Below are 67,787 nucleotides of genomic sequence, written 5' to 3' on the forward strand. Positions count from 1 at the left end.
TTGACAATTTGGTTACTTCGTATAGATCAAGAATAGCGCTTATAATAATTTTTTAGGCTAATATTAACTTTTACTCTCATAACTTGTGTTGCTTTACTTTTTTTGTGGTGGTTTATGTCGATAAATGCCAGCATTCGTAAGCTCTCTAGGCCGAATGTAACTGGCGGCCATTGTTTTAACCTACAACACCTGAAGCTGTATTCCTACACAGACCGAATCACTGTAAATTGTAGTATACAGTCTCATGAATACAATTTGGTTTACTAACGACATATAGGCAAATGCAATACAGAATGTAAATATAAGACTATAATGAATATATAGAGAATACATGGTTAGTGTTTTAAATCCTAAGCTGTATTTTTGCGAGGGTAAAGATAGAGAAAAGTGGCGAACCTTGGCAAGCCAAAAATACAGATTAAAGAAATGTTTAAACACACTGCCCATGTATTATATTTTTCATGCAACATTTATCAAAAATAATAATTTTAAAGTAAAACGGTATCAACAATGTTCTTAATATGTCCGCCAATTAAACGTTGTTTCACGTAGGTCAGTCGAGATGACGTTCGTGTTATGATTCTAAAATACAGCTGTTTTCCGTCACTGCCAAATACAGCAAAATTATATATATTGTGGGTATATTCCGACAATGCGGCGCCAGTTGCAGGATATAAACGTTTAGAATCATGACTATGATAAATATATACAAATGCTAGGTACATGACCACCAACGTAAAGAGTATAAGACTACAATAACTATATACAAATGTTAGACAGTATGTGCCTACTCGCAAAATGTTGAGCGTTAAGCAAGAGAAGCCACTATTCTGGTATGTACCGGTCAAGGGACAGAGAACTTTCAGTCCTTCCCCTAGGGGCGAACGCTCGACTTAAGTCCAAATGTGAAACTGTTTCAAAGGAGACATAAGAACGTTGCTTAGAAAGAAGGGAAAAGATAAGTACCCATATTTAGGCGCCTCTTACGATCATACAATGAGGTGCAGCGGGTGCAATTCTTATGCCTTATCTGCAGTACAGAACAATAAGACAACACCATTACTAGATATAGATGATAGACAGGTGAGTGCCCTGCCCTGCTATATCATACCTATTATTAAATATATATTTCTGTAATACTTACACTTCGTAGCAGTTGATTCTCGTTGTCTAGTAAAATTTACCAAGTACTTTCTCCAATGATAGGATGTTCCGATACCCCTCTGGTCTGAATGATAAAACAGGTGTATCACAGAGGAGAGCTATAATAGGTTGGATATCCACAATCCAGTTTTGCATGACGTGTTTGATATCTTGAAAATATGGCGTGAATGGTTTTGTGAAAGATACTAAAAAAGCCAACATATATCTCTTCATGAAAATAAGGTATTCAGTTTTTGTAAAATATAATTTATATCTATCCGGGAAATGAAATACATGTACCTAGAAAGGCAGAAAGCTTTGAAATATTGATATAAACTCTACAATTAGTTGATAATCGACTTGGATGTTTCGATCAGAGTCACCGGAACGTTTTAGAATTATTCATTCAACGGCTTGGTATGTAGAACTGCGAAGGTACACACACTGTGTGTAAAATAATAATAATAATTATAGCGCATTGTTTAAAAAAAATCAATATCAGCTTATAATGCTATCAGTATTCAAGCTCACCGAAAAGTGACTACAGTCGATAAAACACTATCTAGCAGTAAAGTGGAGTTATAGAGGCTGTATGACATGACCAAACACACTCATTCTATTTAATTGCCCATTGACAATTCGTTTTCCCTTATCATCTACCTTATCCGTAAGAGCAGGGGCCCGCGGTGGCCGAGTGGTTAAGTTGTACCGACACTTTATCACTAGCCCTCCACCACTGGGTTGCGAGTTCGAAACCTACGTGGGGCAGTTGCCAGGTACTGACCGTAGGCCGGTGGTTTTTCTCCGGGTACTCCGGCTTTCCTCCACCTCCAAAACCTGGCACGTCCTTAAATGACCCTGGCTGGCTGTTAATAGGACGTTAAACAAAAACAAACCAAAAGTAAGAGCTGTATTGCGTATTGGCGCAGTCGGAGACCAGAACATAAACCATTAAAAAGATGATTTCATGGTTTGGTTCATTAAAAGAGTACCCGTAATTATTCATATCTGTTTATTGCCGTTTAAAGGTGTCAAGTGAAGTACTGTTAAGAAATTATGCATAGATACAGTTTCCTTTTCGAGACATGCACGATTTCGTGAAATGCACATATGTACGCGAATATATTTCATACAAGATAGTAACATATCAAGCCGTGTCGTCACAAGTGTGTAAAATCCGCAATATTGTGTATATAGAACGAAGACAGACGAAGCTTTGGGTCAAATATCACCGTGTATAATACGATGCGATATCACTTATACTGAAGTGTTTGGTTATTGGATCTACATTTTTGTACGAAAGTATTGGATTGATAATCTGTAACTGGACAATTGTACAGCAGTTCGTACCTGATGGCGTCTTGAGCAAGACTACATTGCGGATATTTTGGACGAATTTGCGTTAATAAAAAGAGACAAATAGCAGTTATGTATACACTTCTGACATATGTTATCCCAGTGATTTGGAATTTCACATCACATATCACAGGTATAATATATGTATTCTCGAGAAATCCGTTAATTTGGTAGACCATATGTAACCTGGCCAGTCCTCAAACTTGACTAGTAATCGAAGTCCAGTACGCTTTTCATTTTCGAATCGAATTCCACAAATCGGTTGATTCCTCCGTTCCCGTTATGATGGGGTATTTTGAACGTTTCTGTCTCTGATAAAAGCTCTCCAACAAGAGAGGTTATCAAACTCTGAACTGAAGAGCATGTACAGTAATTACAGGTTGCATAAAAACAAATATCGTTCCCTCAAATGCATATTTCTAATATTTGTGATTGGGAAATATCTATAGCAATATTTCAAATAAAAAAGGAAATGAGCACCTATGTGTATCTGAATGATTTCAAAAAGAAAGCAATGGCACGTTTAATATTCATGCACATCCACCGCTCCTTACAGATGACATATTTGTACATTTAGAGCACTGTACAACCCTTGTCTCTACAAGTCTATGTCCACCAACATACTGGAGTTGTGCTGCCATAATACATTATGTATATCAACTATTTGCATACAACATTTGAAAATATTCACGTTTATTGGCCGAGAAATGTCTCAAACAAACCAATTTTAGTGAAAGAGTGTTCCTTCTAAAGTTTTCCCCTTCTTGTGAAATAGGTCGACTGTGACACCAGAAACCATGTAACGAAATTCTTTGAATGAAAATTGTAACTCATCGATATCTCCAATATCACTATTGACTCTCTTTCTTTCAAAACCAAACACGTTTTGAAAGCGTGTCTCTTATTGGTCAATATTTAATGACTGTGGGTCATCTGATGATGAATGTGATCCTGAACCCGACACTGTTAGACGTTCAGGCGTAATCCGTGAACAAAGCCGTCAAGAAATGATACTAATCAAACTGGTCATCCATAAGTATTTTTTGTTGTTCTTGACAACTGCATTGCTTCATATGCATTTAACGTATAATTTTCGTCACCGAATAACTGATTGGTGTATTGTTATCATATATCACACCTGATGTACATATTGACACATACATACAAAACATGTAATTAACAGTATGTTGTTCTATAGTTTAATGTTATTGCTGTATAATGCTCCATTGATGGTCAAACGGAAGAAGAAAGGGCGAAAAGTCAATATATTGCTTGTATTGTTGAACTGAAAACTGATATCCGATATACATTATTTATTCTGCAATGTGTACCAGAAGTTTCGAATAAAGACTGAATTATCCGCCTTTGTAAACAATAATACGCCATCGTTGGGACCATACAGATATCAAACTAACGATTATCATTATCTATTCCAGTGTCCTTCTCTCATTGACGTTAACACACACATAAATTATGTATGTTTCTACCACAATACCCTGTGTTATTCAACTCTCAGACCATCAGTTAATCATTACAGCTGTTGATTAACAATCTGTTTATACCACACGTGGTATAAACTCTGTACGCATTTTGATTGGCCAACACGGTGAACTTTGACCCAAGCTGCAATTGTTACTGACGTCATCAATAATCTAATGACGTCACATCACCGGGTCCCGGACGTCAACGGTACACTTTATTTGCATACGCGAAATTATGCTTGGCCACGTTTCCCTTTGATTCAAGCCGATATTATTGTGGTAGAAACAGGTCACACGACTCGAAATTGTTGGATATGGAATTTATTTCACACTCGTAAGTTATTTATTAAAAGTTGCAAAAAACACTCGCTAAAGCTCGTGTCTTTTGTAACTTTTAAAAAATAACTTACTCGTGTGAAATAAATTCCATATCAAACAACCACTCGTTGTGTAACCTCTATTTAACAAATCAATCTTTTTTCGTGCGATATATCGTTTCATCGCTTAAAGGGCCATGCCTATGTTTGAATAAAGTGCTTGTAGCCAAAATGAAGCTTAAGGGGAATGTGTATTTTTCCCAAGTCGTAAAAGGTATAGCCTTTATATTAATATGACAGTTTAACTCTCAAGGGAAAACAAAAGTTTTAGATGATAAAACTCCTCAATTCGACCCGAAGTATTACTAATTACCGCAAAGGCAGACGGTAATTATGTGCGGAACGTCATTTTTCTGTACATTTCGCCATTACTTTCATTCATACTGGTAGGCAAAAAAACTCATATAATCCTTATTTGGACATAGGTTTTATCAATAGATATTTTGCACGTTTCTGATGTCCGAACATAAGAATGCCCCTTTCAAAGCGAAATAGGTTCAAGATGTAGTAAAGCACAAGCCTATACCGTAAAAATATTCAATATTTTGCAAAAATATTCTATAAATATTTTTTTTGTGAGTTTTAAAATACTGTTACCGTGGTTAATGTTTGTGAAGAATAATACACGGAGAAAGCCGAACAGAGTCACGTTGGTGTAAGTGACCAGTCCGTACAGCGTTTTACGAGCGGTAGCACATGCATTTGTGTAAGGTACTAGATTGTAATGCTATCAATTGGTACTGATTAAGGTATTTACAAAAAGCGTTGGCTGACACTTTTAATTTTCATAATTAATGGAAAGTTTAAGTTATTAATTATGAGATATTTTTTTCGAAAATATTACGCCTGAAAATATGTTCATGTTTATAGTGATCTCCTAAATGATGAAAACCAGAACTTTTTGGCGGTTTTCAATAATATCATACTAATGACATATAGGGGGGCATTTCAATCATTAAAAAAAAATTGATATTTAACACTATTAAGGATTCTTAACATGGCAAGAAGGCCGTTCTTTATATTGAAGTAAAAGATGCAGGTTTTCAAAAAAGAGAAAAAAAAAACAACCCCACAGTTTAACTATATCTCTTGAAAACGTCCTTCGTACAGTGAGCTTTTAGTCTTAATAGTAGCATTTTTATCAATTGACATACCCCCTTTAAACCATTTTTGTATAATATTATTCACAACCGGCATTTGCATTTTAAGGTCAAAACAAAATGAAAAAAAAAAACATAGTGCAATAATCAGAAACGGAACTTAGCAGATCAACATAGTGACACTGTGGCGAATGTTAATATTGATATGTAGATACCGAAAGAGCATTCATCTGTGTGCATTTCTAATGTCAAAGGGTCTAGGATACCTAACGGAGTTAAGTCATCCAGCATATGTATACCATGAATTATAAAAATACAAACACACACACATATATCTATATATATTCTCAAATGTAGAGTGGTGTTATTGTTTTACTGCAAAATGTTTACATGTCGGTGTCTCGTGAACTTTAATATTCGCGAACTAATTCCGACTAGGAAGATCGCGAAATATTAGCTCGTGAAATTAAATCTATCCTGCAGCCATCACGCACATCAGTATTGAAACTATGACGAAAGATCTGAAATGACTGGGAAGGGACCGTAAATTTAAAAAAAGCATACAAATACAAAACTCTAGAAAAAACAAGAAACAAAATAAAAATGGATCGGACCTAACAGAAGCGTAAAACGCATTGGACTTTCACTTGTTCTTCCAAGTAATCACAGCGAAAAGGTTCCCTTTTAACAATACAGTAAAGTTTTGAATGCTTAGGAAGAATATCCTTTTCTCCTGACGATACCACTGCCACTTGGAAGAAAGGTCGCAAATGTATCAAACAAGTGGTGCTTATCATATTAAACAGACTTAATATGTTTATGTACTTACTAACTGTGCTGTGAAATATTTCTCTTAATTGCAATTGCATGAGTGTCACATTACTAGGCTAGAAATCACGAATTTGATTAATACTGGAGGACTTATAGTAATTACCTCTATTAAAAATGCATAATTAATCACATCCCAATAGTATACATCAATTGATCAGAGCACAAAGTACGGACTCGCTATAATACTGGTGATTGAGTATCTGACAGCTTGAAAAAGCTTATTTCATATATATATATATATAATAGTAATATATATCTATTATTTCATTCATTTTTCACCTAATTTTTATTTCTGCATTAAATGTAGTAAGTCACTTTCGTCCCGCCTGGTAACGCCTGGTAACGCATGGTAACGCATGGTAACGCATGGTAACGCATGGTAACGCATAGTAACGCCTCTTAACTGTAACAGATAAAAAGTTAATGGTAAAAAAGTGCTTGAGGCAGAACCAAACTTGCATAGAAAATACATTGTGTGCAAATGACCCGACCATTTTATATAATATTACGAAATGGAGAGGAATGAAATCTGTTTACCCTCTTTCAACGTGCCGCATCAGGTTCGCTCATATGCAATACATTGTAAACTGACAAGTTAATGTGAGTTATCCCCCTTTGAGCATTACAATTCATTCTACAAACGTCTCTATGAAAAATACATAACGTAATACACTGTATTACTGAAATATCATTTTTCTCTAAAACTAGTAGTTAGTAGTGGCTAATATACATGTACAACAAAGTACAGATTTCATTATGACTTCGGGTCTCGGTAATTCTGTTTGCTTACTTAAGTGATCAATAGTTACGAACGAACTTTGGACATGCTCTATTCGACAGACAAATCCACAGTTCTTGGCGGAGATATTGTTTTAATCAGCTACAAGACAAAATGTATGCCACAACTCAATATTAAACAGAGCTCATTGGCAGACAGGTGGATTCTTTACCTTCTTTATCTCATTACATGTCTTTTGAATGAAATGTTACAATTCATCATCTCCACAGAAAACATTGAATACACTCCATACTGTCATGTTATAAACACTCCAGACTATTAACAAATTATCTTCATTGATAAATGTTGGTCAGTATAAATGAATTCTCAAAAGACTGCCAGTCATTTTGCATGAAGAGTGTTAAAAGTTGCTTTGATATAATATGACTTGTATTACAGTGGAAAACGAACGAAAATACCAACGTGTTCAGCATTCAAAGCCACAACGAATTAGTGCATGCAGGACAGTTTACTATCAAGAAAGGGATATATATATATATATAAAATGTATAAGTAGACTATTCGAAACCTTCTCATGATTTCATTCTCAGTGTGGTTCATCTTGGGTTTCAATGTGCTTTGGGGGAAAATGCATTGACAAGTCGATGGTATGATGAGGAAACAAACATGTTACTGTGTCTGGTATCGGTCATAGTTTTGCTCAAAGTGGATAGTCAAATGATTTTTAAAACAAAGAATGATTTTGAGCAACACAAGTTCAAAGATCTTTTGCTTTCTCCAAAATGCAATTTACGTTAAATCCATTTTGCAAGTACTGTGCCCCAATATGTTTTCTTGCACATCCTACTTGAATCAATGCTTGTTGTTTTAAACCAAATACTTACCAACCTGGTCCATATATCCTCATTATAAAACCATTAAAAAGACAATTCTAGTATAAAGGCATACCTAGTCAGTATTTCGTCTTGAACATGATGGATATGCCCACTTTTCAAGTGAATATAAGGTGTTTGCTTTACCATACAAATGGAATAGGCAAATTATAGGTGAAATGTCCTTCTCTCAAAAGGTCAGTATATGAATATGACATCATAATGACAACTAGTCCTGGTCGTAACCCATGCTAAGTTAAACGACAGAGAGAGAGAAAAGTAACCGGTCTTTTTGCATTGTTAGAGACATTATTATCAAATTCTTCCAACGCCATGATGGATATTGATTAAACACCATTATGTCCATTTTAGAGGACCACGAAGGAAGTTTTAAAATGTAAAAAAAAAACAAAAAATAAAAACAAAAACAAAAAAAAAACGTCTGCATGACTAAGTTGTTTTTGAATGTTCACTTTTGATTAACAATGAAATAATCAGCTAAGGTTATTTAGAAAACAATTAATCATACTTTGATTCGGCAGAGTTTACAATAACTTTGACCATTGCAATTGTGGTCATCTGGACAAGGACCAAATATGTAGATAACACCATTAAGTTTGAGTTTACATTTACGTAGTAATGGATGCATACATTGTATGTCTAGTAATGAACAACAAACAATTCTAAACCAAAAGTGATAAAATGAGGACTAAAACGAACAAAAATACATTTGCATGGAGAACCTTGAAAAAGTATAAATAAAGTAAGACCACTGAACCCGTATTCATGAAACCGTGCTCCAAATACATTTCAATCCGATATCTGAACTATTATTTCCAATGACATGAAGGGATTTCGGAAAAAAACTTCAAGTGAGGTATTTCATCTAATATTTATTTTTTTCTTTTACACTGCTATTTCGTAATTTAAACGAGTTTACAGAAAGTGGGTTAAGATCAAATTCCATACTTGAGCGTGAGAATGGTTTCATGAATACGGACCACGTATTCTTGAAGGGAGAGCGTCTTCTGCGTCATCGACGAAACCGGTCATACAAATGTAGGTCGCTAAAACTGCGTAATAAAGCTAGTTCATTCTTAAGGCCTCGTCAGTAATACCAGAGATCAATTTAGAGGGGTAATCTAAATAGTCCCAAGCAATTTAAATGTCAAAACATGGACGGTCAATAATTCCGTATTTCAATAAAATTTGAAATTTTTGAGAAAACGATGATTTTAAAAAGATCATAAAATAGTGTTTATGAACATCCTGAACCGATGACATTACCCATAAGAATTTAGGTGAGACATAAATGGCAATGTAACACCGCCAAGACAGTCCACTAGCAAAGGTTATTGGCCAGTAATATTTATAGGCTAAGGCGAGGGTTTTGTTTGAAATCATTCGATTTGATGACATTGCTATTTCATTATCAGTTTAATAATTACTGATAAAGGCACATTGTGTAATATCTTGATTTTACATATTACGTCAGAACAGCAACGGTCAAGTAGAAGCGGTGTCAATGATTGAGGAAGGACTGCTATCCTACACTGCCATCTCAATGCAGTATCATCACATTAGATTTGCATCATTCCCGATTACTGGGGAAGTTGTCTTAACCAAGAAAACTAAAAACAAATATATATGAAATTTACGTATCTATAGATATTTCACATAGACAAATATTAAGTACTGATGACCTATTGTCATTAACCATGATCAATTTTCTATGGATACCCATATAACTAGTGTCCTGTAAGATATGGCCAAGGAACGTTCAGCTTTTAAGGAAAATTTGGACACAAACGAAACAATGAAATATGTTAATGTTATATCCTTCTTTTATATCTATGATGTATAATCTTACCACTTATTGTATTCTATTGTGTCGCTTACCGAGTACATAGCTGGACGAATAAAAAGCTTTTTTTTATTATAGTGAGTGGCAACTTTTAAATCAATCATCTTGATAATTAGAGCTTTATGGTAAAAAAAAGTACATTTGACTGATTGTCTAGCTGTTTCAATGTCTTTTCAATAATATAGGGGAGGAGGGAGCGGGCATGTTTGTTATTATAAAGAGTGTTAGTTAAATTGTAATTCAGAAACAAGGTTTGTCTGACCTGGCAATGGTTTGATGTATATAAAATGTGGTTTGTTGTGTTACTTTATCCAATACTTGACAGTAAAATCAATTGAAGTATGTCACAAACATCTCACAACATACAACAAAACCACACGACAACCTCGACAGGAGAATACTTACCAGTCCAGCAATTGTCAAACAGTTCCGCAAACATGTTTTGACGTAGTAACTGGATCGAGTTCGGTGTTTGTTTTACGTATTAGTTTCTCATCTGCGCATGCGCAGTTGACAAAAAGTGATGTATGAGAAGACTGGTACGGTATTTAGTAAGGCCTCGTTGGGTTGAGATATGGCGGAAACGTAATGTTTGGGTGGCAATGATCACGTGACGCGAACTCGACAACCAATGGCTTACGGGATATTGTTTCCAGATGTTAAAATCATATGAAGTAAAAGTGTTAACTACTTGTATATTTCAAGCATGACAACATGTATGACATTTTAAAATATGAGTAATATTTCTTTGGTATTCGTAATGAAATCTTTCGTTTAATGTCTGCAATATCCAAAGGATGCTAAGGTATTTAGAAGAACAAACTCGGTATCAATCATTGTTGTTTAACACATTTTATTGACAAGTATTTAGTTTTGTTAAGATATGATTTTTTGGAGAATACGTCGAGGGTAACATTTACAATTTCTTCCTCAACATCATAGGAACTGTTTTATGATTTGATCAAATATGTCAATGTGTCTGTAAAATCAGATATCACAGTAGATGTGGAAAATGATAATGCTGCAATCACTATCAAGAAATAATCGACGAAATCTATACTTGGGTAACATTTATATTATATCGCAAAATCTTCTGCTACTAGTCGGAAATCGCACTAACAATGCAAAAGGACGGATGCCTCAAGACATACCTAGTATTAATTGTTTTAACATCTTAACTGATGTACATTGTAATATTGCCGTGTTTAACATTTTTATATGATCATAAAATATCATGATAATGCGTGGATAGGACAGAATAATATTTGTGTTCTGTTTTGTTTATATATTTTTGATTTTGTTTAAATAGATTTATTTATTTAACTGTAAATAATAGCAATGGTATTCCTTTGTACAATATGCCCCCTTATTGCATGATAATGTTAATATGTCCATGCAGAGAAAATGCTGCAATACTGTCTGATTTGTTATTATCTATTATTTTTATACAGCTGTTGCTTTTCGATATGACCTATTGTTTTTCAATACAACCTACATACCTTGTGTTTCAATACAACTTTTGTTTTTCGATACAACGTTTTTTTGACACAACCTATCGTTTTTGATTCAACTGTTGCTTTTCGATATAGCTGCTGTTGTTGTTTTTTTTGTTTTTTTTTATACAGCCTATTTGTTTTAGATACAACATATTGTTTTTTTAAGTATATTAATATTATATAATGTGTTTGAATACAACAAATTGTTTTTATGCAACCTGTTGTTTTTCGAAACGACCAATTGTTTTGGATACAGCATATAAGCAACCTATTGACGATGGTTATGCGGTGTATGCCCCCGAGATCAAAGAAATCCATAATCGTTTGTAATGGTGCGTGTACTTGATGGCTCAACTATAAGGTGATAAGGTGCAAAACATCTTCATGCATTACACTTGTTGCTTCGCGCTGCATCTTTTAAGAAGCTCTCAATTGTGGGCCCCTGAAGGATCAGACCTTGTTTTTTTTTCTCTTAGGGGATATGTTGACACCAATGCCTGCAACGTCCAAATGGAATCGCTGTTGAATAACTGAAGATGTTCTTCTCTGCCATATTTTAAGCGGACAATAAAGCAGACAAAATCGCAACACTTTGGATCTTTATATTTTGCTTTCCTGTTTATTCCTTTGCTTTGTCTCCTTGATACCCGTCCTCACATGACTTAGACCCTTTTGAGGACGGAACGCCCAATCTAGTATAAGTGGGAGTAATGATAAGTCACTACAGAGACATTTCATTCTAATGACACTTTAAAGTGGCAACATCCTATTAATCGTTTTATAAACTTACCATGGAAAGCGAAAACCTCAACAAAGATAAAAGATTTCTTGAAAGATTGTGATTTTGCTGACTTCATTCAAAAATATTTTTATTTCTAACACGTATCACCTTAATGCTTTTAAGTCCAAAAAAAACTATTTTGATCGGCATTGCTTGTGCAAAACCTAAAGCTTTCATTTATATCAAGGAAGTAGAAAATTGGCAAATTAAATCACAAAGAAGACATAATAGCCACACATCTGTAGTAAATCTCCACCTATCCAATACATTATAAAAACATGTTTATATAAGGTTTACACTTTTGGATGGAATCTTTGTGTTTTGGATTTTTTCCAAACAATCCAAAACTAGGCTTTATACCATCCTTAAAGTATTGTTCAAAAGACACAAAAAGGTATCAGTACATTTTAAATACTAAATGGGTATAACATAAAGTAGAGCTAAAAAATTTAAATAAGCTGCATCATGCAGGGGTTTCCTCCTTCTAAGACTGAAGGAGGTGACCAAAACAAACGTAAAATAACTCGTAAGAAATATAATACTGCGACACATCTGGGAAATCCTCTCTACTCTACAAAGTGATTTTAGAAACAAACATTGCACGTCTGCTAATCTAGTCATGCTAAAAAAATACATTCTTGAGAGTTTCGAAAAATGGCACTTAGTTGCCGTCTTTTGTTGTTTCTTTTCTTTCTTTTTCTTTTTACTTTGTGATCTTTTTATCTTACACTACATGGCAGTATGGCATCGTAAATATAAGCTAGATAAAACGGAATGCAAGTTAACGTTTCCGAATTCTTATATGGATTCTAACGGTCAATAGAATCAGGGTTTTATTTTATTGAATTAGAGCAGTCTAATGTTTTGAAGTAATGTCGATCTGTTTTGGTAGATGATTTCATGATTGAAAAAAACAACAGAGAATACCGACATAATAACGATATCGTAATACTTACAAACAATCGACAAAACGAGAGAAAAACAAGAACAAAAATTAGATTTCAAATGAGACCATTAAAAGTACTAGGAGATTTAGACCATGTGTCCCGAAATGGTAAGAGTCTTCTGCTCATTCGACAACACCTCTCAAGCAGACCTAGGTCAACATGTCTTACTTCATATCGCAAAAGGAAATGGAATATTCCCCAATGAGATCTCCTTCAACTTGCAGGCCCGCGGTGGCCGAGTGGTTAAGGTGTACCGACACTTTATCACCAGCCCTCCACCTCTGGGTTGCGAGTTCGAAACCTACATGTGGCAGTTGCCAGGTACTGACCGTAGGCCGGTGGTTTTTTCTCCGGGTACTCCGGCTTTCCTCAACCTCCAAAACCTGGCACGTCCTTAGATGACCCTGGCTGTTAATAGGACGTTAAACAAAACAAACCAAATTGAACTTGCATATTCTAAACACCTAATATCGTATTTGTTTCGATCTATAGTTGATATCTCTCGAAGTTGACGCGCTTCCCAACCCTCCTGGCTAGCTTGTCCCACAAATGCTCGATTGGGGACATATCTGGACTGTATGGTGGCCTATGAAGAACTGGAACGTTATTTTGAGCCCGAAAGTCACGACAAACCCAATCAACAAGAGGCATCACGTTGTCCTGCTGCAATTTAAGCTTACATTGATAGGTAAGAGGAAGAACGTGTGGTCTCAAGACCTGATCTCGATATCTTACTGCTGTAAGATTACCATGGATAAGCGCCAGAGGCGTTTTCACGCCTCGAGATATCCCTGCCCATACCATAACAGACCCTCCCCCGACTTTGTAACTTTCCGTTAAGCAAGCGTCAGAATATCGCTCACCATGACGTCATTGTCGTCCATCTGACCTGTAACGCGGAAAGCGAGACTCGTCAGTAAACAACAAAACTACCCAATGGGCCAAACTAAACCGATTAGGTGCATGTTGCAAGCAGCCACTACATTGACGTTGGCGTCGCCTCTGCGGTAATGGTGGACCAACACAATGACGTCGCGGCCTTAAATTAAACTCCTGCAACCAATTCCTAACCGTTCTTAGACACACTTGCCGACCATGAGTGCCGACAACTGTGCTGTCCCCGCCGCCGTCTGAAATCGGTTACGGAGGTGCGAGAGACTTATGACTCTATTTTGACGTTGCGACGTAATGCGCGGGCGTCCGCTCCTGGGACAGTCACCCAATCTCTCTGTGGCTCCGGGACGGCCAACTAAATGGGATATTGTTGTCTCAGGAACAAAATATTGCTGGGATACATGACGTTGTGAATGCCCCTGCATTATCAGAGCAATGACTCTACCCCTTTCGACATTCTTTAATCACGGCATTTAGCTACACAATATTTTCGAAAAGAAGTGTTGTGTAACTGATCTGTGCTGTTGCAATGTTCGATTCGTGATGATTTACCAGCACATATGGTACAAGAGTACCCCGGATGCACGTTTTCTTGAAAAATCTGCTGAAAGCATGCAGCGTCGAGCGGGGACTCGGTCGACTGGATTTTAACTGAAGAACGTTTTCATAGTACACGGAGGTAGCTCAGTGTATTGAACTACTGACCACGTTTCTAAAAGTTGGATTAGAAAAACCGAACTTGTGTTCCTTTTTTCCGCTGGTATATATTTTTCAATTTTATTTTACCTTTTTCTTGGCTAAGACTTTGCCATTTACTTAGCATGAGCGTCATTTATGGTGATAATTAGTGACCATACCTGTATGAACATGGTTTTGTGGTACCATAAACTGCCGACTCTAACTCTGGGTGATGAGGAATGACAACATAGGGGTTGGGGAATGAGATGTCGAGGAATGAGATGTCGAGGAATGAGAGACATGGGTCAGGGGAATGGAAATAAGGGTAGAGAATGAGAAATAAGGGTGGGGGGTAAGATATATGGGTAGGGGGACTGGAAATAAGGGAAGGGGTGAGAAATAAGAGTAGAGAATGATAAATAAGGGTTGGGGAATGGAAATAAGGGTAGAGAATGATAAATAAGGGTAGGGGAATGATAAATAAGGGAAGGGATGATAAGTAAGGGTAGGGGATAAGATATATGGGTAGGGGGACTGGAAATAAGGGAAGGGGTGGGAAATAAGGGTAGGGGAATGGAAATAAGGGTAGGGATAAGATATATGGGTAGGGGAATGGAAATAAGGGTAGAGAATGAGAAATAAGGGTAGGGGAATGATAAATAAGTGTGGGGGATAAGATATATGGGTAGGGGGACTGGAAATAAGGGAAGGGGTGAGAAATAAAGGTAGGGGAATGGAAATAAGGGTAGGGGAACAAGAAATAAGGGTAGGGGTGATAAATGTGGGTATTGGAATAGAAATAAGGGTAGGGGAATGAGAAATTAGTACAAATGCGATTACTATACCACTGTATGTGTTATGCGACAATAATGGGAGCACCCTTCAGAGTAGGGATGAGCTTCCGTGTCCACTGCTTGAGGACGTAAACGCGAAAAATCATCTGCTTTACACATTTCTATATTTCTTCTTTTTTCATTCATTTTGCTTCACTTGGCAATACCTTGATTTGCCTTTCATAGTTCGACACTCCCTGCCCGTGTAGGTCGAGACTCTGAGAAACGTGCCGGTCTTTGCTGTCGGTTGTGTCCTTTGGCAAGAAACTTTACCCTAATTGTTCTGGATGACATACGACAGGCCTTCCTGTATGTTATTCATAGAGGATGTCACAAACTACTACAAGAAGACCCCCGCCTCAAAGCAACCCTTGCTGTTCACGTGGCGATAACCCAGAAAACAAATGCTACCAAGCGAGAAAGGTAATCCATGTGTTCTTTACCAAGACCTAAACAAACCAAGGAAAAATGACTCTTACTTCTCTCTGACATATTTATTTATTTAATTGATTTTATTCTATATAATTATTTTTTTATTTTTTTTTAATCTTTATACGAACTTCATGAACTCGTTGTCAGTATACAGTACACTGTACCTCGGCCGGTTAGGGTGCCATGCTCCCGTGACCATCTATGCTATTTCAGTATGATAACACTATTATAGTTTCCATTAGTGGCACATCATACTGTATACTGTTGTACAGTCGCGTCATCTGTCGACCACATCGCCATATCACCCCAGCTATGGTGTGACCATAATCATCTTAACTTAATGCAACTCAATCGATTTTGACTAAAATTAGAACTTTTATTGCATTTTTGTCAGTGAAATATAGAAATCTATCAAACTGATAAAAACGTATATAATATAATATTTTGAAGTGAAAATATAAGATTTTGCTGAGAAAATATAAGTTTTTCGTTTTTGACCAATCAGAGCGAACCTTTGCATTCACCTCAGTGAAACTTGCCGATTTTTCCAATCAAAGAGAAGAGAGATAGATGAGTTATTTTGCTGTATTTTTGAAATATTCAGACTCGTTTTAGACAAAATACTCATTTGGCGTTAGATTTTAATGCACATGTTCTCCGATAACAACAGAAAACGCTAATTAGCTTGCGCTGATCAGTCCTTGACGTGGAGTAACGTCACAAAGAGACGACGTCATGAATAATGTTCCTGATTACCGCATTTTTAAACATCATAATTTTTCGATGTTTTTGATTTGTTTTAGCATAAAAATGCAATAAAAAGAAATTGAATGGTTTCCCGTTGAATATAACATATATTTCACTCGTATATAAATATTATTATCCGCTATTATTTTTATCCTCGTCCATGTATGTGAACTCCCTGGGAATCTTTATCAACAAAAATCCAGTTTACCATAAATTTGTCCACAAAGTGCAGTACAATATAGATGTTCGCGCGAAATGCGTTGACGGTCGGGAGTTGAAACAGGCGAAAAGCATACACTCTTCTTTATGACGTCACGCCTGGTTGAATGCACGTGACCCGTATATAAAGATCATGTAATAACTATGAGTTACACACTCTAACATGTGATAACACCATCAGTCTGCTGTTCTGCCTGCTGAACCGTGCATAAAACCTGGAGTTTTTTTTTGTTTTCACTGGGGTTGTGTTAAGACATTTTCCATGAGAAAACTACTCACATTCTTGGGTTTTTAAAGCTCGTCTCCCAAACTGATGTATATCATGGGAATAACAAACCGAAAGTCAGCTTTACGAAATGGGAAAATACCAGCGAACTATTTGGTTGTGGGATATGTGTGTCACTGAAAAATAAAGATCAACAAAAATGACTTCTTATAATTTTGAACTATTTTTATTTGCGATTTGAAAAATGAATGATTCTTTCGTTTTACATGTACATCACTTAATCTCGCAAACATTATCTGTAGCATCTGTCAAACAGTTTCATAAATAGTGATCTGAAATTTATAGCAAATGTAGACTTCCCCGACTCATAAATACATTAATTATGATCGCCGTTTAATAGGTAGTGTTCTGTATACTCAAACACTATTAATTATTACTTTCGCCTTTTACTTTTCAATATCCTTTCTCAGGAATGATGTAGATATGCACTCGAACCATCGTGTACTTGATATGACCATGATGGCTTTTGACTGATAGTAAAGATGTCTTATTTTGAACAAACGCTTCTGCCTGGTTCCTTGTAATACTCGGAAATACTTACCAATGGAAATTGGTCGACTTCTGCTTTGTTCTACGGAGCTTTGAAGTTATTTAAGTTTTATAAATATTACATATAATTTTCATACTTAAATATCTTATTCGATACTAACTTAATATCATAAAAAAATATTTTAATCTTGCTTGATTCCGCAATATAAAACAAACAAATACAACTGTTGTTTTACCCGATAATGATTAAAACACGCATTTCTATTGGCTTCTTGTTCAGGTTATAGCCTATGGTTGTTTGTTATGTTGTTTTTGATTGGTTAGTAGAACTGCACAATAATTTCTCAACTGTTTTGTTTTCAAGGCAAAAACTAATTTCATATCGCTTTCCTAAATCAATTGTTTTCGACCAATGTCATTATTCCACGTTCAGTAAGTTGAGAGTTTCATGTTGCTATGGTAATATATAAACATGATATATATTGCATATATCGCTACCTGTCCACATATTGCGTCAGGCTAATGTCCCTCAGAGGTTGTATTTCAGTACCACAAAACAATTAACTTTACATTTACAAATTCATTGTATCACACATAATGGAATATATATTAACATTCCTTCTAGATCTGTATCCGTCGCATAGTGGTATTGCAGGTTTTAAATCTCGATTTAGAAAAAAAATTAAATTGGCGTGTTAAACCAAGTCCGGACTGTTAGTAAAGATAATAATCAATTGTGTGTCATTGAACAATCCTTTGACAACTCTGATATATTTGACTGTTTTCATTGATAATTATTTGCTATTTACATGTGATAACTGTCTAACAATTACAGGTTATATGTATTACCTTATTAGAATCAATTGACTATGACAAATGCGTCATTCGGACGGGGAGGGAGCGCATGTTTTAAATGATCTGACAAATTAGCGTTGACCTATGGAATACCATGATATGAGAGTTTTTTGACATTTATAACGAGCCTTACCAGTATACGTATGTGAATGTACAATGACACGTACATTATAAATGAGATGTGTAAGTGTTCCGCTGCAGGTCCAGCCGTGCGCCGGGTCATTTTTCAAACACTGACAATTAGGAATGACGTTTAATATGAAATATGCGAAAGGTTTCACGCGTTACGGATAGCTACACGGCTATAATTGCCGTTATAGCACCAGGCTGTCTAATCGCTTGTTAACCTCCAACGGCGAGTAATCACCACCGTCCATCACTGCCTCGGCGTCCTAGTGGGGCGGAGAGTGGGGCCGAGTGAGAGGATGTAGGGGATATAGGGCCACGTTGAGGAGGGGAGGGGTAGGGCCGCGTGAAGGAGGGGAGGGGTAGGGCCGCGTGAAGGAGGGGAGGGGTAGGGCCGCGTGAAGGAGGGAAGGAGGGGAGGGGTAGGGCCGCGTGAAGGAGGGAAGGAGGGGAGGGGTAGGGCCGCGTGAAGGAGGGGAGGGGTAGGGCCGCGTGAAGGAGGAGAGGAGTAGGGCCGCGTGAAGGAGGGGAGGGGTAGGGCCGCGTGAAGGAGGGGAGGGGTAGGGCCGCGTGAAGGAGGAGAGGAGTAGGGCCGCGTGAAGGAGGGGAGGGGTAGGGCCGCGTGAAGGAGGAGAGGAGTAGGGCCGCGTGAAGGAGGGGAGGGGTAGGGCCGCGTGAAGGAGGGGAGGGGTAGGGCCGCGTGAAGGAGGGGAGGGGAGGGGTAGGGCCGCGTGAAGGAGGGGAGGGGAGGGGTAGGGCCGCGTGAAGGAGGAGAGGAGTAGGGTCGTGTGAAGGAAGAGAACAGGTAGGGTCGTGTGAGGGGAGGTTTGGCTGCATGCGGGGAGGTAGGGCCGCGTGAAGGATCTGAAGCGGGTAGGGCCGCATGAGGGGGAGGGGTAGGGCCGCGTGAAGGAGGGGAGGGGTAGAGCCGCGTGAGGGGGAGGTAGGGACACACAAGTTGGGTGGGGTAGGGCCAAGTAAGGGCGAGGTTTGGCCTCATGAGGGCGAGATAGGGTCATGTAAGGTTGAAGGAGAAGCCCTTGTTTAGATGGAGGGGATAGGGCTACATGAGGAGGGAAGGAGATCAGAGGGGGAGGGGAAGTGATTGTTAGGATGGAGGGCCGAGTGAGTAAGTGGTGCAGGGGAGAGAAGGCGAGAGAGTGGGAAAGGGATTGCCGAGTAAGGAGAAAGAGGCTAAAGGGGATGGATGGCCGACTAAATGGGAAATTGTGTGTGATAGAGTGAGCCGAGTGAGCGGAGGAAGATGTCCGTGTGAGTGAAGGGCCTAGTTATGAGGAAGGGATTTCAAGGAAGGGAGAGTGGAGCAAGGGGGTAGATGGAGGAGTGGAGGTAGAGAGAATATGGGGGCTGAGTATTATAATTACATGAACGTTTAAAGTTGATTATTTATCACTGTTTAAGGGTAAATTGTATCTGGTGAAAAAAAAGGATGCATTTAGAAACCATACTGTCAGATTGATTGAAAACGTCTACGGTTCTGAATTTTAAAGATGTGAGCTATAAGATGATGGAACAGCCTGTACAATTGTCGCGATAAGATTTTTCATCGTGTTTTTCAAATGAAAACGAATTACTGAAACTTCCTTTACCAAGATATAAATTAATTAACCCAAAACAGAAGGTATGTTGTGGCATTTCAAGCGCAATCAGGATATTGATGTATTCCCCGAACCACCCTTAAATTTATTTTTACCGAGGAACTGATTTCGTTTGATTTATAGCAGGACTAGGGTGGTGTGGTCTCGATAATGTGGGACAGATATTGATGTATACCACATTTAGTCCTTTATGAAGGCGAAAATATGTATACACTACGTATAGTTATATATATATAATATGTATACACTACGTATAGTTATATGTATATAATATGTATACACTACGTATAGTTATATGTATATAATATGTATATAATATGTATATAATATGTATACACTATGTATAGTTATAAGTATATAATATGTATATAATATGTATACACTATGTATAGTTATAAGTATATAATATGTATACACTACGTACAGTTATATGTATATAATATGTATACACTACGTATAGTTATATGTATATAATATGTATACACTACGTATAGTTATATGTATATAATATTTATACACTACGTATAGTTATAAGTATATGATATGTATACACTACGTATAGTTATATGTATATAATATGTATACACTACGTATAGTTATATGTATATAATATGTATACACTACGTATAGTTATATATGTATATAATATGTATACACTACGTATAGTTATATGTATATAATATGTATACACTACGTATAGTTATATGTATATAATATGTATACACTATGTATAGTTATATGTATATAATATGTATACACTATGTATAGTTATATGTATATAATATGTATAGTTATATGTATAGTTATATGTATAGTTATATGTATATAATATGTATATAATATGTATACACTATGTATAGTTATATGTATATAATATGTATACACTATGTATAGTTATATGTATATAATATGTATATAATATGTATACACTATGTATAGTTATATGTATATAATATGTATACACTATGTATAGTTATATGTATATAATATGTATATAATATGTATACACTATGTATAGTAATATGTATATAATATGTATACACTATGTATAGTTATATGTATATAATATGTATACACTATGTATAGTTATATGTATATAATATGTATACACTACATATAGTTATATGTATATAATATGTATAGTTATATGTATATAATATGTATATAATATGTATACACTACGTATAGTTGTATGTATATAATATGTATACACTACTTATAGTTATAAGTATATAATATGTATATAATATGTATAGTTATATGTATATAATATGTATACACTACTTATAGTTATATGTATATAATATGTATACACTACGTATAGTAATATGTATATAATATGTATACACTATGTATAGTTATATGTATATAATATGTATACACTATGTATAGTTATATGTATATAATATGTAAACACTACGTATAGTTATATATGTATAGCATATGTATACACTATGTATAGTTGTATGTATATAATATGTATACATTATGTATAGTTATATGTATATAATATGTATACACTACGTATAGTTATATATGTATATAATATGTATACACTACGTATAGTTATATGTATATAATATGTATACACTACGTATAGTTATATGTATATAATATGTATACACTACTTATAGTTATAAGTATATAATATGTATATAATATGTATACACTATGTACAGTTATATGTATATAATATGTATACACTACGTATAGTTATATGTATATAATATGTACAATGTATACACTACGTATAGTTATATGTATATAATATGTACAATGTATACACTACGTATAGTTATAAGTATATAATATGTATACACTACGTATAGTTATATGTATATAATATGTATACACTACGTATAGTTATAAGTATATAATATGTATACACTACGTATAGTTATATGTATATAATATGTACAATGTATACACTACGTATAGTTATAAGTATATAATATGTATACACTACGTATAGTTATATGTATATAATATGTACAATGTATACACTACGTATAGTTATATGTATATAATATGTACAATGTATACACTACGTATAGTTATAAGTATATAATATGTATACACTACGTATAGTTATATGTATATAATATGTATACACTACGTATAGTTATAAGTATATAATATGTATACACTACGTATAGTTATATGTATATAATATGTATATAATATGTATATAATATGTATACACTATGTATAGTTATAAGTATATAATATGTATATAATATGTATACACTATGTATAGTTATAAGTATATAATATGTATACACTACGTACAGTTATATGTATATAATATGTATACACTACGTATAGTTATATGTATATAATATGTATACACTACGTATAGTTATATGTATATAATATGTATACACTACGTATAGTTATATGTATATAATATGTATACACTATGTACAGTTATATGTATATAATATGTATACACTACGTACAGTTATATGTATATAATATGTATACACTACGTATAGTTATATGTATATAATATGTATACACTACGTATAGTTATATGTATATAATATGTATACACTATGTATAGTTATATGTATATAATATGTATACACTACGTATAGTTGTATGTATATAATATGTATACACTACGTATAGTTATATGTATATAATATGTATACACTACGTATAGTTATATGTATATAATATGTATACACTATGTACAGTTATATGTATATAATATGTATACACTACGTATAGTATTATGTATATAATATGTACAATGTATACACTACGTATAGTTATATGTATATAATATGTATACACTACGTATAGTTATATGTATATAATATGTATACACTATGTACAGTTATATGTATATAATATGTATACACTACGTATAGTTATATGTATATAATATGTATACACTACGTATAGTTATATGTATATAATATGTATACACTACTTATAGTTATATGTATATAATATGTATACACTACGTATAGTTATATATACATAATATGTATACACTATGTACAGTTATATGTATATAATATGTATACACTACGTATAGTTATATGTATATAATATGTATACACTATGTATAGTTATATGTATATAATATGTATACACTACGTATAGTTATATGTATATAATATGTATACACTACGTATAGTTATATATACATAATATGTATACACTACGTATAGTTATATGTATATAATATGTATACACTACGTATAGTTATATGTATATAATATGTATACACTACGTATAGTTATATGTATATAATATGTATACACTACTTATAGTTATATGTATATAATATTACACACTACGTAAAGTTATATGTATATAATATGTATACACTTCGTATAGTTATATGTATATAATATGTATACATGACGTATAGTATATGCATATAATATGTATATAATATGTATATAATATGTATACATTATGTATAGTTAAATCTATACAATATGTATGAACTTAACAATTTACAAACTTATGGCCAACGAATTATGGGCAATAATGAAAAAAGGCAATAATCTCCGGAAAGTAGGATCCTATAAGGTCCAGTAACTCCTGATAGCACAGGCTGGATGGGACGTAACGAGATGTTCCATAGTTTTCATTGCTCTTTATACGCGTACAATAACGTATGACTTAGAAAAGAAAAAACATGAAAGCTAATGTTTAAAATGTGTGCTCGTTCTCGCCGATCAGATAGTAGTTCAGCCAATCACATCGTTGTCCCTGGAGAGAAACTGCCATACCCTGAGCAAGACGAGCATTTTAATGACCATATCCGCTGGACAAAGCCTATACACAGATTACCTCCCCTTGTGACACTCTCCAGACACCGGTGTGTTTGTACACAGGCTACTGTTTCTCCTAATTAACATCAATTATCTCCGCTTAGATCTACACCCCGGGGTCAGGCTGTGTGTTATGATAGCAGGTTCAGAGGTGATTAACGTCCAGGCATTAGATTTAACGAGCTGGTCACGGCGATAATAGACACTGCATAAGTTTGTACAGCTTAACATTGTCCAAAACAACGTCAAAAATATGAGGACCGTTGTTTGTTCAATTGGTTAAAAAATTGTTATAATTACAAACTTCATTATTTTCTTAAGGTTGGGACAGTCTCTCTAGAATATACAAAAAAAAAATGATATTTTTTTAATAAATTATCATTTTGTATTTCTCAGCCTTAAGCTGACCATGAATTCGTAATTAGCGATAGTTCAAAGTGATTAGATGGTAAATTAGCGATAGGTGTCGCGATACGTTTTACTTCTGCTGACATGTCACGTGCTCTGAGGAACATCCGGTCATCCTTCGTGACAACAAGTTGTGTCGTTATAATGCTATCATCTCCCCTTACAAACACGTTAAAGCCATCATTCCTTTTATTTAAATAGAATGGATGGGATTTGTAAAATGTAGTGTTCCGATAAATAATGTACTATTTCGGTGGGTTTTTTTTCAATATTAATCTAGTGATATAGGTACAGCACGGCATATTATTAATTTTGATATTACGTCACTTGTTTCCTTTGCATCCTCAATTGCTAAGGTCTCATCTTTTCTTAATTAAGGCCTCACACAATTAATTATTCATACCAATGACTCCATCCCCTCAATCGCTCATTTAAAGTTCAAATTTTGTGAAATTTATATCAAATTAAAGTTTGAAGATTTCCCTACCAGTAAAAATTATTACTCTTATTCATCCTATTCAAGTATTTACTGTTGTTTAGCTGAAAAAATGGCATCCAGGCATAAGACTATCCCGGTAATTAACTTGTTTATGTTGATTGATCTTAATTTTAATTTTAATTCATGTATTATCGTATTCGCTATGAATTACAATATCCGTGTACATGGTAAGGTAAGGTTAAAGCAAGTTAAGATGAAGTAGATTAGCTTAGTAAGTAAGATGAAGTTGACATAAGTTAAATTGAAGTAGGCTGGTTAATTTGGTTTAAGTTAGTTAAGGCTGGTCAGCTAAGCTAGTTAATTTAAAGGGACATTCCTTCGTTTGAATAAAGTGTAGGTCGCCAAAATGAAACTTAATGGGAAATATGTATTTTTCCCAAGTTGTTAAAGTTATCATCTTTACAATAATACGACAGTTATACAATCAAGGGAAACCAAAGTGCTTCAAGTATTAAATCCTTAAAAATCTCAATTCGACCTGAAGTATCACTAATTACCACAAAGACAGGTGATATTTGTGTGCGAAATGTAATTTTTCTGGACAAATCGGCGTTACTGTCATTTCTGGTAAGCTCATTAAGTCCTCATTCGGACATAGATTTTATCAATTGAAATTGTTCATGTTTCTGATGTCCGAACGAAAGAATGTCCCTTCAAGTTAAACTAAGTAAAGATAAACTAAGTAAAGATAAACTAAGTAAAGATAAACTAAGTTAAGTTAAGATACTCTGAGTGAAGTTAAGTTAAGCTACACTTTATGTTAAGTTAGTCTAATTAAAATAAGTTAACTTAAGTTAATCTAAAGTAAGTTTAGTCTAGTTAAAATAAGTTAACTTAAGTTCATCTTAGTTGAGTTCGGTTTAAATTCCAATACTGGAGCTGTTCGAGCTCCTTTACATTGGAATACAATGAACATATATATTGTATAAAATAATACTGAATTGATATCTGATGAAGACATATCAATCTGTTTGATGGGGATAGGTATGTTATAACTATCAACATTTAAATAGTCCAGACCTTTGAGAAAGAGTCCCTGTGGACAACCGAGGAAAGTTCACGTCTACAGGCAATTTTCACCTCCATTTCAAAAACGATTAAACTCCATCGCGTCCAGTGGTGAATACTCGTCTTATCAGTACAAATTCTCGTGTTATCTCGCAGATGAAACGAGACCATTCCCGAGGTAGATACGTACGTGCTATGTGGAATGGTACGCGATGCATGAGCTTCATTCGCACGTGTCAATCACGAGAGATGCACGGGATAAATGCATTCCGGAATGAAGATTAAACCTTTCACAATTTGACAAAGAATTGTAATAGAACGTGAAGCTCGCCGTACCCTGTGACAGCCGCGATCCTCTGGCTTTCGTAAATGCTAACTATATCAGATACATATCAACTCGGGAACGAGGCGAGACATTGACAATATCTCTAGAAGAAACTGACTGGCACAGACACACAGACACATCTTAAATGATTCAGATGGAACCCATTTTGACAAATTAATTTAGCTTACACAAACCGCATATTTGCTCCTTGCAGACTCCAGAGTTGCTAAAGTGTTGGTGTATCGTAAACTGAACACTTGACAGTGTAATTCTAAACTTGACGGCCTTTAATTATTTTTTGAAATTCTGAACTAAAACAAGAGCATGGGAAGTACAAATCAGCATAATTCTATCGCGAGAACTATCCCCCACAAATCAGTGGTCTGAAAGTTCAAATTAAACAAGAAATACCTTTAAAAAGGATATACGGCAGAGTTTTAATGCTGGTGGTTATAATGTAAAACTGCTGGTGAAATAAATTAACGAACTTATCAATGAATGCGTTTCAGCACGGATAACAAAATTATATCAGTTTGAATTAATTTTATTAATTGTCATTTGAATAGATACATCCACTTATTCAGCGTGCATTCAATCTTAATTTTGTTTCGTCTTAAACTGCTTATCTGCATTTTGCATTGACCGCTACATTCACCAATCACATACTTCATCTTGACCAGTAACGCCACCTGTCGCGTCATATCCGGGGCCAAAAGAATATTATGCGGCTATGCTGAAAAATAACATTGAAAATGGTTGTCACTGCCATGGGTGATGTCTCTGGTCAGAGCTGTATTACTTTGACTCCGCCTCGGGTCATATCAGAACGGAAAGACCGTAATGTAGATTAAAGTTGCGTACAGCTTCCCAGATGATCTTCTGGAGTCGAGAAAGCAAGGATCCAGCCACGTTTCTGTCCCCTCGACTTTCGGTGACAACATTAACATAGATGGGACAACAGTGCAGCGCTTGCCAAGGCGGACTTATTAAGAATGGCGCCGACACAAGTACTGGTGTTCTGTAGAATTTACTGAATGAAAGATGGTACATTATAGTTACACGAATATTTCATCACGCAGAGCATAAGCTGGCCCTCGACGTCTAGCAATTCTATTCGTCAAATCACAATTTTCTGGTAAATTATAAGGTTTGTTTATTTGTTTGCGTTTTACAGCCCATCGACAACTAGGGTCATTTAGGTTCCAAACAATATACTACCGTTTTGATTTTTACGTTAAAATCAGCTAAAATTGGTCATTTTTAAAAGCATTCGTATTGTATATTTGGATCATTATTATAAAAAAAAATTGGTTAAAAATGGTAAAATATATATATATATGTACGAGTAGATTATGTGAACTTTGTGATATATATAGAACGTCAAAGAGAGTAACGTAAAAGACATCAAAGTCTATAGAATAGATCGATTTCTTTCAAGTAGCTAAATATTGTTTTCGAGTCCCCGGAACTGAAAAGGGTTTTCATATCCGGGACTCGAAAGTATTTATCAAGAATATACTTGAAATCGTAACATTCTATCAAAAAATGCTCCACTGTGAATAGAGCGTCACATGCATGACAATTATAAGGGTCGTACTGATTTTAAGTGATAAGCATATTATTAAGTCATGTATATAGTTTTTGCATATTAATAAATATTAATGTAAAAGCCATGAAATTCGGAAATTAGGAAGGAAAGTCCCTGTGAAAATAAACAGACAACCTCATATAGATGTGATATAAATATTGGAGGGAGGTTGTCCTTACCCTGTAATGTAAAACATTTCGTATTTTGGGATGTTTTCTAAATTTTATATTTTTGGATATTACGGTAATATATTTCGTATTTTGCGTTTTTTCATAGATTTCGTATTTTGGGATATTTCATAGATTTTGTATTTTGCGTTATTTCATAGATTTCGTATTTTGCGTTATTTCATAGATTTCGTATTTTGCGTTATTTCATATATTTCATATTTTGGGATATTTGATAAATTTCGTATTTTTGGGATATTTCATAGATTTCGTATTTTTGGACAATCAATAGATTTTCGTATTTTTTGGGATATTTGATAAATTTCGTATTTTTGGATGCTTTACAAATTTCGTTAAAAGACGCGTGTGTATATTCTGAATCCATAGTACTATTCACAGGGACTTGGCGAAATTACCAACATACTGTCCATACATATGTATCATGGTATCTAATACATCAATATATGTATTATAGTATCCCATACATTGTCCCATCCATATGGACGTGGATGGATTGGTAGTTCTTGCAAAGTCTAGTGTCATTATTCATTAGAATGCAGGGTAAAAATATTATGTCAAATAGACTTGTGACTATTAACCGGTTCATAGCTTATGTTCTGGCACCAAAGGCATTCTTCAAAGGGTCAACTGGAATCTTTGAGTTGGAGTTGGAGTGACATATTTTACGTTAGTGATATAGGGCAGGTCCTGTACCATTGTGATAAGGTTATGGCGATGTCCAATCTGGTCTCGATAAGGCTCTGAACAAATTCATTTGTTATAAATTATTTGTGTTCAGACTTCTCGCCGAAACAGAAACAATACTATAAACATTTGGTCCAAAATAACGCCTACTATATCACACGTGTGACAGCTAAACGACGCACGTGTCATCGGATTCCAGTTCTAAGCGCACGTTTAGGCGATAGAAATGTACATGATGGCTTATGCATGGTACGATTATGTATATGCTTCTAAAATTTGTTTCAAGACCAAACAAACCAAAAGGCACCGACTGGCAAATGGAAAGTATATTTTGAAGCATAATTGAAGTGATCAAGCGAATAGAACTATTTATCATCAACGGGAATCATAAAATTCGAAAATTTAAAAGATATGATACCTGATATTGTTTTATCAAGTTTAATAAAAGTGAGTGGATAAGGACAGATATATGAGGTGGCTTCCGGGACTGTAGAAAATTAATCACGCCAACAGGTGGAGCGTATGTTTTGGCAAAATGTTTCTTAAAATTCGATGAAGGTGTAAAACGGCGAAATAGATACACTCCGGAAAATATACAGGAATACTTCTTATCTGGCAATCATGTCTGGACGCGTCGCATCTGTTGGTGAAGCTTGGGTCGTAATATCACATTCTTCACCTCCTCTCGGGCTGATCCGAGCAGCAAATGGCGGTCTGATTGTTTACGTTTCGCGTGTAGTGTTTACACATTGTGTTAATTTGTGAGAGGAAGCGACCAGTGCGACCCTATCATGATCGGAACTTGTGCCAAAATGTACGAGAGAGTTACAAATGTCACGCGCATCCTTAACTTAACTTAAGCTTAATCCAAAAATAAACCATATCCGAGATAAAATAAAATGAACACAAATATACTTAAATATTTGTTACAATTGGATTTAAGTGTGTAATTCTAAACATAATTTTAAATAAGTTTCAATATTTTTTTAAAAAGTTTTTAAAATGAGAAGATTGATCTGAGCAGGGTATCGTATTCAAGCTGTAGTAGCCGAGTGGAACTTTGGTTTTTGCCATACACAGTTTATCATACAAATGACCTTCACCCTGAAAAGACATTTGTCATCCGTTTTTGGAAGCGAGAGACTATTTTTTTAACATAAATACTCTATCATAATAGATTGGCGATGTATACAGCACTGAAAAAAAATCGGAAACTCTTTTACTTTTCCACGTTTCCAGGCTGGTACACCAACCACGTCATACGAGTTGACCCAAGATTATGTCAATGATAGCGGATGTAATTTGTGTTTGGTAAATAAAAAACGGTACTCCACTCCATGATTCCGGCTGATAGTAAAACTTGTGTGCTAATCACAACCCAGTTATCTCTGAGGGAAATTGTACGCTATGGGCGCCTTTGAATGTAAATACAAATTACTCATAGAAAAGGTTTTAATTTATTGCTTAAAAACAATAAAAAAAAATTACGAAACCAAATGTATATAAAAATGTTTATCTGTTCCACACAAAATTACAAATTCTTTGAAACGTAAAACCTTATCAATGATTTATATGATAATTCCGTTGAATGATGTACGACAGAGCACCCGACTAGACACGGGGATTCTGTATAGATATCAATTATAAATCTAGGCTGTACTTTTATATGTAAACCTTTGGAATATCGATGTTTTAATGTTATTTATTGACGAAAGCAACAATACAACTATTCACGATTTGCATCGAGAAAGATCTGTCACGTTGTTGTCAAGGTAATAGTTTAGATTATCAGCACGATATTCAAGTATAACTAACAACAAATATATAGATCCGAGAGAACAGGAAACAGTTGTACCACGAACAAGTAGGATGGCTACAGTGAAAAAGATCCAGGAATATCCATCTGTGTTAAACCGACCACTAACTACAATATAAACATAACACAATGTGATTTCCTATGGTTCAATTGAAACAATGATTATCAGTGTGGCCAACTACCTAGAAAATGCATATTGTTTGGATATCGACAGCTTGAAGTAGATGTATGTTTATGTAGAAAATTACACTGTTGTGTAATCAATATAATTGTATACTTAAGCATTGAACGGCTTTCAGTTGGCATTCATAGTCAATATGAATGCCAACTGGACAGAGGCAAATTCCATGACGCGCGCTAGCGCTTCATGTTGAATTTGCCTCTGTCCAGTTGGCATTCATATTGATAATGAATGCCAACTGAAAGCCGTTCAATGCTTATATTTACCATCTGCGATTTTTTATTTGTCGTGCGATTTTTTTTTTGAAATTTTCAAATTCAAATTTCAGTTGGCAGTTCATAAGCTGGTGAACTCGCAACTGAATTGGTAGGGTTATATAGTGGCAGTGCCATACAATGGTAAATATATATATATGTTGTACAATACGTTACTAATTCAACAATATGCTAATTATGTGTTGCTTCACATGTACTTGCCAACCTCTGAAACCCAATATTGAAGATTATTATGTTAATTGAATTATAGAGCTATTGCGCCTCTCCATCAAGATTTTTACTTTTATTTCAACTTATCAAGTCACCTCCCACGAATCTACACTATAGACCATGAGCACCACTGGCGAGTCCTAGAGAGACGGAACAGTTGTATGTTGTCCCTAACATCACTGACGAGTCCTAGAGAGACGAAACAACTGTATGGTGTCCCTAACATCACTGACGAGTCCTAGAGAGACGAAACAGCTGTATGGTGTCCCTAACATCACTGACGAGTCCTAGAGAGACGAAACAGCTGTATGGTGTCTCTAGCATTACTGTCGAGTCCTAGAGAGACGAAACAGCTGTATGGTGTCCCTAACATCACTGACGAGTCCTAGAGGGACGAAACAGCTGTATGATGTCCCTAACATCACTGACGAGTCCTAGAGGGACGAAACAGATGTATGTTGTCCCTAACATCACTGACGAGTCCTAGAGAGACGAAGCAGCTGCATGTTGTCCCTAACATCACTGACGAGTCTTAGAGGGACGAAACAGCTGTATGGTGTCCCAAACATCACTGACAAGTCCTAGAAGAACGAAACAGCTGCATGGTGTCCCCATCGTCACTGACGAGTCCTAGAAGGATTACAAGTTGTATGGTATCCCTAACATAAATGAGGAGTCCTAGAAGGACGAAACAGCTGTAAGGCGTCCCTAACAGCACTGACGACTCCTAGGAGGACGAAACAACTGTACGATACAGTTTGATATATTTTTGGCTCTACTGTATTTTTATGTATCTCTAAATTTGCATTCAAAGGTGTTAATAACTTGTGTGTCTTTTAAGCAATCCTTTGAAAATGTATCCGATGAACATGCTACACTTTTCGGAGCTTTTCGATAAGAAAACCCTATCCTATCGCTTGATTTTGAAAACAATACTTATTGATGAGTTATTAGCCATTATGAAAATTTGTTCAATAAATGATAATACATGTTGAGGTTGGGATTTTATTCGCTATTTTTGAGATAGACTAACATTTATGACTATTTTCTTTATTTAAATGAAAAATATCTCGCTTTTAACTTGAGGTAAAACTTCGAAAATATGAACTTTCCAAAATACCAATTTACGATCCGTATAATATTGTTTTTAAATAAATGCCTGCTATATAGTGGAAATACAAACGGGATTTCACTTCACACCAATAACCGTCCTTCAAACTTTCAGTGACATTTATTACAATATAACAGCCTGTCCTAAGTGAAACAACACTGGTTATTGAGAATACTCAGACATGTGGTGGAATGAGAGAAAACAATGTTGTATATAATTAATTAGAGAAATATACGAATTCACTGTTGGAAAAAAAGATAAAATAAAGTAAATTAGTATTGTATAATTCTGTCTGTCCCCTGCCACAGTTTTGTTTTAAGAGTAATATGCCAGATAAGGGATCTGTATTGATGATTATGTTACATTTAAATGAATGATGCTTCTGTAAAAATTGTTTCCTTTTGATTTGCCTCATATAAGTAAAACATTACGTTTTAATAGGAATACACATTTCGTGTATAGACTATGGTTCTGTTTTAAAGTGATAATCCTATGACACAGTTTGAGATGTCTCTTAATTTATCTTTTGTATTTGTTTACAAGAGACACTTTTTTACTAGGGGCCGCGGTGGCCGAGTGGTTAAGGTGTCCCGACACTTTATCACTAGCCCTCCACCTCTGGGTTGCGAGTTCGAAACCTACGTGGGGCAGTTGCCAGGTACTGACCGTAGGCCGGTGGTTTTTCTCCGGGTACTCCGGCTTTCCTCCACCCCCAAACCTGGCACGTCCTTAAAAGACCCTGGCTGTTAATAGGACGTTAAACAAGAAACAAACCAAACAAACAACCATATGTTTATTAAAAGCACACCTATTTTAATTCACGCATCTGTTGAACTTGACTTAACCTGTAGAACTATCGTTATCTTTAGCATTCCTCCCCTATAATCAGACTCCCTACTATTAAGCTGTTGTTTTTTGGGTTTTTGGGGTTTTTTTTTGGAGATTTGGGCAATGTAGATAAAAACGGACATTTTGTATATATCAGATTAGAAAGTTTCCCGACCGATTACAAGTCTTGGTCCAGGTTAATTTCGTCATTTTGCTCTTCATTTTCCCTTTGATTTTCAGTAATCTTACAATCAACCAAGTCACAAATGGTCCGGACTATCAAATTTCGTCTTCGGACCGATACCAATTTTAGATACTCGCGTATTAATTTCCTGGGTCGTGACTGGATGAAAGATGTCAACACAGAAACCATGAACATTTGTTGGGTGACGACGACAGCTAAAGTTGTTGTTTTGTGGTAAACAACGAATAATCACGATGACGGAGAAAAGACAACATTTTCATTATAGAACTGTGTAAGTGCATACTTACAATACATGGCGATATTTTACAATGTAGATCATAATAACCCCTCTATGTCTAAATTGCCAATTAACTCAACGCATATAATTTTAACTTTCTCAGATAAATAATCAGTCTTGTAGAACGCAATATGAGAAATGAATGTACATTGTACCTACAAACATTCAAGAAAGCTTTGGGCACACTTTCCGTTTCTGCGGACGTGAAAGTAGTATTAAAACAAATGTTATGCATGACAGCATTTCCTTTCTATACATATTTTTATAGCCGTTTTTTTTTAGTTTCCAGACGCTTTCATCATTCAAATTAGTCCGATAATTCAATATTCATAAATTGTACATGTACTTAGGAAATGAATTTAGTCTGATAACATATAGGCACGTTCACTTAATTTTATATAATTGAGAAGGAAGTATTTGCCATGATGTGCTGGTAATATCAATTTAATTCAATTCTAATGTTCATTGCACAATTCTAAGTAACTATGGCAATAATATACAAACACATACAATGTTTCAACAATATAAGTAGCCTGTTAGATTATGCTAGAAGCAAGACCACTCGCATCAGTTCTAATTATAATGATAGTTTTATGAAAAGACATGTTCTTCGTTTAATCTCAGTATTATAACCGACAAAATGTAATTAAGATTTTCACCTTATGACACATATAATTTCATTTTATCATCGAGATATATCGTCTATTGTTTTGTCCTATTTTGACAAAGTGAAGTAACGTCACAAATATATCCCCTTGTTAGGATCCTTGTAGCAGTCCCAATTTTCCTACAAACAATATTTCGTCAAATGACTGGACAACACTAAAAGAAATCGTATCCATGGGTGAAATCCAGCCCCACTAGGGAACCAGGGTCCAGCGTTATCAGACATGTCCAGTCCCTGAAGCCCGCACGTGCATGTGTATCGGATGAAGTGCCGTTACGGTACACCGACTTCAATATAAGTTACTGGAGGTAAATCAGAAGGAGGATTAAAGCATGAGAGGTCAAAGGTCGCATGGTGTCCCTCAGGATCAACGAGTAGCTGTACTGGTGCAGAGCTTTGCCTCTTGATGCGCTTACTCTCCGGACAATGAACCGAGTGTCTACCGAATTGATGAGCAAAGGAGTGTACAGAAATATATCAGCACCTTGGAGTTTCGTCAGGTTTCACAGTTTCTCACGTTCAAAATATACTTTTGACAAAATAAAAGACCAACATCTGGAGGTTGTTTTTTTTTTAAATAAAAAACATTTTAATATTCATAAATGGATTTTTATAATCTGAAAGGAAACACTTATTAACTCATAAATAGAACGATCATGGTTTAGGGACACATAACATGACCACGTGATGCAAATACACATGCACGTAACATACCACGCGATTTTCATATACGCATGTTTAATGCACGTGTATATATATAAAGAATGCTCTCTTCAAAACCATTGTACAAATCAATATTCACAAACGCTGTCACACTCTTAATGCTGTAAAGCACGAACCTTTTTGTTGTGTATAAACTTTCGCTGTGTATCAACTTTTATTGTGTATAAAAGGTTGCTGTGTATAAATTTGTGTATAAACTTTCGTTGTGTATAAACTTTTGTTGTGAATAAACTTTTGTTGTGTATAAATTTTCGCTGTGTATAAACTTTCGCTGTGTATAAACTTTCGCTGTGTATAAACTTTTATTGTGTATAAACTTTCGCTGTGTATAAATTTGTGTATACACTTTTGGTGTGTATAAACTTTCGCTGTGTATAAATTTGTGTATACACTTTTGGTGTGTATAAACTTTTGGTGTGTATACATTTTTGTTGACAATGTTGTGTATAAATTTTCGCTGTGTATAAACTTATGTTGTGTATAATTCGCTGTGTATAAACTTTTCGTGGTTGCTATGGAAACGCGGATATAAATGTAACTAATGTTACTGTATGCATTATTGTTTTATTATTGTGGTATTGGCTAGCCACGAAATCATGTAGCAACAAAAGTATATTTGAAAGCTCCAAACCACGAAAGAAAGCACACAGGAACATTTCATGATATACACTATTATAGATCAGATTTATTAAAACAATATTGATAGTTTGTTGATTTGATGAAATATATGATTTTTTTTTAAATATTTCATATGCTTAATAGTAATCGCTATTCCCTAAAGACTGACAATAACTTTAATTTGAATGTGTCACCATCAAATGTATTTTTAGATATATATTTTCGCTTTCCAGTTATTACAAATTTAAGATATTTGTGTTTTCCTCCGTCATTGAATTATTTGTTGGCTACTTACTGGTGTAGTATGGTATAGATATCCCTTGTTTTCGTGAATGCTTTAGCCACTAAATTATAAAAACAGCGAATTTAGTTCATATACTTGCTGGTAATTATTGCAATGAAACCGTCATAATAACTCCAAGCATAAAAAACTACTCTGGAAATTGTATACATATGATTTAGTGTTAGTTCGTTTGCTTTACATTATAGAATAAAAAATAGTTTAGTTTTAGTCTCTCTAGAATAAAGATATGTCCATTTGCTAGTCGTTAGCTAATGTAGACCGGTCTCAGGAAGATCTTTTTAAAAATAAAAAGGTATGCTAATTTCCTCTTTAACTATTCTTCAGTTATAAGTTCTAAAATACAACTGCATCTATTGTGTATAATTGCCATGAGGTAGAAGAAAGATATATATAGATTTGCAGTACGTGTATTTTTTACATTACCGACCTTGACAAATCTGTAGTTTGTATCTTCTACATTACCGACCTTGACAAATCCACAGTACGTATCTTTTACATTACCGACCTTGACAAATCCACAGTACATATCTTTTACATTACTGACCTTGACAAATCCACAGTACGTATCTTTTACATTACCGACCTTGACAATCCACAGTACGTATCTTTTACATTACTGACCTTGACAAATCCACAGTACATATCTTTTACATTACTGACCTTGACAAATCCACAGTACGTATCTTTTACATTACTGACCTTGACAAATCTGCAGTACATATCTTTTACATTACTGACCTTGACAAATCTACATTACGTATCTTTTACATTACTGACCTTGACAAATCCACAGTACGCATCTTCTACATTACCGACCTTGACAAATCCACAGTACGTATCTTTTACATTACTGACCTTGACAAATCTGCAGTACATATCTTTTACATTACTGACCTTGACAAATCTACATTACGTATCTTTTACATTACTGACCTTGACAAATCCACAGTACGCATCTTCTACATTACCGACCTTGACAAATCCACAGTACGTATCTTTTACATTACTGACCTTGACAAATCTGCAGTACATATCTTTTACATTACTGACCTTGACAAATCTACATTACGTATCTTTTACATTACTGACCTTGACAAATCCACAGTACGCATCTTCTACATTACCGACCTTGACAAATCCACAGTACGTATCTTTTACATTACCGACCTTGACAAATCTGCAGTACATATCTTTTACATTACTGACCTTGACAAATCTGCAGTACATATCTTTTACATTACCGACCTTGACAAATCCACAGTACGTATCTTTTACATTACTGACCTTGACAAATCTGCAGTACATATCTTTTACATTACCGACCTTGACAAATCCACAGTACGTATCTTTTACATTACTGACCTTGACAAATCCACAGTACGTATCTTTTACATTACTGACCTTGACAAACCCACAGTACATATCTTTTACATTACTGACCTTGACAACGGAGTGACATATATTAATACAGAAAATGTTTCCGGTAATCTAAACAGGATATCAAACCAAATTTAGATTTTGACAAAATTGCCCTTATTTCGGGAACAGACGCTTTTTAAAATACCCTTACAACAACCTGAAAAAAGTAGCGTGACGAAGCCATGTTTACGGGAACATATTTCTGGAATTGTTGAAGTTAAAGTCCATTTTAATGATATTCAGTGTGTTCTTTTTAAAACATTTTCTAAACGCACACTTCTTGGAACGCATACGGGAACACATACGGGAACACATTAGAACACAACATACGAACAAGTCACACACACACACGTTAGAAATTATAGCCACACGTTGTTCCTTGGTAAATTTCTTTCATTCTTGCGTGGTGAAATGATTGGTATTCCATGCTGCGAGAATATGGCGAAGGGCGAGATTTTGATGTCATCATGTAAGTCTCGTGAGAGTAGGGAACATAGTTATAACTGTCTGTATATGATCCTCGTGGAGGAAGTCTGAGGGGTGCGGTCGACAGTCCATGGTTCACTACCCCAGTAGGGGACATGCACGTGGAATCGTCTGATTCAGAGGAACCTGAAGAAATAGAACATAACTTATTTATTAGAACCTTTTTTTTTTTCATTTATGGTGAATAATGTATATGGAATTCATTTAAGCAATGAACAGTGGTTTTAATGTTGTTATTGTCGATATGGCAGAAAGATGCATGGTGGGCAAATGGCATGGGAACCCGTTAGGGTTCCCATGCTACATTTCCCACCATACATCTTGCTGCCATATCGACTATAACAACATTTAAACCACTGTTCAATACTTATATTTATATTGTCTTACCATTTCCGTCAACTTTGAAAATAATTGAACCAACAAAAAAAAATCCCGCCTTTTTAATGTCACATGACCCACTGGGTGTTATAGCCTGGGGCACTGGGTGTTATAGGCGTATGGTGCCAACTGCCTCTTAGGGAAATGCGGAGCAAATGTAAATATGTCTAAATATAACGGACCCTTACAAAGACAGCCAATTGCGTTCATGTAGATAATGCAAATATAGCTGTCAAATACACATTGATATGTAAAGGCTTTTTTAACATTAACGTCATTGTCATATAGCATTCCTGAAACGAGTGAAATGATTTGAAATTTCTCGAGAAATTAAAGCGAGTGGAAGGCCCCCTTATTTAATAAGTCCATATTACGAAGAAACGAGTGTAAATGGTTCTCTTTTTAATTTGACCAACATGCTCAAGAAGAAAGAGAAAAGCCTCTACCAGAGGGACAAACATTATTGATCATCTATAGTCTATCCTTAAGTCTCCAATATTTTTACACACATACTTGTATTTCAAATATCATGCGATGAATAAAGGAAATATATGCCAGTGCTTAAAATGACGTACTTCCGGCTAAAATGACGTACTTCCGGCTTCTACTTACATTTATCTTTGTCGTCTAAGGACCGCTTCCGGGTGACGTTTGAGATATGCAATGAACTTGGGCGGTGTTGATTCCGTGGACGGGAGCAGGGGTTTAGGTGAGATATGACGTCAACCATACTGGACAGAGAAAGATAAATTGTAAGAAACACATTCTGTTATAGAAAATCAGGAAACAATAGTGAAAGTTCGAGATATCCTCTAAAGAATACGTTAGGGATATCACTAACATCATTGTGGGTTTTGTTCCTACTAGAATAATGGCTCTGTAAGGTTTGTATACAACATGAAAAATGAATCTCCATCAAAACAGGAACACTAGTTGGTGTAAAGATATATTCATATAACTAGCGTCCAACTTACCATTCGTTGGGATCTACATCCCGAAAACCTTTGGCAAACGGGTTACTAGCTATTTTGAGCTGTGTTATCTGAAAAATGAACAGACCATTTTACACGAATGTTTTCAACTAGTTAAATAATTCAATATGTCATGAGCTGTCACATTGATTTAAAATCACATCAGTTTATCAAAATAAGCAATGTGGATTTTTTTTCTCGTTTTAAACCTGTACTTAACCCCTTGAAGCATTTTTCTTCTGGCTGTTGTTTAATCAGTATAAGTTGTATCAACAACTGTAAATGTACATATTTTAGCGGAATTCTGATATTAGCGATTTTCACTGTCCGCTAAATAATCATTGCGCTTATTATACTGTTTCTGTACATTGTTTTCCACTACAGATACTCTGGGTGCGCAAATTCCATTATTGCGCCGATCTGTTTTAATTCAGCAAAAATTGAATTCTGTTAAAAGATTCAGATCATTTATTACGAGACAGAAATCTGTAACATAATGGCTTGTTATTTTCCACTTATTAACATGACATACTATGATATTGTGATAAAGATTTATTTGCATGCATTGAGAAACTATGAGCGATTTTAATAGTAACACTGGTACCAACCTTGGTATATTTACAATGATAGATTGAATGAAATGCCATATTTTGGAGATATTTTAATGGACATACTTGACTGACTTACCCTATGGTTTTGGTAGGCTGTCACTGCCATAAACTTGGTCTCAGGAAAAATGTAAGTCTTGAAGTTTTCTGTGTTTGAGCAATCTTCAGATTTAGGATTAACGTATACAACGTGGAAGCGTGGTTGATATTTATGCATTGAATTCAGGATTATCTGCAAGGAAAGAAATAGAGGATGAAATATTAAACATACTTTACATACTGTAAAAGTGGAAATATTCGCGGTGTGGAAATTTTCGCTTATTACGCTATCAGTAAATCTCCGCGAAAATTTCCACACGCGAATATATTAACACATAGAAATACTAAATATAAAAGATACAAGTTAGCGCAACAATATCTTGACGGCGCGAAAATATCCACACCGCGAACACTTTGGAAGCTGGCTAAGCGAAAATTTCCACACGCGAAAATATCCACTTTTACAGTACCTCAAAGCACATTTAACGACTAGACAGAAGACAAAATATACGTGGATACAGCATAAGACAATACAACTGAAGCATACAGTTATTTAACCTGCATGATGTTACAGACATCATACAGTTGTTTCATAGGGACATCATACACAGTTGGTTTGACCTTCTAGGACTCATCAGCGGTATTATGGGAGGGAAACCCTAAGGGACATTGGTCGGGATATTTATGTTTTTATATTTTTATTTGAGTTACAGAATAACCTTATAGCCAAAAGTTTACTTTGCTTTGTATCCGTAAATCTGTATCTTTGATTAAATAGGATTGTACAACAAGGAAACAGTCTAATAACACGTGTTCAATATGTATTTAGTGACAGATTCAATTTAATTAATATTTTTTCACTACAGGCATTATAAATTACATAAACAACATAATAAGGCTATGGAACAACAAGACAAGAGTTGAGTACGAGTTATATAGAATGTACAACTCTTATCTTAATTGCTTAAGAACTAACTTTCCCGAGACGGCTTAATTCTTTGTTGTTATTGACAATAACTGTATCAATTTAAACATTGAATGTTTTGGCCAATAGTATATTTTGATATATTTATTTCCCAATTCGCTGTACATGTTACATGATAATCGTCTCCTACTTCACTATATGCTGGATCGTGAATATCTTAAGTTAACTTTGATAAGGTGAGCTTCACTTTGGTTTGTTGCAGTAATTTTTTTTTTTTTTATTTTTTTTTTTTTACAATTTGGTTTGTATATGTTAAACTTTGGCTTGAATAAGGAAATCGTTCATTTCATTCGTAACATTTTGAAACTTTACTTCAAAGAAAAAGTATATACATATAAATATATAAATAAAAAACAAACAGAGGACTGTGCAAATAGACAGTAATGTTGTTTCAAAAGTTGCTGATACGAAAAATATCAGATGTAGTAACAAATAATTAATTGTTGTGACCACCTATGGATAATAAATGTTCATGAAATGTGATCTTGCCGTACAGACAGACCATTGATCAAATAAATGATCTCGACGGGCACCTGTGTGTGTGACCGAACCTTTAATGCATGATGTAGCAAAGCAGTCATTCCCATAATGAGTCAAATTTTAGCTTTTGTAATACTTTAACATTATAAGATGAAAACTTTATTCTTTAGGTTTATCTTTGTACAATATATCTTTTGTTATCAGTTGAAAATGCTATAAGGTACTGCATATATTAATCAATGAACGCGACGACCCTCGACGTGGTGCTACACTACAGTTATTAATCATTGAACGCGACGACCCTCGACGTGGTGCTACACTACAGTTTATAACATAAAATGTCCGTGTATTATTGTTAACACGGGGGTGTAGGATCGTTACCCAATAGGCATAGTCTATCACTGCTAAATCTAATTCCGGTGACCCCGCACAGTGACCTCAATTTCACTCGGATAAACAGTATGTCTACCTCGTCTACTGGCTTACGTTGCCATGCGATCTTGGGAAATAATGACGGAGAATATTCGTGCCGATGTTTTGATTAATGAGCCTTGGATTCGGAGATTGATGTTGAAGTTCTCCAGAACCCACCACTGTGTCAATCTCGTACAAAAATGTGAAGAGGGAAAAACTTTTCGAAAAGGTGTATTTTTAAAACCAAAAAAAAATGGAAATGAAAAAACCATAGATTTTAAAGCATGGTTTCATTTTTTTATCAAAATTTTGAATTTTCTTTGCAAAACTTTTTCTTCCCTGTACTTAAAAAAAAATATGATATGCACAAAGCAGTATGTGGACATGATTAGAATAGTTACGCGTGTAAGCTTTTAACTACACCGCTGGAAGTATATCCTTGACATTATCTACAAGCACGTCGGGATAAGCTTACTGCTAAAAGCCCTTTCTTTGATTTTCAATGACAATATCACACATGTCATGTCAACATGATATACATAGTTGACAGTTCGGTGACAGGGAAAAAAACTATCTCTGTGATTCAAAGAGGAGGGGGATAAGAAAGACCATGTTTAACTCATTTTTATCTAAATGATAGGAACTTATCAACAGCTTACAACTGGTTTTCTGGGTATTAAGGATTCACCAGGATATTCCAAACGTATTTAAAGTTATATTGTAGTTTGTTGGTAATCAAATATCAGGATATTTTTCATTGAAACTTAAATCTATTTTATTTATTTATTTATTTATTTATTTATTTCATTCTATGTTAAAAAGTAATTGTGAAGCTGGTCTGAATCTGCGTTGCAGATTACATAGACCTAGTTTGATAAGATCATCCGAATTCTATGGTCAGCGCCATAATCTCATAGGAAAATATTCTGTTTCCTTGTACGATATGAAGTGAGACATGTTTGATGTTTGTTAATATGCCTGACGGTTCCTACCATTGTTATCATTTTCAGGGCCTTGCCTTTATTTGACTGCATTTACAAGGCTGATGTCCTCGCTGAAGAAAAAAAAAAAAAAAAAACCTACTGATTTTTGTCTCGTATTTCTCAGGGACCTCCGTTTAAATATCTGTTCATGTGTGGCATCACCGTTTTGATTTTGGGGGTGGGGGGATTTCGAATATAATTTGGTATTCTCTGATCAATTTCACAAACTTAAAACTCAGATTTCAAGGTCATTTATAACGACTTCACTTAACGAAAGCAATGTTGTAAGAGTGCATATTTATTTCAAATTTAGTTAATGAATATTTTTCCCATAATCAGTTTCTACTTTGAAGAACACGTCCAAAATTGAATTTTAACCATTACCGATTATTTATGTATATCTTTTCGTGTTTACGAATCTGGTCGAGCAATTTTCGTACGTATGTTGTATTCTTAAATATAAACATGTTACATCTACTGCATCGTTTGTTTTCCCATGTTCATGGTAAATTGAGTAACCGGAACAATTTTCAGTTGATGTTTTAAACTTATTACAGATTAACGCTGAAACATATCCACCACGAAACAGACATGATTTAGTTATCTTATTCACACTTTTGCACTCACTCATATAATTTTGACACCACAATGAAATATTTAAGAATATTGATAATGATAGGAGAACTGTCTGATAGCAAGCGACAAGTTAAATTCAGATGTCATAACCTAAGGCCCGTAAATCCATCCCATCTAACAATCTTAGGCAAACTAAAATCTTTTGACAATGCCTGATGTAAGATTGGAACTCCAGAACTGACGTTTGTTTGTCATGTTTCTGTAAAGACTTGTTACATCAATTATCACAAAGATAATACAATTACCACACGAGGTGATTAAAAGTAAACGTCATAACTGTCAGAGTGACGTCGACTGAGGCAAAGGCGTAGGACTTGCTGACATTACATTGCTTATAACATACATCTAATTGGCGCAAACACTAGTAAAGCAGAAAACAGGCGTACTATCATTCTTGCATTGCTAATGTCTGTGGTTATGTAAACAAATACAGAATTAACTAATATTTTGTAGATGGGTTTTTTTTACACTATCATTCAGACAATTTTGTTTTCTAGACATAGGTATATAGAAAGACACTAATAACTAATAGATACATCATACATTTACGGGTATTGGATGCCATTGTCTGACAAATGTGTCTCACTATAACAAAATACAGTCCTAGCATACCAAAAAATATCTTTTTTTCGGCATTCTTCATTGCAGGAATGTGAAAATTAGACGTACATATGTCTCTTAAAAATATTGACTTAATGCACTTACCCTCTTTAACATTCATCATTGTCATCACTTTGACACGTGTTTCATTTATGATATAAACTTACCATGATCCTGGCCTATATAACTCGGTTTTACTTACAAAACCAGCCGTGTTATGGGATACATTGGATTTGCGTTGATTCTCATATATTTATTTAAGAATCTGCTCATTCTGTATTTTGATGTGTGGTAGTAAGCCTTCTTATAATCATGATTTGGTATAAACGTATCATATAATTCATATATATATATACATTATTTTAGTACTCCTCATATAGTATATCAATATTCTAACAATTGCATACCAACTTATATTAACCACTATTGTTTGCAAAGACGGAAGTGCGCTAGGGTTCTCAGTGTAGGAGGAAACCTGGGTACCTGGGGGAAACCCACGTGGTTGTGCAGGTGATCCCATACCTTTTCTTGTCCGATCGGGTAATCTGCCTTGGTAAGTATGTCACCACTGTGCCACCCGACCAATCTTAATTTAAACTTGTTCCTATCATCTATGTGTGTGTGTTTTTATATTCATATGGTGTTCATTTTTCTGCTTCCTTTAGCTATCCTATTTAAAGTTTCAAATAAATCATTTTGCCTGATAACCCTACCCTCCCAAAGGTGAGGGTAGATTAAGCTTGGGTGAATATTAACAAAATTAAGAAATAAACTCACATGGCCATTGTCATCCATTAGGTTATTTGTTAATTTTAGTTTGTCGAACGACACTATTTGTTTCATCCACTGAGCCCCCTTAGCGGGGGAGTCTGGGTGCACGTGGATCCGTCCAGGCATATGTGGATCAGCTTTTCCTGCCACCACCCAACTGGAACTGTGAAAGGAGTAGCGATACCGCTTGTCATCACAAGGTACAAAGTCCATCATCACCATGTACTCCGCCATGGGGTCAAGGCCATACATTCGAACCTGAAAGGTGGGGAACATCCGCCTGTAACAAATAGAACAGAATAACAGTCATCAGAAAAAAATATTGATATGTATTGTTTGGTAAAACAAACAACAGCGAAGCTTACAAGGACAAAAGGTAGGCTATTTTGTTTTAATGTTCAGAGTTTTTCACAGTTTGGAGGAATAATGAGTAATGAAAATAAATTATGGTTGCAATAGCCTTAAATAGAAAAAAAAATCATCAATTTGTTCATTCGCTGTGTTATAATTCATAGTGCAAACTTTTGCTGAGTATTTATTTTTGCGCTCTTAAATGACCGTGAAATTATATTCCCCGCGAATATTAGAAACTGTACAGGTATCAATATGGTAACAGAAGTCACACCTTCTGGTGGTAATATACTATAGTGTTTGGTTTTGCCGATTATCAGCTTGTAATGCAAGATACAGGTTTGTAAGTTAATTAAGGAGAGGAATTAACATAAGCTTTTAGCCAGGTCTGTACGCCGTTAAAATATTCAATAATGGTTGTTAATAATTTGAACAAACATACAGTAGTTGTTTGTTTACAAAGAAAACACTATACCATATAAAACCAATACGATCTCCGTAGAGACACGATAAGAAATATCTAGCCAATTGCTAAAATAAAAAATAAAAAACACGGATAAGTTTTATGCTTTTTTGCTCGATTTTTTAAAAACAAGTATTTACATCATATAAATATGAATAGTATCACTGGTTCAGAATACACAATTGTAGTTCATGTTTAGAAATTTTGATATTCAAAATTGACCCATTTTCATCAAATCAGCAAGTCAGTACATATCATTAAGCATTAGTTTATTAACGTTCCTTAACTTGAAAAAAACTCGTTAGCTTACTACATGTATTTCTATATCCAAGATTATTACCTTAAATCCAATAATGCTTTGAAAAAAAATAAAAGTCGGGTACTATTATTTTAAATATTGATGAGAATAATTTTAAATTTTCCTTATTGCCCTTCTGGATTGACAGCCATTAGGTTCAAAGCATAGACAATGAGTCCTAATAGGACGAAACAGCTGAAAGTTTTATATTAATTATTTGGTAAAATCTGGATATAAAACTATGTAATAATATACTATTCAATAGTGTGTGTTTTTTACGATACCTTTTTATCACAGGATAATTAAAAATTCAAAAACGAGATATTTAGATCATAGTACATGTCGGCTGCTTTAATGGATCGCCTTAAGAACTGCTTTGCGGTTTATCATAGAAATGAGTGAAATGTTTTGCCTTAATAAATGAATACTATGATTCTTCCAGTCGAACGTAATTAAATTAAAAATCAATAAACGATGGTTAATGAGATTTTGGAGAAACACTTCTCAAACAAAAACATTGGATAAAACACGTATAGGATTAGAAGCCAACAATCTAGATACGTTTCTTTAAGATTTTGGAGAGTGGGAGGTGGAATCACGTGACTCATTGCTGACCTCCTCACCCTGATCTTGTGGCGACAGAAAAGCTGTAGAAGTCTAGGATACCTTGGGCTAGAGTATCTTCCCTCTATATCAGTATCTGTGGCGTAGATCACAAATGTAATTGAGTTATCTAGAATATGTATCAATTCTCTCATGTCGTACTACCAGGCCCCTAAATGTGTATTTAACTCCTTCAGTGTGTAGACTTGAAACGTATAAAGAATATAGACCCATGTAGAAATAACTGATAAGGAACAAGCAAAAAAAAACAGCAGTTTCGGAAGGTTGAGCGTCTTCTGATTCATTGCATGAGAAAATAGAAGGATTATGATGTTGCAATATATACATGTTTATATAACGTTATATTGCTATCGGTATACCGCTATGGTTATGTGATATGTCTTCGTGTATCGTTGAAATTTAGTTGTTCCGATTATCCGGTAAAGCCATCTGATAAGTATATATAATGCTGTATTGCTTTTGTACAAATATGCTTTAATCGAATGATAGTTGTAATGTGCGTTTTATATGGTTTCGTTACAATTCGAAACAATTTTGGAATATCTATCTTAACATTTGATTTCTAAGGAAACGAAAATATATTGTAAACTTGTGCTTGTATGTCGATTACAAGCCTAATACAGGAAATATGCAATCGATATAAAATAAAAACAATAACTTAACATTTTGTGTAAAGATGTTATTTTCAAATGAGCTCTAATTAGTATTGCTGCGATTATATACATGTCAATAACGAAGAGGATGCAGAGAATATGTTTGCATACCAGACATATACTTGTGTATTTTTTATGCAGGGTTATTAATTAATTCAGAGAGTTATTCTCTGAACTATAACTAATGACTTAATAATGATACAAAACTGTAATACATAAATACAATATTAACTTCACATGTAAATCGAGTATCGAACTTACAAGCACTCAGTCATTTAAAATAATCTCTTTAGGAATATCTGCTTATATTTGTCATCTCCTTTTCAAATTTATCAACACAATCCACTCATTCACTGTTCAATCAAAGATAGAGTCAAATCAGTCCTGATTTCGGAAATAAAGCCTCAGAAATGCTAACTTTGTGCATCGATCTTTACAATTCAACTGAGGTGATTTATAATAGAACGACAATGCACCATTGTCTTACTTGCGATTACATACACTGAATTGCACGCGACGAAAGCATTACTTCAGTTGTGAATTACATATATATATAGTCTCCTGGTAGAGATAAGTTTTTATGATCATATACAGGCACGTGATCATAACACTTAACATAAACCAGAAAAGAGTAAGAGGAGTATACATATAATATGGATTAGGTATTAGATATACCATATTAAAGTACTAAACAACAGTTCGTTTACGTTTGATAAAACAACTTCAAGTTGTGATTTTAAAGTTGACATGCTTGATTTCTTATTTATAACGACCATTTAGCTGCTAGATGCAATCATCTGTTTTAAACAATTATTTGGATATATTCCTATAATATATATACATTTGTATACCCATTACTATGTTTTCATTCAAATTTTGGTCGCCTCTCTTGAAAATTGGTTCTACTTCATACATGTTGAACAATTACTTCATATATGTTTGAATATATATTAAGTTATTAACTGTCCTTACTTGTTCAACTAAACTAATTTGTTTGTTGGAATGGTAGATCAACGATTTTGAACCTTAAGATTTTAGAAATTATCCAATTATTCCAATGTAATGTTACATACAAACACTGTTTACGATTTAAGCTTTGCGCCTTATGCCCCCTTATTACAAAGCGGTAAATATTACAAACAGACATGACCATAAAACTTTGGCGGACTCCTAAAGAGGGAGATTTTTTATAGAAAAAAAAGCCTTAGGACCAGGAAATCTTCACATGACCAAAGATACAATATTCTATTTAATTTAGCGGGGACCTTGATATGAATATATGTTTATGTTACACATAAAATAGCACGTGGAAATGAAATCTACACTTACTACGGACAGTTCGTATCTACTAGTATATCTTTATCTATACATTTAGAATTAACATAAAATGGTATTAAATGATGGCAGTAAGGAAACATTGAAACATAGTAACCAAAATAACACAATGCCATTAACATCTCCAATTTTACACTTTTACCTAAGACTGTTGATGTGTTCTGTAATAGAACAATATTTCACAATGTTTCAAAGTTTCATTTATTAACTATGAAAAGATTTTTCACCGATTGTTTGAATACACTACTTAATTTTTACTATAATATAAAGATCTATATGCCTATTGACCATTCGAACAGGTAGTATCTGAACATGTTCATGAAGCTTGTAACATTTTAATCATTGAATACTACGGATTTCAAAAATTATAACATATCTTGAAATATACAATCTTCTTGTCAGATTACATCTGGAGTAAAAAGCAAGTAATTTGATAGTTTTGTGTGACTAGTTTTGAACTAATGGGATACATTTTAAAAGCATTTTCTGTTATCATAAAAAATCAGAATGAATAAATTTAATGGCTATGATATATGGTGGGCCTCAACTTGGTGTATAGTCTATCCTAGACAAAGGGACACCACTTTTATTCGCTGGAGTCGTATATTCAAGTCTGGCATGTATAATTAGTTACAAAGAACAAGCTGAACGACTATAAAACCGTGCAATAGTAATATAAATTGGATTGTGAAATGACGTAGTGGATGGTTTGACACCTCCGCCACCCGTCTTATCGAGCATGTCACGTCCAAGTGTCATCCAGTCATCCGCATAATGACCATTAATGAGTCAATTAGTAAGAATTACATGGCTTGGAGTCTCCAGCTCTTGGTCCTGAGTAGTCACAGAACAGAACCATGCCTCGTTATTTTATGGTGATGTATGTCCGTAGTTTATATGCAGGTGCCGAGAAATTGATAAATTGTTGTAAACCAGTTACACTCAGCAGGAAAGGCACATTTAGCTTAAATTTCGATTAGATAAATAGGCAATTTGTTGTTTGTTAATCACAGACATGGGCTAACAAGAAGCGAGGACTACAAGAATACCAGGGGGAAACCAAGGCTTATACATTAGTTTCTAGGTATATATCATTTAGACTTGTTCAAGTGCTGGAGCCGATGACCAAGTGTTGTTTATACATGATACAGGACATTGGTGTGCAACAAACGTATCTCTGTTCCAGCGCCAACAGTTTCCATCAAACTTGTATCGACACTGGAAACCACTTGCCCTATCCTATGACCTGGGTTAATATGAGTAGAACTAGATGAATGATGTTGCTTTTTTAGGCCAACAAAAACGTATTCAACCTCAGGGATAAACTTTTTCTTATATACGATTTGGGGATTACGTAGGCTGTTTTTATCGTGAAGACTAAGTGTCAATTGCATAGTTAAGTTTCATCGATCAAATACGATTGAATAATACAGTTATATTATTATATATTATACAATAAACATGACTGGATATGATTTAAAAGGAATATAAAAATTCACACGAGATGTTCATAATATAATAAAATCTGAAATCATGTTGTAAGATTTACTACTAGGACTGATATTATGACGTTTCACTTGTTTCAGTTGCAGTAAAGTTTCTAGAATATTAGGATTAGGATTTTTTTTTAAATTTGGATACCAGAACATATTAAATTATGTGTGCTTTGTTCAATGCATGTTATATTATAATCTTCGAAATCCATGAAACCGTAAAAGAATCGTTTATAAATCATACCTTACACAATACTAAGTACATGTATGTTGGGTTTTTTTCAGTAAAATCATGAAAATCATTTGAACGTTGCCTTTCGGTGCTGTGTAAAAATACTCAATATGATAGATTTGTCATATTCATTAATCTTATTTCTTCATCTTCCTCTACCTGTATCACTGCATAAACATAACATATAATACAATATATATAGTTTACAATTTATGCAATGTTAAATGTTTTAATAATTGTTTAGTTTAGCCCATTATGATTTACTTATCTCGCCTAGATTTTCATACAATTTGCTTCTAACTTCATGGTCCTAGAGGAATGAAACCGTGGAAGGTTGTTGAATACAATGACTTAAATCATAATTAAAAGATACACAAATGAAAATCACCTTCATATATGAATTAAGTAATATCCATCGTACAGCCGGATATTTTAGTTTGTCAATAATTTCGCAATTTTCATTTAAAAATAAAGGATTCATCAAAATTTCACGGTCTGGCGATATGAATATAATTATATAATTTCAATTCAATTTTAATCAAGAATCAGTAGACACTTTATCAGAATGTGTTACGGTTTATAAAGACGATTTATACTTAAACCCGAGTAATGTGTATAACTACGTTCTTTATGTTAAACAAAGTCATTAATCACCTTTCATATACATCAAGTAATATGTTCTGAACAATTATAATTGTCGAAATAGCTTTGAATGATTGGAGTCTACCGAGTCAGCTAATGACGGTGCAATATGTCGACAGTCACAATCGCAGTTTATTTCGCGGATAATATTTAATCCTACCTTATTGCATGGATCAAAATTTTCGCGACAACGCCAATGGCTCTCAAGAATAACTGACTATACGGTAACTAAATGCTGAATAATGAATATTAATTTGCATAATACAGTTATATCATCACTATTTGACTGCCAGCGGCTCTTTAGGCCAAAATGTTAAAATGTATCGGAGCTATCCTAGATAAGTATAATACTTTGAGCAAGCAGTGATACAACATTGATTAAGTTTAGTATAATGTGAGTTATAATTAACTCCGATGAATTCGTACATACGTTGTTGCAATCAGAGTGATAAATCTTAGATGTCAAGGAGTGGGAGGAGGCTAAGTAGCCTCTGAAGAATTCATTTTCCATCTGGAGATTCGATCAAGGTTTATCAATAAGCTTCAGCTGAAAAGGAAATCTCCAGGGCCTGGACGGTGAACGAGTAAACTCGGGATAAAACAAACACATAGACCATGCTTGTCGGCTTTTAATTGACCATAATGCTCAGATGACACCCAAACCAACACGCTTCCTTCACAGACGCTCCACTGATGTACTATAAAGAATGCCCATTGGTGTCATAAATAGCACGTATACGCAGACATTAAGGGATAAGTAAATTTAAGAAAATACCGAAAAGCTTTTGTTTCGCAACCTGGTTTTAATTATATTTGTTTTGTATTAGTTTGAAGTTTTATCATGTCCTTCAGTCTATTTAATAATCCAATATGTTTTTCTTTAATGTCTTACTAAAGAATAACTGCTGCAGTGCTTTAGAAATAAAATTATGCTATGATTACTATATAGGAAGATGCATCATATTTTGAAAATATCCTATATGGCATAAAAAAAAAACAGGTAAGATTCTCTAATCAGAGAAGTATTCAACAATGGTATCGATAACTATTACATTATGTAATAAATCTGATATATAGCTGAAATTATTATCTATGAAACAAAAATTGGAAACCTATCTTTTATAATTCTATACAAATTAGATTGGTCATGGTTCTAAAAACCAACAACAAATAATCACGTAACAATAAATAAATAACATTTCACCATTTACGTACATGACCGCTTCACCTATTCGAAATACCAACAATACGACAGCCATTATTATATAACATTATAGCCCAAAACCAGGGCGAGTTTAGGTCATAGTTTCATTGTCTAGTCGAAAACAATATGTGAAGGTGATAATGGAGTTATGATAATATTCAACAAGCTTACATTTACTTTACACGGAGAGAGAAAGCGAAAAGCATATGTCTACTTTCAAACCGATAGCATTATCAAGCACTGAAAGGGAGCATGTTGTGCAATGCCATCACGGGCACCCTCAACCTCTTGTAATGAATCCTCATACGCAGTTACGTTACTGAAGAAGTGTTGTGTATTCATGGAATATTCCTTCTGCAACTTATTAGATCCGTAAATTCAATTTAATTCTCAGAGTAACCAATCACCTGATTTAATACTGATCTATTTAATCTAATGTAAGAATTTAATAAATCATTACTTTCGAGTTTTTTAGTAAGATTATGTATAGAAAAATAAAAATATATCCCTGTAATATTGATATATTAGGTTAATTATTAGTTATTTTCTTTAAAGTTTTTCATCGTTTGATTGATACAAGTTGCAGCGTATTTGCTTTATGAAAAGGTTATGTAAAAAGTAGGAAACATAATAGTCACCCATAATCATTACATAGGGTAAGGATACGCAATTTAATTCAATCCAAATATTTAATGCACTTTTATAATTACATGATTTAAGTAATTTGACGGCAACAACCAAAATAACACCAAGAACAAAGGCATGTATAATATAATAGAGTATATTTTACAATCACATAAGTGCACCTAAGCCCACTCTCCTCAGTTAAAACTGGAGGAAACAGGCAAAGAAAACCAAACGAATTTCCTATAAAACCATATTATATTTGCAAAGCATCATTTTGAGGAATATATTTAAGTCATTAGATCTATTAACTTAATAACTTTATTAGTTTTTTTTCCTCTCCAAAACAGGAAACGAGGAAAGAAAATTGTACACTTTACACAATAATGACATGAAAATAGATCAAAATATGTTATGGAATGACAACAGGGTTTAAGTAATATGAGTATCACAGCACCAGGTACATATATAGGAAGTAGTAGATAATAATTCTGTTTAGTAGTATAGATAATAACAGAATTTTTGCATTCTATTTAGTATGAAAAAACAGAACACATTAAAAAAGATCTCTTCTAAATGGTCGTTAGTCATTTTCAAAGTAATTAATAAACAGGTCCGACTTTGAAAAATAAAACCTTACCTGCCGGCTTTGGTAACAATCATTTCTGTTCCGAGTTCGTCGAATTCGTCCCAAAGAGATTTCATTTCTAGATGAGCACTAACGTTCAAAAGTTTTGAATGAAGTGGTTTTTTGGGCGTGTCCGATTTGTCTTCCATTCCTGTATTTTCTCCGTCACAGTTTTCTTTTACACATGTCCGAGTTTCATCGCAACTAATACCAGGGCTTGTTTTCTCACATACGCCCTCATTGATTCCAGTTGACCCGGGGGGTCGAGCAGAACTATCTGGATATGTATCTATACGCGAAGAATCATAGTAGGGCCTTCCTGTTCCAGCATTTAAAATGCATGCTACAAGGTAAAGTAAATACAATTTAACAGTACGTACAGTAAAGGGTGTTCATTGGAAAGCAAATTAATATAACCGTTTATTTCATGTATTGTAAGTTTCCATTTTTTAACAAGTTCTATCGAACACATATTTTTACCTAGAGTCAGAAAAACAAATTGTCTTCAGATTTATATTTTGACATGTAATTAAAAAGACACTGAATTATTATTCAAAGCGTACTAGGCTATGTGCATGGTGGCGAAGTAAGATAATCGTGTAGGATAGCCATTTCAATCGTAAAAACAGTAAAACTGGTCATAAAATGTAGTTCTGATAGCAAGTAGACACTTAATATAAATATCATAAATATATATTGGATAGAATCAACAAAAATACATGGTATGCTCTTTTTTTTTAACATGTGACAAAAAAGCTAAATCTTGATTAATTTGTTGAAAAAAATCAAGAAATAGCATCCGGCGTAAAAAGAAACATGGCTTAGTATAACAAAAATACAAGTTCTATCTGTAAACAGCGGTCGGCTCTGTTTCGTCGTGTTCAGTTTGACAGTAAACACATTGAAATGATCAAATTCTGCGGGTTACATTACGTTTGTAGTGAGTAGGCGACCGATGGTAAGTCTATCATTAACACCTTAGAGTGTGAAATATTTTAGCACGTGCATAAGATACGGATCAGGGGCATGTCACTGACGACGTGCACGGTTGACCGCGTGCAGTGAAAATACTCGAGTGTTTACAGAGATGGCCTTATCGCCGTGTAAAAACACTTGTCATCGAATTATCCATGAGACTTAAATTACTAATGATTATCGAAAGATCCAACCAACTGAGGCTGTTTCTTTCCGCTGCATACTATAGCGATATATTGACAGCAGATGAGTCTTCCACTGGGGCTCGGTTACTGAATTCTGAGTAACATATGACATCAGTTAACAACAACAACACTTTAAATCAGTATTCATATACATTCTGAAACCATATAAAAATCGAGGTTATCGATGTCATATTAACTCAAAATCCCGACACCGATCACCTGTGGAGTCACATCATTCTCTATCATATTCTTTTTTGTGTGTAAGCCACCTAGTTTCATTAATGCTACGATAGCAGAATCTCCGTCAGATAAAATTCGTTTGTTGATACATTTGTGATATTACGGTAAAATTCATTATTAATTTTCCTTAATAATACACGTTAAAGAATATAACATGCTTTTTTTCTTTACATCATACAACATTAAACAAGCATAGCAATGCTCAGGAGGGATAGACTTAGTATATATGATAGGACATGTTGGTTTGACACAAATTGCGATATCGTATTGGCCTTTGGATTTGGTCGGCGATTTTGTTTATTTATAATACATATATTTCCAGTCAAATCCAGTGTCATATCACTAAGCTATTTATGATCAAATCTAGAATCACTGACACTAGGGTCTGCCTATTTTGAGAAAGAAGTCAGCTTAACTTGTTAACCTGGGGAACTTCGAATGATTTAGAAACCTTTTGATCAGTCGCCTGTTTATGATTTGATATCGAATAATTGTTTTCAAAATTATGAAATTCATACTAGTACTGGCCCGAGTTGGTCGGCCAGCATCATGTGACACGTGACTGACTATTATAGGAAATGTGCGATTATTGTCCGCTTACTTAAACATACTCTTTAAATAACTATTCGGATACATTTCACTTTTCACCGGATTGTTTTCATTTATTAATTAATTATTTTATTTATTTATTTATTTTGTACTTCAAGCCACATAATCTTATCGACAAGTCTATGGTACTCATATCATCTATTCATAATGCGAAATATAGAGACAATAAATTAAGATATTCATAATAAAATATAATTTAATTCAGGAACAAAGATATTTAACACCTATATTAAGTACTTAAATCTCCTGGTATTAATATGTTTCCGACATTAGTTTATAGCTAATATATCCTCTTGAATAAGTCTAATATTTCACCGAGCCGAATAAAGGTTACTATACATTGTGATGGTATACAGATACGTAATTAGTATTTTTGTTAACAAAATACATTATATATATATAGAGAGAGAGAGATAGAGCGGAAGTATTTATAAAAGTTAGATAGATGTGCGATAATGGTATATATTCGAGAATATATATATATAAATATATATTTTTTCTATTGGCATCTGATTCAAGCAGCAAAGGTATGAGCCAAACCCATTATCGGCCGGGATGAAACTCGCTGTGAGAAATATACAAACGGACATTCGATTTTTCACGAAACATTAAATAAAATACCTCAGAACCTCAAATAACATAATACGATAAAAGAAATATATCAAAAACGTGATATTCTTGTTTATCGAGAAAAATGGCATCACCGGTGGTCAGAATATTTGTACTTTTGAAGAAAGGCCGTACAGACCTCACGCATAATCCGCCACAACCGTTAAAAAGGCATTGCATGGTTTCTTGTAAAGTAGTTAGCACGGATCAAACCCGCATTAACTACTCTAACAGTGACGGATGGCAGCTCAAAAGAACAACTTTGCCAGAAATATTTTGTTTTCTCGTTTGAAAAGAAATGCTAAAATTGTTGATCGGAAAACCATCAATGTGACAGATAGTGTAAATATGAAATAAGTTGTAAACCTGTAATTATAAGTGGTTTAATGAATATTAAAATCATGATAAAATTGTTTTCCAGAAAAAAAAAATATTTACAAAGGCATATACCACGTTAGAATATCATCTACATATATATACATCTCAAGTGCTACTCTTTTTATTTCTTGTTTAGTTCTTCATTTGTTGTCATGGTGCTAACGTTGTTTTTAGTTTTATTTTCACGCATTTTTATGTTGATATGTTTTGCATTAGCTACGACATCCCTGACATCTATATCATTTAATTATTCCCAGAGTTATGTCACAAATTTAAGTCTCCATTTAACTCCTATTTCAGACGTTTGTATTGAAGGTCATTATTGAATAAATTTCAGTCAGAAAAATAGAAACAATAGTGCAGATGCCTTAAATTAATAAATTAATTAATTGTCAGAAAATTAGGGCAACAATGCAGTGTCTTGAATTGCTAAAGCTAAAACAACATTTTTTCGGAGTTTAATGTATCTAGTTATACTCGTTTTGGTCGTGAACAGTCTTAAATCATGCCAGCATTGCTTTAGAAAAATAACGATATTTCTTGACATCCCTCATCATTTATCCAATTTTATTTACATGTATCTCAAATGATAAGATATATACATGTATATATGCTGTTAGATATTTAGTCTCTTTTTTTGAATTTCTGCATAAAAATATGTTTTTGCCAAATATTTTGTATAAAGACATCGTGTTTGAACATGGATTCATTTTAATTAATAGCTGCAATATAACAAGAGCAGATACAATATATACTGCTTGCTATTGACGAAATATATTTTTTTCTTTTTATAGAATGTACAAATTGATATTGTTGCAAAACAAATTGATATTTATGATATCTTAAACGGTCAGGAAGAACACACGCATTTTTAAAGAAAAATACTTTTCAAAACATATTAGATATAAAATAAATAATGCATTGCATATATATAAAATCAATTAAACGTCCATTACCTTCCATTCCCTTGATTCCTACACCATATCCTCCATTTTGTCCCCACTCGAAAAGACAATCTGTACTTCTCTGAGGAGGGACCTGCTGGTACCCAAAGGCTCCACCTAGGGACCCTAGAAAGGAGTCGGCAAACGGACCCGACATAAGAGACGTGATACTGAAAGCATTAGCCCTTGCTGAGAGAGGCCCGTTTATATCCATGAGTTTGCTAACCTGTTACTAATGAACGTCAGAAGTGGCGTATATATAAGTTTTTTACTTACTTCCTACAACAGTGATAAAGCGACAATAAATAAGACGAATGCGATTTTTGCCTGAAGCCAAACCCCCATGTGATATGTCCTAAAGACATGCTGTGCTCTGATTGGACGATTAAGTGTATAATTGTCTGCCTCTCTTCCAGCACGCTCAGCTATATATCATTAGTGCTGTACCCCCTCCCCTCACAAACGTGCCGCTACAGTAGGCGGATATACATCCCCGGTGTTTGGTATACATTTCGTACCTTTCTCGAGATTACAAGTGTCCATCGTGTTTATAATTACTAAACAATATTACACCGTCCCGAGTTCTGCAGGGACAATGATTTCGATAATCCGCAAGAGAACCGCACCTTCTGGTTAGGATCTCAATTTAGTCGAATGTATGGTAACTTTGCATGGAATTCGCGCTACAGGTTTGAGAAGGCAATAGGCATGTATACAGTTTGTGTTAGGGCATATCTAACATTCATTAATCATCGGGAGGGTGTCAGATTCGACAGCCAACAATGACCATCCTTCCCCTCACCAACAGCACGCGCGTTACCCCCGCTCTCTACCCCCAAAGTACGGTTAATTACACTCTCAACTCCCTCCCACTAAACATGCCCTCCTCAAAGATAGACAAAATATTCTTATATTGAGTACATCCATTTATAAATCAGTCTAAAATTGGTACACGATGGTGAATTACCTATATGATATATATGTGATTTATCATACATATTATATGACATAGTGCTATTTCACATATGGCAACATATTTTGTAAGGCAATATATAGCTAAATACGAATTTGTCAATGCTTGAGTATTAAAGCTGACTAGGAGTTAAAAACAATAATTAGTTACATATCAACTTTTATATTTTAACATCTCCCTGTATCTGGTCTATAAATCATATGAAATTGTCCTTAATCTTTTTAACTATGGAAGTAATATCAAACTTACCTAGTTACTTGTGAATGAAAATACAAGGACCGTGTGGCTTTATGGAATTTAGTGAAATGTTTGAGAAACGTAAACTCTTGACAGTCATTGGTGATATCTTGTTATTTGCGAAGTTGTTACATAGCTGTGAAATATGATATTCAATCGTTTTAATTTTCGTTGGCTATATTATATAGTATTTCACTCTCATTGTGCTTGGCACTCGTGCAAATATATAAAGAAAATCATTTGTTATTGTCGTTTATAATTATCAACGGTTTTCTAGCCGGTCATGTTTCAGTAGTAGCATGTTAACTTTAGCAAGAAACCTTCATTTTCTTTACTTCGATGTTGTATGCATTTTTGTTGTGGTGTAAATCCTCAGAAAATGATTGGCGGGAGACTCCAACAAACTTTTCCCTGTATATTTATAAATGGATTTTGTCAAATATTCTTTTCTGTGTTGCCGTTATTTCTCTTTAAATGATTTCTTTCAAGAACTGTTTTCGAATATTAAGTACAAGGGTCATCTTATCAGCATATTGGTATTTCCGTTGATGTATCCTTAAAAGGGGCTTTTAAGGGTATATTTATTATTATGTATTATTTAAAACAAATTGTACGGTTACCAGGAGTATTACGTCATCGATATTATGCAGTGTAAAAAAATATACAAGTTATACAAAATCAATATGGCAGTGTTTTATGAAAGAGGGATATATTCTTTTAATTTGATTAAACATGACCCTTTCCTCTGTATTTGCAGAAAATTAAGAAAAATACAAGTTAACAATAATAGTACATGTATGTATATTCAAAAATTCACAAGTCTATATACAGAGCTTAGATATACATTTATTGTAAATATAGTTTGTATTAATAAAATACAAGTTAACAATTTCAAAAATTCACAAGTCTATATTCTGAGCTTAGACACACATTTATTGTAAATATAGTTTGTATTAATAAGTGAATCAAAATATTCATTTTTCAATTAAAATATCTTATGTATTTTTAGCAAAAACATTCAAATTGACCTAATTTATATTTTTCGATTATAGCTGTGTATAGTGCTTGTATATTATCTTAATCATGGTTGTTAGCAAAAAAATAAAATGTATAAAAACAAAATGCCAAGGCCACGTGACAGCAAATAAACACATGCGATGAGAGAGTAATATGAAGGGAAAACAATGACAATATACCGTCAACACGACCGGGTCAGTTTACAAATTCCATTAACAAATATGACACAGTTTATTTACTCTAAACTTACATATACTGACGTGGCATTTCCTTGATTTAACGTAACAGATCAACTTATAAGGTAAAATCAGCAAACAATAGAACTGTACAAAAGCCACACACGTGAAAAACGTGAACAAATTTCGTATTCCATAAGCTATATATTGAAATGTTAACATGAAACTTCATTGTGGAGTTGTTTCGTGCTTATACAGTAAGGCTCGGGACCACAAGGTGTGGAATTCCAGGGGAAAGACGGGGAAATCATATGGGACTGAAAAAGGTTCAAAGTGTGTAATGATTTGTCATTTACCCTACAATTAAATCAATTCCTTCACCGTTAGGATAATTTTAAAGTGTATGAGGATAGGTAATTTACCCTATCATTAAATCAAACATTTAGGATTAATTTTAAAAGAGTATGAGATACGTTTGTATAACCTTAACCAATGTTACTATTCAGCTTAATATAAACGTAACGGCGAGCGACACACGCAATTTTAAAGGGGTACAACATCCCTGTGTTTAAACCAGAAAGATTACTTAAAATCAACTAATTTTTAAAAAGCCAATGCCAATGACGGTGAATTATCAAATACTTTTTGGAAAAACTAGGATATTGTATAATTGTACTATTAATTGGTTTTGTTTCAAAAAATTATACATTATCCTCAGTTTTTTTTTTTTTTTTAAACAAATCCAATTAATAGTATGTTTAACCTGAAACACTGCCTCTATTCATTAAGATCTAGACATGGGATACACGATTACGGCAAACCCCAGACTTTAACATCGGCAGAATTTACCATCCAGCAATCTCGAAGGGTTTGCGATAGGGGGTAAAATTGACTAGCATATTTACAATTGATCTTATTGAAAGAAATAATATATGCCGATCGAGGAATAAATCTTGAACATAAACCTATACTTTCTGAAATTCATCAGTGATTGTAGTTCCCAAAATTGTTGCAATCCAGAGATTAATTTAGATATAAAAATTGGAATTAGAATATGCCAAAATTCAAAAAGAAGAACTACATTTACTCTAATATCAAATTCAAAAAGCATAACAAAATTAAATACGTGTTCATAAACTACACCAGTGCCACCGTATTCATAAGAATTCATCGGCCTGTATAGTTTAGATAATGGCCCAATTCGCCGCTTAGCAGTGACAAATGCAAAATTGTGTTATTATTTCTTTACATGTTTTGAATATTATTATATATGTTATAGATATATAAAATGTTACCAAGCATCCAGTTCTATTGTGCAAAGAAAATATATGAATGTACAAGTAACCTAATTTTGTTTCGGAGATATTCACGAAAGTGTTCATACGGACCAACCTTACAAAATGGACCGCAGGCATCATCTTACAAAGGACAAACATATGAACAATATGACGAGTAATATATCGAAGGCTTATTCAATGTACAAGTATTCTGATGTTCAAGTATATATTTTTACTTGGATAGGATAATAACCGAAGCCTTAATCTAGAAATCTAGACTTAATACTGATTCGAACATTGTAAAGAACAATATGTACCTAAACTGGAGAATGATCACACTGTATCATAATCCAATTAATATTAATTACCTAGATGGAATGTTTCATTATATCAAATGTTTGTTTGATGCGACGTAAATGAATATGTAATAATATTTTTCAATGCAATCTGCTATTTTTGTTTTTGTCAGTTTACACTGAAAGACTAAGTATCTACTTCATTTCCTCACCAAAACGTCTTCTTTTTAAATTGATGTAACTCTATTATGTGTAATAAAAGACGCATGAAAATTTCTTTTATCTTGAATATGACTCGGGAAATGTGTTTTTGTAGGTTGAAATTGTTATGGGTAAGACAATAATGAGTTGGCGAAAAACAACCAACAGTATTTCCTTAATTCGATTAAGGCATCGAAACAAAACAATGGAAGGTATTTTTTTAATTAATTTATTCTCCTTGAGAGCCGTTTACCTGAAAAATGGACACATATCTTGTACGTGGACATCTTAGATTCTATGAATTTAATGTAAGTTACTACGTATTTGACAAACTTAACAGTTTACGTTGGATAATGTCTTACTAGATAACCACTAAGAACACTCACGTTCCTTTAATCAATTTTATCGGCCAGTCTTTTTAGAAAATGTAGTAATTTATTGCAACAAAAGAAAGTGTGTGCGTTTTTTAAAATATTTACATGTTACACAAAGAATGCTTGAAATGTTAATCCCTTTTTATTTCAGAAATATTTCGTCACATTCAGTTTGGTGCACGAATGAAATTGACATCATCCGTTGAATTTTCTCCCATACACTCGATCCTGGAAAAAGCAAAGATAAATTTGTAATCTGTGGAAAATCTCAAGAATAATTATTTTTAAATTCGTCCTGATATCAGTTATAACAGACAATTAGAGATAACTTCTATGAAATTCACACGGGAAGAAAACTTCTGCTAATGGTTAAAGAAATTCGTTTTTGCAAATAATGTAATTTTGAACTTGAACACATTTATACGCGAAGTGACACACGTGAATCTGCACGTAATCCCGGAGAAGTTGGACTTATTTGACAAGAAATCCTTTTCTTCACCTCGAATTGAAATGGAAATGTTTGCCTAATTTTTTCTTATCAGTGTGATTATTGGTAGTGTCAGAATCTTGAGTGTTTCTATGGTGGTGTGTTTATGTTCTGTGTAAGTATTATATATAAATATATCAGCTTCTCTGTGAGTTGAGGTAATGACGAGGTAGATGCGTGATTTGTCAGGGGCACAATGTAAAGTATGGCATTAACCAAGATGATCAGACTTCTAATACCATACACATTAGCTGGTTTATACCTTAGCTTAAGTTGTTGTGTCGCTTGGTAATTGTTCATTTAAGTCGTAGTTATCACTCGGACGTATTTCTTTTTCGGCATAGCCGTATAATATTCGTTTGGTCCCGGATATGACGCGTCAGGTGGCGTTACTGGTCAAGATGAAGTATGTGATTGGTCATTGTAGCGGTAAATGCAAAATGCAGATATGCAGTTAAAAACGAAGCAAATTTAAGATTGCATGCAACTGAATAAGTGGTATCTTTTCAAATGACACATTGGTCAAATTATATTCCTGATTCAAATGCAGTCTTATTATCACCAAAAAATGATTCAAACAGATATAATTTTGTTATCCGTGCTGAAACGCATTAGTTCGTTGATTTATTTCACCAGCAGTTTTACATTAAACCACTAGAATAAAAACTATGCCGTTTATCTTTTGTAAGATATTTCTTGTTTCTTATGTTGTTCTACTCTACTCTGTTTATTACATTTGGTTGACAAAAGGAGAGATCAGTTCGTCAATTTGTTTTATGAAGACATTGTTTGTTCAAAAGCGCTGCATATTCTATTTTACCATGAATAAAATGGTATATCAATATATTAAAGGATGCGTTCAATATATAACGTCATATCAAACGAACAATTGTCTTTGTTTTCTAAATGATGAAAGAACATATACATTCACTGTCTAAACAGTATTCTTAATCATAACTTCGGCACATGTTACAGGTCCTAGTGAATCGGTGTAGACCTGTGAATATAAATACCTTCCCCAGTATAAAGATTATCCTTGTTTGCAGTGTATTTGAAAAACAAGAAATATCTTTAAAAAAGATAAACGGCATAGTTTTAATGCTGGTGGTTATAATGTAAAACTACTGGTGAAATAAATTAATGAACTACATTTTGATTAATAAATACGCAGTTTCAGCACGGATAACAAAATTATATCAGTTTGAATCATTTTTGGTGATAATAGGACTGCAAATGTTTCATTTGAATAGATGCATCCACTTATTCAGCTTGCATTCAATTTAAAAGGGACATCACGGTAAAAACGTTGCAATTTTCACTGGATGTACGCGTTTTGTTCCTTTCCAGTTATGTTTCTGTGCTGTCCCAATGTTCACAGTCAATCCCTATGTCCAGCTTGACCACTCGATTTAGTTGGGAATCCCCCTCTTAATTTAGAGCGGAAATTATTTTTTAAATTATTACGTGACTGTTTTGAAATCGTGGCAACACAAACAGACGATAGTTTACAAGGCGATATCTATATTCCGTCTGGGTTAGTTGGATAACGATATTATACAGTGGTTTAAATGTTAAATAACACGTTCTGTATATATTACGGCACACATATTTATGTGTAAATAAGTGTAAACACTGTTCATATAGTATAGTGACAGTAGCGATGTACTGGTACAGACTGTGTAAATATTACCGAGCTTGTGGAACTATTACAGAGTTTGTGTTAATATTACAGAGTTTGTGTAAATATTATAGAGATTGTCATGACCTACTATCAAACAATCAAGCAGAATACGAGCGGCGTCCGTATTACTGCTGTTTTCATGTTTGAACTGTTACAATCTATTGTACTGCTTCCCCAGTTTAATTCTAGGATTGTGTTTGACCCATTTCCCTATTATTCTCTTCATCGCGGAAGCTGTTATCGTTTCCAACCGTAGTCGATTCACAATGGAAGCCATTTTTGTTTCCATGTGTTTTAGTTTGTTGTGCGCATGAGTTTATCGTATATGTCACAAAATTTGCATATTCAGAGTGATAACCTTTCAATAATTGATAATTGAAGTTTTTATGTACATACATCATCAAATTCGAATGGTTATTGTTCAGAAGGTTATTTTTTAAAAAGATATACCCAATAATATGATAGAAAATACAAAATAAATATTGGTTTACCGTGAGGTCCCTTTAACTTTGTTTCGTTTTAAACTGTATATCTGCATTTTGCATTGACCGCTACATTGACCAATCACAAACTTCATCTTGACCAGTAACGCCACCTGTCGCGTCATATCCGGGGCCAAAAGAAAATTATACGGCTATGCCGAAAAAAACCGTGAGAAAAATCAAATTTACTCAAAACAATGGAAATGGCAATAGGATTGATAAGTCCATTTTTTCAACAACGCCCTCAAGAAAAGTACATGACAAGGATGAAATCTAGCGTCATTAAAAAGTAACTAGATCTACCGACAGCAGTCCCAGTGTAGATAAAAATGACGGGCACTTCGACGGGAACATCACTATTAATTCACCCACCTAGAACACCCCTGTACTCAGTGAAATGTCCGGACAGCGAAATATTAATCAAACTATAGAAAAAAACTCCGTTTTTATAACTAATGATCTTAGTCATAGAATGGTTTAGTAATGTTATCGGTTAAAAGGGAAACTTCTGTTTCCGTCTCAGAGAAGCTGGCTCTGTGTTGTTGGGCGAAAGTGAAAAGATTGGTATCTAAACCGGTTGCGTTATAATATGATTCACTAAACGAATGCCACAATTGATATACACGTTCTCTTTGTAAGCAATTTTGGCGTATATATTATTAATCACATGTATGAAATAAATGCAATTTCGTTGAAAATTATTTAAAATTGTACCTTTCAGTTGGCAGATCTCCGTAAAGCATTGACATTGAACAATTACTTAAAATGTTAAACTGAGCAATATTACCAGTTACATCAAGGTAACCGAAGGTGATCAATTCTTCATGAAAAATATTATGAAATCATCAAAATAATTAAAACAAGTAATTGTATAAGGAGTTACGTGGAATCAGTATTTCAAGCGACTTGAGATTAAAGGATCGCTATTTCCTTCATCGATGAACAACTGAAGCTGGAGAGTGTAATGTCAACAGTAGTAGCATTGTTCCGTACAATGAAGTAATATTATTCTATCCGGAGAGACAGAGAGGTGAGATTTATCCAAAAAATGATATATTTCCCTAGTTCATTTTTGTAGGTAAATAAAAATAATCTAGCTTCATGAAGAAGATAATACAAAAATCACTGAAAAAAACAGCATATTTGTATATGATATAGAAAATGGCGAATACTGAATATAGGTGAAATATGATTTATACTGCTGATTCGTCCTTTAAGTACTCATCAGTGGCGCTTGGCGTCAGAAGTGTGGGAATCCAAAAGAAAAATTTCGAAAATCCAAATGTTAAAAAAATAAATAGGGACAAATGCATTAACTCAACCACATCATCAGTTTCATTTTTTCTGGGGAACTTTATCAATTAAGATAAACATAAAAAAAAACAGGACAAGTGCCACTATTCGTAAGGGTTGGTTTAAACAGTATTTATTTGTTCTAAATGATAATAAAACAATACATAAACAGGTAATAAAAGAGAAATTCGGAAAGAACTGCTTACGTACTTATATTAACTCGTCTTCTCTTTAGTGAAAGGCATGTTAAACAGAAAAGATGTCATGGTGAGCCAGAGACATACATGTTGTATGTATATAGCTCAACATGATTCCTGGCCCGTAGGTAATCGTTGTAAAATCAGCAGAGAAAAGAAAATACTGTCCTTATAATAGTAAAACAGTAATAATAGTAATATCAATAAGTAAAATAATAGCATTAACATATTAACAATAATGTAGCTGAAGAGGAGAGAAAAACATTAAATTCTTAAGGGTTGAAGCAAAACATGCAGAATAGTGAAGATAGTCTTATCAAATTTTAAGTAATATCATTTCATACGGATGGATAGGTAAAATGAAAAAGTCTTGTGTAAAGAACATTATTTATCTGTATTGACAAAAGTATCTTAATATAATTATTTAACATTAAGCTTATATTTGTAATGTACGATATATAAGTAAAATACACTGTATATCAATGTTTTATTTTATATGGTAATGCTATATATCCCTGTGTTCTCACTGCAATGGAACCTTTTTATTTTGGATTTTTTAATCAGACCTCATTGCTCAATATTCGATAGAAAGATATTTAATATAATTTGGCTGTTGTTGATAAAATCTTGATGCTGCACGAGTTAAAAGGTATCGTTTAACGGTCCAAAAATGTCTGTTTATATTCATTATCATTCACATGTTTGTCTTTTACATAATCATTATACAAAGATATCAAAAATCATATTTAAATGCTGTAAAAGTACGGCTAACGTGTCATTGTGTTACAAATACCAACGGTAATGTACACTCTATCAAAATACATAGTTAATACTGTATAAAAGACTACTACAACGAGGCGTAAAGGGAATCCTCCGAAAAAGGTTTTATGTAGAGATTCTCCAAAGCGGAGGGGATTGAATTGTATATCTACAAGTTAATGATACCGTCCATGTTAATGGTAATGATATTAAACAAAAACTCCTACAAGATCTGCATGATAAAAGGGTGTTATCAACGCTAGAGCAAATCAATTGTCAACGCTAGTAACTAGAAGCGAAACGCCATTTCTACTCCAAGTGCGTTTGTCGGCAAAGGCAGACTCCATAGACTGAGAGATGCCCTCATCGCCCTTCTCATTTCACTTAACATTGGTGTCAGATGCGATGGATGGACGATGATAGTACAATGAAAGCAAGGAAACGAGATAGCTATCAACATTCTATGAATATGTAAATAAATCTGAGAAAACACGAAACGAAATATTGTTCATCACGTGTTGCGTTGGTGAAAGGGAAGGCGGGGGAGTCAATGACATGTAAAAGCATTATAAGTGATATTTAAGCATTGAACTGTTTTTGTATGGTATTTATGATCTATTTGAATGCCAGAGCTTTGCAAGCAAATAACATAATGTGCGTTAGCACATTATGACTTGTTTGCTTGCAAAGCTGCATTCAAATATATCATAAGTACCATACAAAAACAGTTCAACGCTAATATTTACATTCCTTTTACTTTTTTTATTTTTTTAAATGCTATAATTCATATTTAGAATTGATAATTCCCGCCTTACCGACAGTCAGCAGATTTTTGTCAGCCGTTCGAACAGCCGAAACATGGTCGCGTGCTTTTTGGCAAACAAAATAGTACATGGAAATTTAGTTTTTAAATCAATTTTGTTAATCATTTTATTATCAACGTAATGCGCAAATGGCTTTTTTATATCAAATAATGTAGACAAAATAATTAGTCGTTAAACTTAATTATCATGGATTAATACGCTGATATGTGTAGTGCGTGATGGGTGGCATTTAAACGTACTTCAATGCCAGAGCTATCAAACAGACTATATAGTGACAATGCCCGACAAATGTAAATATTAGTTTGTATTTTCCATAGTCATGCGTAATAGATATTAAAAAGGTGCATTCAAAATAATTGTGTCTTCATTGCATGTTTTGATG

General features: G+C 34.1%; 1 protein-coding gene across 2 annotated transcripts; it reads right to left on the reverse strand.

Annotated features, from left to right (window-relative positions):
• Positions 1-34,790: 34,790 nt before the first annotated feature.
• On the reverse strand, positions 34,791-57,520 carry LOC117333298 (T-box transcription factor TBX10-like). Of its 2 annotated transcripts, XR_004533875.1 has the most exons (8): positions 57,144-57,520; positions 53,204-53,534; positions 44,651-44,924; positions 39,816-39,968; positions 39,132-39,199; positions 38,770-38,888; positions 37,315-37,905; positions 34,791-37,275 (listed from the first exon to the last, which is right to left on the reverse strand). XR_004533875.1 is itself a non-coding variant. In XM_033892529.1 (7 exons), the coding sequence occupies exons 1-7, from the start codon at positions 57,343-57,345 to the stop codon at positions 37,646-37,648; spliced, it is 1,407 nt and encodes a 468-aa protein (XP_033748420.1). In that variant the 5' UTR covers positions 57,346-57,520; the 3' UTR covers positions 34,791-37,645. The 2 variants fall into 2 exon arrangements, 1 of the variants encoding a protein (XP_033748420.1); XM_033892529.1 differs by having other exon boundaries at positions 34,791-37,905.
• Between the last annotated feature and the right edge of the window lie 10,267 nt (positions 57,521-67,787).

Source organism: Pecten maximus, chromosome 8 (assembly GCF_902652985.1).
Source record: "Pecten maximus chromosome 8, xPecMax1.1, whole genome shotgun sequence".
NCBI classification, from domain to species: domain Eukaryota; kingdom Metazoa; phylum Mollusca; class Bivalvia; order Pectinida; family Pectinidae; genus Pecten; species Pecten maximus.

Coding starts and splice junctions, on each gene's coding strand:
- LOC117333298 (XM_033892529.1), bottom strand. CDS start 57,345: ATGGATATAAACGGGCCTCTCTCAGCAAGGGCTAATGCTTTCAGTATC. Junction 53,535..57,143: donor AGGAATCAAGGGAATGGAAG/GTAATGGACGTT, acceptor TTTACCTTGTAG/CATGCATTTTAAATGCTGGA. Junction 37,906..38,769: donor CTTAGACGACAAAGATAAAT/GTAAGTAGAAGC, acceptor CTATTTCTTCAG/GTTCCTCTGAATCAGACGAT.